At 39.4% G+C, this 71644-nt stretch overlaps 4 protein-coding genes across 7 annotated transcripts in view; 3 read left to right on the plus strand and 1 right to left on the minus strand.

The window, feature by feature from the left end:
- The first annotated feature begins 4888 nt into the window (after positions 1-4888).
- LOC137835230 (protein TIC 20-IV, chloroplastic-like) lies at positions 4889-7532 on the plus strand. 4 transcript variants are annotated; one of them, XM_068643631.1, is made up of 4 exons: positions 4889-4979; positions 5343-5437; positions 6343-6428; positions 6777-7532. In XM_068643631.1, the coding sequence occupies exons 2-4, from the start codon at positions 5361-5363 to the stop codon at positions 7403-7405; spliced, it is 792 nt and encodes a 263-aa protein (XP_068499732.1). In that variant the 5' UTR covers positions 4889-4979; positions 5343-5360; the 3' UTR covers positions 7406-7532. The 4 variants fall into 4 exon arrangements, with proteins under 4 accessions (XP_068499732.1, XP_068499734.1, XP_068499733.1 ...); XM_068643632.1 differs by lacking the exon at positions 4889-4979 and adding an exon at positions 5090-5260; XM_068643633.1 differs by lacking the exon at positions 6343-6428.
- An 18111-nt stretch (positions 7533-25643) lies between these two features.
- On the plus strand, positions 25644-34248 carry LOC137835233 (uncharacterized). The gene is made up of 7 exons (XM_068643637.1): positions 25644-26901; positions 27937-28176; positions 29419-29508; positions 31768-31917; positions 32032-32156; positions 33078-33207; positions 33954-34248. Exons 1-7 carry the CDS (start codon positions 26329-26331, stop codon positions 34077-34079), a joined length of 1434 nt encoding a protein of 477 aa, XP_068499738.1. The 5' UTR covers positions 25644-26328; the 3' UTR covers positions 34080-34248.
- Positions 34249-34981: 733 nt separating this feature from the next.
- LOC137835232 (probable LRR receptor-like serine/threonine-protein kinase At1g53430) lies at positions 34982-48303 on the minus strand. The gene is made up of 24 exons (XM_068643635.1): positions 47961-48303; positions 45209-45392; positions 44443-44514; positions 41469-41540; positions 40763-40834; positions 40611-40682; positions 40379-40450; positions 40218-40289; positions 40061-40132; positions 39862-39933; positions 39706-39777; positions 38747-38818; positions 38526-38591; positions 38317-38376; positions 38198-38236; positions 38073-38119; positions 37566-37936; positions 37142-37337; positions 36914-37051; positions 36538-36650; positions 36205-36415; positions 35888-36125; positions 35645-35795; positions 34982-35521 (listed from the first exon to the last, which is right to left on the minus strand). The coding sequence occupies exons 1-24, from the start codon at positions 48079-48081 to the stop codon at positions 35144-35146; spliced, it is 3033 nt and encodes a 1010-aa protein (XP_068499736.1). The 5' UTR covers positions 48082-48303; the 3' UTR covers positions 34982-35143.
- Positions 48304-70209: 21906 nt separating this feature from the next.
- The window catches only part of LOC137834057 (uncharacterized), a 1870-nt gene continuing 435 nt past the window's right edge, over positions 70210-71644 (plus strand). Inside the window, exon 1 of the mRNA XM_068642122.1 lies at positions 70210-71424. Within this exon, the coding sequence (XP_068498223.1) occupies positions 70210-71424 (1215 nt within the window). The remainder of the gene's footprint in view (positions 71425-71644) is intronic.

A 71644-nucleotide genomic window follows, 5' to 3' on the forward strand; every position in this document is an offset into this window, starting at 1 on the left:
GTTTTTACTTTTCAACCGATTGTTTGAAAGGGTTAATCAATGAGCTTTTTCATGAGTCTCTTTAAAAACCTAAAGAAGTTGATAATAACTATCACATTTGCTAGAAGAGGATGTACTTACATTGTTTAATGCAGAATCTTCTTTTGCCATCAGACATACGTTTATTTTGGAAGCTGTAGTGGATGATCCAGAAGAGAACTTGTCACTGTCCAGCCAAGCATTTCTTGAATCCTTATGAATTCTTTTAAGAGTGCCCCACATATCTTTAGCTGAAACACACTTTAAAACTCTAAGAAATTCATTAGAATCAATAGCAGAAACAATGATATTTTTAGAAACACAGTCAAGATGATCCTTTTCACTTTTAGAGAAAACATTATTAATTTCAAGCAAAGTAATTGGGATGACATCCCAGATTTTTCTATCTATAAAATCAACAAAAATTGTCATTCTTATACACCACAGTTGATAGCTCACACCACAGAATAAAGGTGGTCTATTGATAGAAGCTCCCTCCCCAAAAGGTAACTTGTTAGCCATTAAAACAGATTTGAAAAATAGAACTTGAGAAAATTTCAAGAACCTAGCTCTTTATGCCAATTGTAAGATTTAGTGACCTTAACAAGAGGGGGTGAATTGTTTAAGTAAAGTTTTCACAAATACTGGCTTGAATGAAGATTCATATTGATTTACAGATCAAAGAATCATATCAGCCAAGAAAACAAAATTGTTAAAATAGTTATCAGTAAAACAACCGGTTGAAAATATGATTTAACCGATTGTTTATGGCAGCAGAGATGAAATCACAAGTCAAACAAATTTTAAATGAGTGACAGAGAGAGAGAGAGAGAATCACACAAACAATTATACTGGTTCACTCCTTACCAGAGCTACATCCAGACCCCAGAAAAACCACTGGGTATTTACTAGGTAACCAACAACAGATTACACCTGTATACAGGAAATCACAGTTGCTCCTAATCCACTCTTTAACCAAAGCACAACTCAAGGCAATCTTGCTTTCTTGAATCCAAACTTTCACAAAAACTTTTCTGAATCACTTTTTTTTCTCTAAAATAGGAAGGGTAATCACAACTTTATAGCTCATAAAACTACCCGTTTTAATTAGTTAAACATGAGCCAAAACAGTTTATAAATAACTGAAAAAAGATTTAACAATTTTATGAAAAGCTGTTAAGAAATTCAAAAATCAACAGGTTGAAATTTCGATTTAACCGGTTGAATTGGTTTTGACAGTCAAGTCAACCAAAATCAAAACATTTCGAAAAGCACAGGCTAAGGAAAAACAACCGATTAAAATGAGAAATCAACCGGTTGAAAAACATTTTTCCTTTTTAAAAACCATATTGATTCAGTTGTGAATTGATTAGGAATGGATCTAGAAAATTATAAACTACCTAAAACAAGACCCTAAACACAGCAACAAGATGTTCAAGTTTTCTTTATGGATTTGGAGACATCAAAGCTTCATTTTCAACCGGAAACATCTTATTTAAAAGACGCGGTGGCCTTGGTGAGGTCTTCCCCTCTACGGGTTACCTCCTTTTCCAACTCCTCGATTGGGGATAAGAGTTTGTTCTTTTCTTCGTTTAAGCTCGTTGCCTCTTGAGCTTTCTCCTTCTAGAGTTGTTTAGCTTCTTCATATAGATCGGTCAGGCACTTGGCTTCAACTCGAGTATGGTCGTTGAGGCGGTTGATTTCAACCCGAAGACGTTCTAGTTCCTTCTGAAGCTCCACGTTCTCCTTGACCCGTTGGTCCTCAACAACCTTCCGATCTCAGGCCTTAGCAATAACCAGGAAACCCATGGCAAACGCCTGCCCAAATTGCTTCATGGTGTCATGAAGAAGATGATCTTCATCATGGACCATGAGCCTAGCTTTATCCTCGTTGGGCAGAAAGAAAGTCTTTCCATGGGTAGGGATGTCAAAATCGGGGTCCCACATTTCCCACTTGAGCTCTCGGCCTCGCATTCCTGAATGATGACGAGCACTTCGTGTGGAGCAGACACCTTCCTTTCCTCTTGAAGACGAGCCTATAGGTGGTCTCCTCTTTCAGATCAGAGGGGGGATGGGTAATCATAGATGGAGTCTTCCTCTTTTGTGTCAAAGATTCTTAGGGCATGCTAACACTCACCCTCATCTTTTTAGGTAGCTTTGCTTTGCTGATGTTGGACAACATTCTCTCTGCAAAGAAAACAAGTAAATGATTAATGACAATAATATAGTTGACTCTACCAAAGGTAGGAAACGAGGAGTACCAGTTTAGGCTTTCAGGCCAGGCAAAGTAAGCAAATCGAAATTAGATTTTAGTTCAGGCAATACAATTGGCAAGATGAATAACCAGTTGGAAATAAAGATTAGTGGAGAAAAAATACCTAGTGTGACGGTCGTGGGTGATAGCTCGACGGTGAGAAGAAGTGTAAAAAAGGCTTTTGGTGTAATAGAAGTTCTGAGAATAGAAGGGTTGCGAGTGAAGGAATAGGAAATGAGTTTTTAATTATTTGAAAGAGGGAGATGAAGTGGCAGTGCTCCCTCACCGTTGATGCACATGCTACGTGGGCGCTCTAGATTTAGTATGGTGAGATGTCTCATCAAGAAATGCTTCAGTAATCGCGCCTCACCTACTCTCTATGGAAGCATCACGTCAGTTTCCAACGCTGGAAAGACTCTTCGTCTAGCCAAGCTCAGCTCGAAACTGAGGGCTTGTGTATTGGCCAGGAGTTTTTAGGACCTCAGTCCAAGTGTTTAGGTATGGTCATCTCGGTTTTGGATGACTATAGGCCCAAAAGGCGGGTCATGAGCTCAACCTAGATGCCAGTAGTTAGCTCGAAAAAGATAATAAAAATAGGGATACTATGATTGGTATATTACATATGTTTATTAAAAACAAATAAAAGTTGTTGGGTTTAAAGTAGTTAGCACCCGAGAATAAAGGTTCATATAAGCAAAATGTTTTTCTGTTATGATTATATGCTTTATGTTGAGATTATGTTCTCATTAGTGAAAATTGTTGAAGGGATATCTATAAAAGGGGCTTGAGACCCCGAGTAAAGGTATGCTATTTTTGAATACTTAAGACTAAAACTGATTTGATATTTTGAATGCTCTCACTGAATTGATCGTTGGAGTGTGATCAACAGATAGAGCCCTCTTTATCCCACTGGAGCAGCATCTCAGAGCACCAATTGGAGACAAGTCAGAAGAGGAGCTCGCCCATTCAATCAGTCCAAGGTCAACCGACGAGAACATAAGACTAGGCCTTAAAAGTGATTGGGATGAAGTAACATGATGGTAAATTATTTTTATAATTCTTTAACATATGTGTATCTTAATACTAATTTATGTGAACATTATTTTGTAATGCAGTTTTTCACGGATGAGCGACTAATGTCTTCAGAAGCCATAACATATGTGAGACATTCTTGGTTCATATATTTTCTAAATTTTTATAACTCTAGGATAGCTGATGAATAGTGTAAGAATTATATAGATAGATACATTATTAGTGTTTGTAATACATTTTTATCAATATATATAATTTGATTCTCTGAATTTATGTACTTGTCTGGTTGGGTTATAATTGAACATATCAATTTAGATGGCAATTAGCATTAAACAGAATGTACTAAAAAAATAACCATATACAATGACGGATAATTACCATTGTCGCGTTCTTATATGCAGCACAAAGATTTATAAGGGCGATTATGGTAAATAGTCGCATTCTTAGAGACAAATTGATAAGGGCGACGATGGTAAATAGTCACATTCTTAAAAGCATCACAAACTCCCTTTTTGAAATCATTCTAAAGCATATAAAAATGTGACTATTTACCAAAGTCACCCTTATAAATCTGCATTTAAGAATGTGGCTAAATAACTGTCTTCTTCTCTGTTTGACATAAGACTACGTGTATATCAAAGGCAGCTAGAAAGCCATCATTTTACAGTGAAAATAGTCGCCCTCTTTAAATCTTGTTGCCCCAGTGTTAGTGTAAACAACTTCCTTCCTAGTATCACTAGCATGCTCCTCCATCTCATTAAGATCCGCCCAAAAATTAGAGACGACTCGATTTTCAACAGTTATATGTTCATAATTAAATTCAACAATGGCAGTCGGAATAATTGGCGTACCAATATGAGGATCACCTCCCGCATTTGTAGTTTCCAAACCATCAAGAGAGGAAAAGTGATTTTGCAGGACCAATGTATCATTATCTCGGAGTAGTGCTTTAGCATCCCCAAGTGATTTAGCCTTCTAAGGAGAGGTATGACACGATGAAGATGGTACAACCACAGTAGTAGAGACCTCCACATGATGATCATTAATAGGAGTCTTAATTGGTGCTTTAGCATCCCCAATTGATTTAACCTTTCGTTGTTTCTAAGACTAAGACTGAATACTTATTTGATTTTAGTAAGCTCTCACTGACTTGATCGTCGGAGTGTGATCAACAAGTAGAGCCCCCTTTGTTTCAACGGAATCACGTTACAATGCAACAAAAAAACATAGAACAGTTTTCAAAGGGGACAAAGCGGAGGTGGAACTTTTCACCAGAGTCAACTGGTGAGAAAAAGATGTATACTAGTAAATATAGGTGTAGATTCAAAAGCTAAATCTCGAAAAATGTGATAAGTTTTTTGTATTCTTGATGGAGATATATAAATGAGGAGCTCTTTCTCATGTTTTCATTTTGCATATGGGAGAGGGAACAAATCTTCAGAAAATGTCATTAAATTAAAATTAATTAATAAAAAACATTAAATTTTTATTTATGAAAATAAAATGAAGTGATAGAAAATATGGACCAAACCTAACCTAACCGAAATAAGGCATGAGTGGGGCCGTTACACAGTAAGTCGGTGTAAAGAACTAATATATAAAGGCGTCCTCCATATTCAATGGAGACATATTCTTTACTTTCATTTCGCTCTTCCATTACATCGTGTGTGTGTTTGTAAGTTTTGTTTCTTTTTTTTTGCCTCAACAACCTCTCTTGCAATAATATTAATTAATTATTATTAGAAGTTAATTTCTAAAGATAGTGTTTATTTCTCCATTTTCTGTTTTTGTTTTCTCCAGAGAGTCACGGCGGTGTGTGACTCTGCCATCTTATTCTAACAACAACAAAACTCATAGTTTCCTATTGAAATGGATTAGTTTAGTTATTATCTTGAATTTCTAACGCATGCAAGGAGTTCGATGAAATGCTTGAGAAGGGCATTGAATGAAATTTAGGTGTTAAACTATTGTTTTCTTTTATCATAATGCAAACTTACATTAATTCATGTTTGTAATTTTGTTCACTTTCTTGTGATAGTGGCAAAGAAGAGAGAAGATGACAACTCAATTGGCAGCAACCCACCCTTCTCTTCTCCTCGTTCCCCCCTCTTATGTTTCTCCCTGTTTCACAAGGTATTCATGTATCCCACAACTTACAATTCACTAATTTTCTTTTTCCTCTCATCTGATACATTTGCCGTTGTTGTGTATTTGTTGTCGTTCAATATTTACTATCTCATGATAACGCCTTTGATTTATATTAATTTAAACCCACAATGAATTAAAAAACTGGAGCCTTTTCTTTTCTTGTTTTCAATATCTTATATAGCTTTTTTTGTGGGGGAACCCAAGTTTGTAAGTACGTGGTTTAAGATGACCTAAACGGGAAAAGTATGACGAATTATATATTATCTTTCATAAAAGAACGATGTGCCACTGGAGTTTTTCATGTCGTAGACACAATTTAAATTGATTTTGGCTATTGATCAATCCTCTTCTTTTTTATGATGTAGAATCTTGTTGTTGTCATAAATACTGAGGGTTGTGATTTCTAGCATTAAATTTTGAGATCATGGTTAATAGTCCTTGAGTTGTGGTGGTGGTTTTTCACCGTCCGTGATTTGGAGGTCCCCTTTGCCATTTGGGTAGAGCATAAGCCTTGAGGCGTTATGTAGGGTCATTGTTTGTATTTTTTTTAATTTTAAGAAAATGATGGTTCAAGTATCTGCCTGTTGGAACTTAAATGGAAGGGTATTTGATTTTGTAGGTGTTGTGCTAACTTGGAAATGCGCTCATTAGATTAATCCCAGTTAGCTTATACACGAAATGACCTTGTTACAATGAGAAATTTGAATATCGGGGCACATCTTTAAGCTTTATTGTAGTAATTGTTGCATGTTTTAGAGATTTCTTTCAATATAATACTTGTATATGTCGGGCATCAAAACTTATGAGTGTTGGTGTTGTTATATCATTGTCTCTCATGCTTCTCTATTTGCATTTGATACTCATTTTCTTTAAATTTGGTTTTAAACTAGGAATAAAGATTTGATTCCAAAAAGATGCTCTATAATCTACAAAAAAAAGAATTGTGCCATCACAGCTTTTGCAGGCAATTCTCTTGGTAAGTTAGCATCATGCTCCCCAGCATCTTTTAAGGATTTTCTATCTGATTTTAATATTTAAATTTTTCCATTAATTTGATTTTAATAAAACAAGATCTATATAAAAAATATTTGCTATTGGAATAATGAAATGAGAAGATATTTGAAACTTGTATGTTGATTTGATTAATCTCCTCGTTACATTTTGTTCGTTTCACTGTTAAGACATTTATTCACCATGGCATCTAACTGCTATCCCTTTTTGAAATTGCATGCATAGTTTAGTTTTAGTGCTTAAAAATTGTTTCTATTTTGTTTAATCCCCAAATTCTTTATATCACCAAAATCAACTGTCCAACTCACTGCAGTTTCATCGCCACTATTTGCTGCTAAAGAAGCTCGCCTCTCACTCAGACTTCCTGCGTCTCAAAGACGCAATTCTGATATCTGTGGACGAGCATTTATATATCATTCGTCTGGTTTCCGAATCCCAACAAATGCTGAGAAGCCAGAATGGTGGTGGAGGGCTTTATCATGTGTTCCCTATCTGATAGCATTGCAGACATCTGCAGCTGGGATTTATCTAGAACCTATCCTTGAAAAATTTCCATTGTTTCAGAGTTTGATTTTTTACATCCCAGGAGGTGTCAACCGATTACCAAACTGGTTCCCTATGTTATATTGCTATGTGGCTATTGTATGGGTGGTAAAAAACAAGGATTTTCCCCTTATCTTCAGATTCCATATAATGATGGGAATGTTGCTGGAACTTGCTCTGCAGATAGTGTGGATTTCAAGCAATTTCATGCCACTTATACACTTCAAGGGAACATTGGGAATGTATTACTGGGCTGGTGTGGCATTGGCATATATTTTTGTAATGATAAGGTGCATAAAGTGCGCGCTTCTGGGTACATTTGTGAGTTTTCCTGTACTTAGTGAATCGGCATTCCTTCATTCTTTATTCAGTTTAGGAGGATTTCAACGGCCTTTTTAGGATATGATCAAAGAGCATATGTACTTTACTAGCGGTTTTCCAGTTGAATGGAGGATTATCTCTATTGTTTGTGTTTGATAACCTTGTACAGAAAAAGATATCAAGATTATTTTTGAAGATTCCAGTAGCTCTTTTATTTTTGTTATCTTTATCTTATGTTTGGGGTTATTGATTGTTTCTAGGTTCTTCTAGTGTTCTAGGCCCCTTTCTTTCATTTTCTTATTCAAACAAACTAAGCATTCAAATTACAAAAAATGTTTTCTTATTCAATGTGTGGTATGTTTTCTTCTCGTAATATGAAGCTGTCAATATGCAAATTATATCAAATACCACTACAGGGATGAAATGCTTATCATTAGGACTGTGTGGTAGATTAATAGGGAAAAGTTGCATATAACAAATTCAAAACATAACTAAAATGAAAAAAATAAAAATTAAATGGCTTTTCAACTTCGTTGAAAATATCTCAGAAGTTTGGAAAATCCGTTTATAAGTCTTACACTGTTTGTCATATCTTCAATAGTTTTGTCTCACTTAAAAAGGTAATTTAAAAAATTTTAAGAATAAAATTATGATGAAATTTTTGTTTAAAGTGAATAATATTTTGAATAAAGTGATAATATTGATGCAATTTAAACAGATTTTGAAGTTAAAATATTAACATTATAGAAGAGTAACTCTAAAAGAAAATTTTCATTTTTCTTAAATTTAGATTTATTTTGATTTTTAAGAGTAGAAATCAAAGAAATTTACCTTCTAAAATGTCTTTAAAAAATAAAGCGAACGATCACAACTAATTTGAATCACGAGTACATCGTCAACATTTTTTTTCCTTTTCTTTAAATTTGTCAATCGATATTCTCTTATTACATTTCTTTTTTTCCCTCTCTTTCTTAAGGGTGTGTTTGTTTCCAATTATGAGGAGAAAGGAGGAAGAGGAAGTGAGCGTTTTTTTTTTTTTTTCAATAAATTTGAGAGTGGGAAAGTGAATGAAGGAGAGGGTAAAGGCCTTTTTTCTTTCTTCATACAAATGAAATACAAATGAAGAGAATTGTGATGATTTATATAGGATTATTGTATTTTACTCAAATACCCTTGTGCATGCATTTTATTACAATATACAAAATTAAATATTATATACATTTTGTACCGACCAGGTAGTCGGAAGTGATGACGTGGCAGTAAGCGATAACATAGGCGTGTTGAGCGGAACACCTGGCTGACAGAAGGGAAGTACATCGGGAAGTCTGTGTAGTCGCCATTTGTTAAGTTGGCGTGCTCCGATCTCTAGCATATTTAACCGGCGGTCACCATGCTTGTGTCATAGTCGCCGTATGTGGGTTTAGGCGACCAGGTGGTCAGAGACCGCCTAAAGGGGGACATTGCCGAAAGATCAGGAAGGCTTGCTTAGGGCCTTCAAGGGGTACAAGTACGAAGGACGAGGTTATCAGTTGATCATTCCCTAGCCAGAGGTTAAGGCAAGGGAACAGTTTTCCAGAACATGCATGATGTGCAAGTAATGCAGGTTGTGATAGCGGCAGGCGAGACCACAGAGAAGGTGTGCATGGTGACACCCCGTGCTCGCCACTAGAAGAGATCGCGCTCCAAGGCAGCTATGCACCGAGTTACTCCTTGCATGGGTAACTTAGTCGAACAGCCTGAAGAGTAGAAGTGACGCTCAAGTAGAGGACGCTCCAGATGGTGACACGTGTACAGCCGGATGCGAGCCACGTGTTCAGAGGTGTAACCGTCAGGAGAGAGAAAATGCACAGGTATATAAGGAATTCTAACGAACTTCTGAGGTACGCGCGTTTAGAAGACTTCTTTACGCTTTTGAGAACACTTCTTTACGCTTTTGGAGCGAGTGCAGGCGAGAAAGAGTAAAGGTCCTCCTCGCCTTTGAGCGAGTGCAGGCGAGAAAGAGAAAAAGTTCTCAGTGCATCCAGGGGGGAGGAGATGTACACCCTGGGCAAGTTGAAGCACCAGATAAAGTCCTTCTCGCCTTTGAGCGAGTTCAGGCAAGATAAAGTCCTTCTCACCTCAGAGTGAGTTCAGGCCAGATAAAGTCCTTCTCGCCTTTGAGCGAGTTCAGGCAAGATAAAGTCCTTCTCGCCTTTGAGCGAGTTCAGGCAAGATGAAGTCCTCCTTGCCTTCGAGTGAGCGCAAGCGAGAAAGAGAGAAGTCCTCCTTGCCTTTGAGCAAGTGCAGGCAAGAAGAAGTCCTCCTTGCCTTTGGGCAAGATGAGGCACCAGAAAAAGTCCTTCTCACCTCAGAGTGAGTTCAGGCAAGATGAACTAAAAAGTCAGGGGTGTTCGTGACCTTAAACGACGGGAAGGGAAGGAAAACGCCTTTTCCCCTTTAAGTGAAACATCAATATTGATTTAGTAAGACCAGAGAAAGCTTCCACGCTTGTAGGCGGTGTGAAGGCAGATAAAATCCTTCTCGTCCTGAACGAGTTCAGGTATGGCGTGAAGGGTGAAAGAAGTTTAAAAGATAACTAAGGTAGGTTCAAAGAGAACACCTCGCTATCCAGCTCATTGTTCTGAAACTCAGGGAGGTAGGGAAGGATCCAAAAGGCGCCTCTACCCCCCAGATGAGGGAACAATAGTCAAGTTATGAAGGCAAAGAAAGTTCACATCGCCAGAACCCTACGGCAATCAGAAGAGTTCCAGGCGATGACAGGGATAAGAGTCACTTTGTTGGGCAGATCAGGTAAACTGTATTGTGATACTAGTTTAAGTTAAAACCTGCTGCCTAGTAGGTAACTTATTGCCTTAAGTTTGCAAGCTGTATTAAATGTTATCGTTTGAGAGTTAATAGTTGCTCAAGTTTTACTTTGAGTTAACAGTTTGATAAATTGTTATAAGATTAACAGTTTGTTCAAGTTCAAAGCAGTGAGTAAACGGTTAAGCCCGAGGAATCGCTGAGTTAATTTGTTTAAGCAAGTTTCACCGGTTATATTGATTAACCACACAGCGAGTAAGAAGTATTCAAAGAGAAGTATTAGAAAACGGCTTTTCAGCGTTGAAAGTTATACAAAGTGGCTATTCAAGTACATAAGCAGAAGAATTACATATAAAGTTCTTACAAACAAAAATAAGCGCCAAGTTTCAAAAAACAAGATGATGGAGGGAGGCAGTTAGTCTTCAGAGGGCACGATCTTCCCATCCACCACCTCGTTGCAGATTGATACCATGGAGAGATCGAGCTCGGGATATTGGCACGAGACTTGCTCCAAAGCGGCGTCGAACCCGGCGGCAAGGACTTGGGCGGAGCTTTGCTCGAGCTCTTGAGCTTGTTTCTTCAGCTCGTCAGTTTGTTTCTTCAGCTCTTCGGTTTCTTCATGAGCCCGAGCAAGTTCTTCAGCAGCTTTTTTGTTTTCCTCCCGAGCCTGAGCCAGCTCTACAGCGATCTTCGTGGCCTCCTCTCGAGCTTTGGCGAGCTCAGCCACGGTGTCGTCCCTCTCCTTTTCAACCTTCCCAAGGAGCACCTCCCGTTCTGCTAACCTCTTTTCAAGGTTTTCCACCTTGGTCGCATCTGCTTTCATTGGAGCCTCCAAGTTGGCCACCTTGAGCCTGTAAGGTACAAGCTTGCTCTCCAGCTCGATTTTCTCTTGAGCTTGGAGGTGCAGTTTTTTGCGCAGATCGGAGGCCTCCTTACGCGCGCCCCTTAGTTCAGCGTCCATGGCGTCCTCCAGCCTTGAATGGTCGATCTCCGCCATCATCAGGTTGCAAGAAAGCTTTTCCGCCTCCATCCTTATCAGGCGGTTCGACTCCTTCAGCGCGGAATTCTCATCTTGGAGCTTCTTGTTGAACTCCTCCACAGCTTTTGATACAATTGAGGGGAGATCCTCTGCCATCATCTTCAGCTTGGCTGTGAAGGGCCCCAAGGTCTCTTCGATGGAGGGTGGGAGGCTTGAGTTTGTTGCTGGTGGAGGCGCTGGGGAGCTTGGTGCTGACTTTCACCACCACCCTCTTGAGTTTGAAGGGCAAGGGGAGCTTCGTGGCGTAGTGGTGAAGTCGGAGACTCTGTTATCAAAATTGGCGAGTTATGACCACCCTCATCTCCTCCTGGTGCGGTCCCAGCGATAGAGGTGGTTGAAGGAGGACCCTCTCCAGCAGATACGAACGGTGTGGAGGCGCTTGGAGGGTTCTCGATGAAGTTGGGGTCGTTGTTTTCAACCACCGGGGGTGCGACAGCCAAGGGTGTCGCTTGGACTGGTTGTGTTGGAGCTGGAGGTGAGGGCGGTGTTGGTGTTGGGAGTGCAGGAGGTGAAGAGGGAGCCACCCTTGTCCTCTTGGTGACGAGGCCATCCTCAATCGCCTCGTCATCTTCTTCTTCTTGTACCACTTGAGGAGTTTTCCTCTTTGGCTTCCTCAAGACAAGCTTTTTCCTTTGAGGGGTGGGTAGTACCCCGGAAGAGGTTGCACCTCGGGGCGGGGTTTTGTCTTGAGTAGCGGCGATCGCCACCACCGGGTTAGGCACGGTTTGGGAGCCCGCCGCTAGTTTATGGGATCGGGCGATCGCCTTCAATTCTGCTAATTTCCCTTTTTCCAACATATTATCTGCATGAGGTAAAGAACGGTTGAGCAATCAAAACAGAATCAGATAATACAAGCATATTTATGCAGAGACGACATAAGCAATACATAGATGGAAAGATTAGAGTCAACACAAAGTAATAGAATGCCAAAGTAGAGTGGGGAAGACGCTGAGTTAAGTATTAACTTGAAGTGAAGGATTTGGTGTGGAGGTAGGAGCTAACCTATGTGTATTTCGAGTTGGCTTTCGAAGAACTCGTAGGGAATGATTGAGGCAGTGGGGAAGGTAATATTGGCGGCAGCTACGCTATTCCAGAAGAGGCAAAGGTCCTTGTCCAATTCCCCCATGTTGTCAGGGCTCCTTGGTCTTCTGAAGCTGTCCTTAGCGTCCTTGTCCCCCTTTTGTACCCAATATAAGGGGAAGCCGTCGAGCAGTGAAGGATCTTGGTCGTTTTGGCACACCTTCACGAACTTCCCCTTCCAATCTTTGTAAGACTGCTGGAAGATTGAGAAGATGGATCTCCCAGCAATCCCGTTCAGACTGACCCAGAGGCGATCTCCAGGGTTTTTTGCCTCAAATAAAAAGAGAAAGACGTCGACTGAGGCCGGTAACAGCATGTGTGCACAAAGAATTTGGAATGCCCTTATAAACACCCAACTGTTGGGATGAAGCTGGGCGGGGGCGATATTGAGCTCGGTTAGCAGCTCTCTCTCGAAGCGGGTAAAAGGAAGCCTAAGCTTCACTTTCTTGAACACGGTGGTGTAAATGAAGCAGAACAAGTCGTCGTTGCTCCCCTTATCGTCCGCACAGATCGGTTCATCTGGGAAGCAGGGCAGCACGACCACTTTGCTATCATGCTCTTTATGGAAGGAAAGGTCGGGCTGGTCTCCTTTCCTTAGTCGGTGCACGCCCAACTCTGTGTTTATTGAAGAAGTCTCTTTTAACAAGGTTGGGGTGGCCCAAGGGTAGAGTTCCTTGTAGTCTTTTGGAGGTAGGGAGGCTCCTCCGGCGATCGGCGGAGTTGCCTGAGTGGGATTGGCGTGAGAAGAAGTAGGCCTCTCAACCTGGTTAGAAGGAGCACTAGAGGCTCGTTGTGGATTGCGCGCTGGTGGAGGATTTGCCCCAGGAGCAACCCTACGCACTTGGGGTGGAGGGTTTTGCGATGATGGAGGAGAGTTAGCGGTGGACTTCGTGTGAGCCATCGCAAGAACTGCAAGGGAAAAAGAAAAAGGATGAAACGAAGCTAACAGAGAACGACTTGATTGAGGACGAAGAAGACAGAGCGAACGAACAAGAGTTCGCTGGGATGAATGTGACGAAGAACGAAGCCCTAAGTTACGAGAGAAGGAGAAAAGGAAAAAACAGCCCACAACGTATGCTTCAGACAGATAATGGATGATGCGAATCGGTTAAAATGCAGCAAATATCAACAGAAGCGCAAGGGGTTTAAGGGTTTTTTCGAACGTTTTTAGAAGCGCAAACGACAGCTGAAGACGACCGTTGATGAAGCCACGTGTCGAGTGATGGAAAAAGAGGTTGGTGGAGCGTCAGAAAAGCAGAGGGTACGGACGTACGGAAATCCGTACCAGCGCCACGTAGATCGACGATGACGTGACCTTTTAGTCTTTTCGCTAGTCAAGTCTCAGCTTAAGACTGGGGGGCTTGTGTACCGACCAGGTAGTCGGAAGTGATGGCGTGGCAGTAAGCGATAACATAGGCGTGTTGAGCGGAACACCTGGCTGACAGAAGGGAAGTACATCGGGAAGTCTGTGTAGTCGCCAATTGTTAAGTTGGCGTGCTCCGATCTCTAGCATATCTAACCGGCGGTCACCATGCTTGTGTCATAGTCGCCGTATGTGGGTTTAGGCGACCAGGTGGTCAGAGACCGCCTAAAGGGGGACATCGCCGAAAGATCAGGAAGGCTTGCTTAGGGCCTTCAAGGGGTACAAGTACGAAGGACGAGGTTATCAGATGATCATTCCCTAGCCAGAGGTTAAGGCAAGGGAACAGTTTCCCAAAACATGCATGATGTGCAAGTAATGCAGATTGTGATAGCGGCAGGCGAGACCACAGAGAAGGTGTGCATGGTGACACCCCGTGCTCGCCACTAGAAGAGATCGCGCTCCAAGGCAGCTATGCACCGAGTTACTCCTTGCATGGGTAACTTAGTCGAACAGCCTGAAGAGTAGAAGTGACGCTCAAGTAGAGGACGCTCCAGATGGTGACACGTGTACAGCCGGATGCGAGCCACGTGTCCAGAGGTGTAACCGTCAGGAGAGAGAAAATGCACAGGTATATAAGGAATTCTAACGAACTTCTGAGGTACGCGCGTTTAGAACACTTCTTTACGCTTTTGAGAACACTGGAGTACGCTGAGAGAGATTTTGCACGGTTCCTTGAGTTTTAGCTTTTCTCTCTTAGATTTTTGGTGGTTCCGTCACTGACTTGAGCGTCGGAGCGCGATCAGCCGCAGTGGCACCACTCTGTCTTTTTCAGGTTCTTGAGGAGAATCGAGGTGTGAAGGACGGAAGCTAGCGTGGTGCAAAGCCAATCCAGAGGGAGATACCTTTGACGTGGCAAGACTCTTGCACTCGAGTCAACCGGCAGGATCACATTTATTTAATAATTTCAAAAAAAAATTAATTATACTATTAATAACCCAACATAGGTTTCTAGCCTAGTTAGAGGGTGCACCAAGCCACATTTCTCACATTAAGCACATGCTTAAATGTGTAAAATGTAACCCTTTCTAGATCCATGATTAGTAGTGCCTGTTTAGGGAGTTAATTAGGCTTAGTTTGAATTTCAAATTTCCTTCCCTCTGCTAATCACACAACACCTATCACTATAAATAGGTGGTCACCCCCTATTGTATTTCATCTTGAACTTTAGAAATGTTACTTTGCTTGAGTGAGAACCTGAGTGTTCAATTTTCTATGAGTCTTGTCTTGGAATGCTTTCAAGTGGTGATTTCTCCATTGCCTATCTTGGAATCCTCTCCTCCAAGTGGCGTGAAATCTTCCACTCTCATTTTCACCGAATCATCTTCATCCATCTAAGTCTTCTCTTCTCTTCTAATTGTAGTTTTTTTGTTAGTAATTGTTACTTGTCTTTACTAGTTTTCTTATTTTCAATTTTGTATCATGTCTTCTTCTAGTTGTGTGTGTGTTTTTTGAAGAGAACCTTCACACTTACTTAACCACTTGGTTAAGTTCATGTCTAATGACGATTCTCGCTGAGTTGTCACTATAATTGTAAATTCAATATCTAATCCAAGTGGAACTTATAAACAATGTGTGTAATTCTAAATTCAACTCATATCAAACAACATCGTCAGTCATGTAAATCGTGTTACTCTTTTAGAAATTGTCCAAATACATAGACCAATGATTATCGTTATCTCTTGTAGACAAATCCTTGCACATGGACAACCATATCAGTTCAATTACTACATAAAACAATCATGAGTCTAGGTTTACGGTTGAGGGTTAAGGTTACATGATAAGATCATGATTAGGGTTAGGTTTAGTTTTAAGATTTTAGTTTAGGGTTAGTGTTAGGGACTTGGGTTAGGATTAGGGGTAAGGTTATGATTAGGTGAATATTTAAGGTTAGAGTTAGAATTAGGGATTTAGGTTAGTGTTAAGGGTTAAAGTTAGGCTTAAGGTTATGGTTATGGTTAAAATTAAGGTTATGAAGTTAGGTTAAGGGTTAAGACTATGGATAGGATTAGGTGAAGGCTTAAAATTGGAGTTATGATTAGGGTTATGGTTAAGGTTAAGGATTTGGGTTAAAATTAGGTGAAAGGTAGGGTTATTGTTAGGTGAATATTTATGGTTAGGTTTAAGGTTTAATTAGAGTCTACGTTAGGATTAGGGTTAGAGCTGCGCTTAGTATTAAGGATAGAGTAAAAAATTTGGGTTAAGCTTAAGGGTTAAAGCTAGGGCTAGGGTTAGGTGAAATATTTGGGATATGGTTAAGGTTGTTGACCAAGAAGCTTTGATGAATCTAATTTGTCTTGAAAACTTGAAGTTGTGTGTGTGTTTGGTTAGGTAGATTTTGATGTATCACTTTGTATTACATTATGATCCAAGTTCTTGAAAATAAATCTTTTTAAAAAGTTGTTTTCTAAATTTGTGTATTTTTTAATCAATTGATTCATATATTAGTTGAAATTACTTATATTCAATTTTGTTGATTATAGTAAGTATTTTTAACAGTGATTTATTGTATCAATCGATTGAAAACACTTTTTAAGAACTTAAAATGATTTGTTTTCTATTTTGTATTTTTTGTTAAGTGAAATCAATTAGTTATTCCGATAAAAGAACTGATTTAAAATTTGTTGATTTCATCTGTTAAAAGAAAACAGTTAGTTATTTCAAAAATCAATTAAATGTTTTTAACAAAATTTTGTTATATTAATCAATATGTTTTTAATTGATACAACTATTTTCATTAAATAATACTTTTACAAACTTGAAATTAACCTTGATGGAGAACTGTCTGATGTGGTAAAACCATCTCATGAGATCAATAATGGTTCTTTGATCAAAATGGGCTTTGCAAAAGGCAAATGATTCATGGGAAAAGTAAAGGTGTTGATGATGATTACAACATGAAAGCCTTACTTGCTTATGAACTTCCTGTTGACCGTGACATACCTATGTCACAGTTTGAAAAGTTGATGATCAATCACATGGATACCATGCAAATGACCAGAAGGAGCATTATGATTTTTTTGTTGCAAGATTGAAGCATATTTTTTTTTATCAACATATGGGTGATCAAATTAAGGATGTTCAGACTCAATTTGTTGAATTCCACTATGGCATAGAGCTTTAAAGGATATTGCTTATGTTGTTTAATTCTCTAGACATTTTACATTGTTTATGTCTTCATTTGTCTATTTGTTGAAGACAAAAAGGGGAGAATATTTGGATGTTTGTTGTAATATTTTACTGTTATTATTTTTGCATAATTTTTCTATTTTATGATTTATTATTTGTAGAAATTGTGTTTCTGTATAGTTGGGTTGGTTATCCTACTATTCTTGTATATTTTTTATTGTTTTGGTCTTTCCTTTATGTTTTTGCAGGATCTCCTTGTCAAAATCTACAACACAACACTAGGGAATTTTCTTCATCAACTAGGGGGAGATTGTTGACCAAGAAGCTTTGATGAATCCAATCTGTCTTGAAGACTTGAAGTTGAGTGTGTGTTTGGTTAGGTAGATTTTGATGTATGACTTTGCATTACATTATGATCCAAATTACTTGAAAAGAAATCTACTTGAAAAGTTTTGTTTTCTAAATCTATATATTTTTTTAATAAATTGATTCATGTATTAATCAATTGAAATTACTTCTATTCAAGTATCTTGATTATAATAAGTATTTTTAACAAATTGATTCATCGTATCAATCGATTGAAAACACTTAAGGTTTTTAAGGATTTAAAAATGATTTGTTTTCTATTTTGTCTTTTTTGTTAAGTGAAATCAATAGCTTATTTCGTAAAAGAACCGGTTTAAAAAATATTGATTTCATATGTTAAAAGAAAACAATCAGTTATTTCAAAAATCAATTAAATGTTTTTAACATAATTATTTTATATTAACCAATCTATTTTATATTGATACAACTATTTTCATTAAATGATCAAATTCTTTTTACAAACTATATTAACTTATATAAAGATGTAATATGATCATTTAAAACAACGAATTTCATAAGAGAGAAAAACAAAAAAGTTTTAAAATCATTCTTGGAGGTTGAGTTTGCTTCTTAGATCATTCTTGTTCTGTAAAGAAGGTTTTTGGGTTTGATTTCTATTGTGCTTCATTTGTAATAATCACGATGTATTCAAACCTTATTCTTCTCATTATATTTTGGTGTAAGCAGATTCATATAGGGTTTTTGAATTTTGTTGTGGTTAAGAGTCTTGTGTGTTTTTGTAGGGTTCAAGATCAACACTCTTGATTGTTTTTGTAAACCTTGTGTGTTTGCTTAAGTGAATTCTCAGTGGTTTGTTGAGTATTGAATGTAGCTCTTGGTGTAAGAGTGAACCAATATAAATCTTTTGTGCAATCTTTCTCTCACTCTGATATATGTTTTATCACTAGCTTTACAATGTTGTGCATTTAAATCAGTTGATTGAATTCTCGTAATAACTAGTTTATATTTTGAATATATGCTTGATGTGCTTTTTATAATAAGTTGAACAGATAAATCAATTAGTTGATTTTATTAAGATTTCAATCTAACTCTAGTTTTTGCGAAAATCTTGTGAGAACAATTTACCCCCCCCTATTGTTTTAGGTTGCCTATTCTAAAAAGCGTTAGGGGTAGTTAGGGTAGGGTTATGGTTTTAGCTAAGTTAAGGTTATGTTAAGGTTTAATGTTAGAGTTAAGGTTAGGTAAAGGTTTAATGTTAGAGTTAAGGTTATGGTGAGGGTTAGGTCACTATTCATCTGCATGCATGGTCAACAACTTTTGCTCAGGAATCTACACTGTGTGCATAGGTCACACGACTTAGTTCAAAAAATAAAGTTTAACAACGTTAATTACTTGAGGTCCATGTGGCTTTCTTCTCATTTCTCCAACCATATGCGCATATGTTGTTTTCCACTTTTCCCGCCTTTCCACGCTCTCAAATCAGCACAAATTAGTGGATAAAAAAGACGTAAATCATCGCAAATCCATTCGAGTAAACAATACTCCCTCAGACGCAAACACAACATCAAGGAGAGAAACAATGAAAGGAACAATCTTCATAAACTATTTTTTAAATGTTTAATATTTAAATTATTTTTATGAAGAAATGTAAACTATATTAAGACAAATAATATAATTGTTCTCGCCGGTTGTCCATAGATGGATTGAATGAGCGAGATCCTCTTTTGATTTGTCTCCAATTGGTGCTCCGAGATGCTGCTCCACTAGGACAAATGAGGCTCTACCTGTTGATCACACTCCGACAATCAAGTCAGTGAGAGCATTCAAAATATCAAATTAGTTTTAGTCTCAAGTATTTAGAAAAAGCGAACCTTTACTCGGGGTCTAAAGTCCCTTTTTGTAGATATCCCTTCAACAATTTTCACTAATGAGAACATAATCTCAACAAAAAGCATATAATCATAACACTAAAACATTATGTTTACCTGCACCTTTATTCTCAGGTGCTAACTACTTTATACCCAACAACTTTATTTGTTTTTAATAAACATATATATTATAACCAATCATAGTATCTCTATTTTAATTATCTTTTTCGAGATGACTACCAACATCTGGATCGAACTCATGACTCGCCTTTTGGGCCCATACTCACCCAAAATCGAGTTGACTATACCTAAACACTTGGACCGAGGTCCTGAGCACTTCTGGCCAATACACAAGCCCCTAGGCTCGAGCCGAGCTTGGTTAGGCGAAAAGTCTTTCTAGCGTTGGCAAATGACGTGATGCTTCCACAAAGAGTAGGTGAGGCGCGATTACCGAAGTGTTTCCTGATGAGACATCTCAACACACTAAATCTGGAGCGTCCACGTGGCATGTGCATCAACGGCGAGGGAGCACTGCCGCTTCATCTCTCTCTTTCAAATAAATAAAAACCCATTTCCTCTTCCTTCACTTGTAACCCTTTTATTCTCATAACTTCTATTACACTAAAAGCCTTTTTTGCACTTCTTCTCACTGTCGAGCTATCACCCGCCATCGTTGCTCCATAAATTTTTTTCTCCACTAATCTCTATTGCCAATTGCTTATTCATCTTGTCGATTATATTGCCTGAACTGAAATCTCGTTTCAATTCGCTTACTCTGCCTGGCTTAAACTGTGCTTGTGTTTTGTTTGTGTTTATGCTTGTGTTCTAACTATATCTGCAATGGACCATAGGGTTAGAATTAATGGCTTAAACAAGAAGGGGGTGAATTTTTTATCAAAAGATTTTCGCAAAGATTGAATAAGAATGAAGCTTGATCACAATTAATAGATTAAGCAATCAAGGAAAGCAATTAAACAATGATTAAGAAACTATTTGCAGAATTTCAATCGATTGAAACTTCATTTTAACCAGTTGTTTATGGCAACAACAAAAGCAGAATTAAAACAAACAATTTATAAGAAGTGAGAGAGAGAGAGAGAGAAATTTACTCAACCAATTTTATACTGGTTCACTCAACCTTGAGCTACATCCAGTTCCTAGAACAACCACCGGGTTCCACTAGTAACCAATAACAGATTACAATTCACACAACTACAAAGAGGTGATCTTGAAATCACAAGAACCACTCACCCTCTTTGCTACACACACCTTTAGTCAGAACAACCTCAGACTTTACAGGATTTCCACACACTTTACATGTTTATAAAAGAAAAAATACAAGAATCATGAAAGGAACAAATTACACCTAAGTTTACAGGAATCAGAAAGCTCCTATAATCAGACCTTGAACCAGTGCACAACTATTCAGAAATCTTGCAAACTTTTGAAAAACTTTTTTCAAAAGCAATCTCAATCTCATTGTATTTGATATCTAACTTATGTTTTTTGTTTTAATAGAAAGCCATATTTACAGCTCTATAAACTAGCCGTTCTAGGCAACATTTATGAGCCAAAACAGTTTTGATTCACTTCCAAAATAGATTAACAGGTTTTCAAAAGGCTGTTATGAAATGTCACAATCAACCGGTTGAAAATTTGTTTTAACCGGTTGAATTGGTTAGGCAGTTATTTAACCAAGTCAAAAACAATTTTAAAACGTTTAAACAAGCTAAGTGACAAACAACCGATTATTTCGAGGTTTCAACTGGTTGTTTTTCTCTTTGCTTAGAAAAAAACTTTTCTCTTTTAAAATAGATTGAGCAAGCTTGTGCAAGGGACTAGGAATGATCTTTACAAGGATTATAAACACCCTAGACTAAGCCCAAACCAAAAGCAACACAACTTCAACCTTCACCATAGATTTGAAACATCAAATCTCCCATGTTCCACAAATAGTTCTTCCAGGTCGACAATATGCCGATCTTTCCTTTCCAACGTGACGACCATGTTGTCTACATATGCTTGAACGTTTCGCCCAAGCATTGGGGAAAGTATCCGATCCATCAACCTTTCATAAATTGCGCCAGCATTTTTCAGGCCAAAACGCATGACTTTGTAGCAGTAACTAGCGACCTCGACCATAAAGGTTGTCTTACTCTCGTCCTTCGAGTTCATATGAATCTAATTATACCCTGTGAACGCGTCAATGAAACTTAATAACCGACAACTTGAGGCGTTGTCAACCAGAGAGTCTATGCTCGGAAGTGGGTAAGAATCCTTGGGACAAGCCTTGCTCAAATCAGTGAAGTTGACACACATCCTCCACATCCCGTTGGCCTTCTTTACCAACACAACATTCGTCGACCACTCAAGGTATTGGATCTCCCTTATGTGGCCAACATCCAAGAACTTTTGAGTCTCTTCTCGGATGATGATTCGCTAATCTTCATTTAATTTTCTTCGCCTTTGAACCACGGGTTTGATCTTTCATCCATGGTAAGCCGATGACATGGAAAATCTGGTTCTATCCCGAGCATGTCTGCGGATGACCATGCGAAAGCATTCATGTTCTCTGATATCACATCGACTATCTTATCTTCTAACTCCTTGCACAGTGAGGTGCCGAGCTTGAACTTCTTCCCTTTTATCTCTCTCTCCTGAACTTCTCCAGCAGGTTCATGTCGTCTCTCATTGATGACATTTGCCTCTGCAATCCATCCTAACACTCTTGCCTGGATGGTGATTGCGTAAGTTCCCCTTCGATTCTTCAAACTACTCTCACAACATTTTTGTGTTGTCTTTTGATCGACCTTTATGGTGATCACCCCTCCTTCAGGAGAAGGCAACTTCATCTTCATATGGGCAGTTGAGGCTACCGTGTTGAACAAGATGCTTTGATATCTCCAAATCCAAGTGGAAAGCTTGAAGACCTTGTTTTTGTTGTGTGTGTGTGTGTCTAGTTGTTTGAAACTTGTTAATTCACTCCTTAAGATGATCCAAGTTCAATTGAATATTTAACATTTTGAAAAGATGAGTTTTCTAAAGGGAAGTGAAATTTCAACAAGTTGAAATTTCGAAACAACAAGTTGTTTGACACTTAGTAGATTTTAAAATGATTTGGAAAAGCTTTGTCTTTGCCTTTGCTGTCAAACAAATTTCAACAGGTTAAAATTTCAAAACAACGGGTTGTTTGACACCTAGTGGATTTTAATATTGTCAAACAAAAATCAATCGGTTATTTTGAAAAATCAACCAATTGTTTTTCTGAAAACCTTAACAGAATTTTGTTAAGTGGTTTTTTTGTTTTAAATGATTTCAACAACTTTTGGGCTTTTGTTGTAATTGTTTTAACCATTTGATTGAAAGATAAAAAGGTGGTTTTACGCTCCTATGCATTAACTAAGTGAGAGAGATCAATCAAAAACAGTTTTCAAGTTTTCAAAGAGCTTTTGGATCATCTCAACTGTGGAATAGGATTGGATCTTGTATTCTGATCTTTGATCTTGTGATTTACCAGGTGTATTCTATTCTCTTCTTTCTTGATAATTATATTTTTGTACTAGTGTTGCCAAGAAGTGTTGTGTGTTCTTGAGGGGATCAAGATTAACATTCTTGGTGTGATTTTTGCCACGGAGTGGTGTGTGTTCTTGAGGGGTTCAAGATCATCACTCTTGGTGTGTGTAGCTTGTAATTTAGGGTTGATTACATAGTGTATTCTCAGTGGTTTCTGAGGACTGGATGTAGCTCAGGTGTTGAGTGAACTAGTATAAACATTCTGTGTGAATCTCTCTATCCTTACACTTTTTAAAATGCTATAACTTTGTTTTTATAAAGTGCTGATAAAAACAACTGACTGTTTCGTAAAAACAACCGGTTGATTTTATGCATCAAGCTTAAAAATAGTTTTATATTTGGTTGGACAAATTTTCCATTGATTAATTTTTCATAGCTTTTCACTCTACCTTCAATACTTGCGAAAATCTTTCAAAAACAATTCACCCCCTCTTGTTTTAGCTCTATAATTCTAACATACCGCACCCAACCTATTCAGGGAAGGTCACCCCAAAAGTAAGTTATAGGAAAAGACATGTTAACAACGATGTACCTAATGGTAATCGTTTTAGCCGCGTTTTCATTAGAGAAGGTCGTCCTTAGTTTAATGTACCCTCATACTTCTACTCGATCTTCTGCGAAACCGACCAAACAACTGTCGTATGGCTTCAATTGATCAGGGGATAACTGCAAGTTGGTGAAAGTCCCCAGAACATCACATCAATCGAGCTCCACTAGTCGACCAAAACTTTGTGCACCTTTCACCCTGTAGTGACAACGAATATCACCATCGGATCATCCTCGTGAGGAAACACGTCTTCCAAGTCGGAACTCGTGAAGCAGAGAGTGAGCTCTGGAGGATGATCAGGTCTCCTTGTATCTAGGGACATCACTACTCGCGCGTATCGTTTACGTTTGGAGGCTGAGCTTCCTCCTTTGGAAAATCCTCCCACAATGGTCTTCAACTCCCCGTGGACCGGTGTCTCATGTGTTTGGTCCTTGATAACAACCTCTCCCTTTGGTTCTTCCTAGTTAGCTTTGAGATACTCCTTCAAGAATCCCTCTTTGACCAGGCTTGCCAGCTGGAAACCTAAGGCTATGCATCGTTCGATGTTGTGCCCAAATGCTCAGTGGAATTCGCACCAAGCATCTCTTCGCGATCCCATGAACTGATCTGTCTTTTGGGGAAACTTTAGCTTGTCCGCTACCCCTGCCATGCTCAAGAGCTCTTTATAGGATACTCAGAATTTGGGCCTGGTTGTTGACCCTTCCCTGGCCTTCGTCTTGGGCTCATCTCTCTTGGCTATATATAGGACGTACCTCTAGTCAGTTCTCTTCTCGGCGGAGGTTTCATTAACCCTCAGGGGATCGATCTCGGTTGCTCTCCTTGGGCTTAGGTTGCGTTGAGTGCGAGCTTCTATTCTTCTTGAGTACAACCTCTTCCGCCTCGATGTGAATGACAGCTCGTTCACGTACCTCAGAGAATGTCTCCGTTGGATTATTGATTAACGAATCGCTGAACGGTCCTGCTGTCATCCCTTGTATGAAGGCGAAGACCATAATCTCTTCATCGTGTGTTTGAAGCCTTACCGTGACCTCACAAAACCTATTCAGATAATCTTTCAGTGCCTCTCCCTCCTTTTCCTGACGTAGAAAAGGTCGTACAACCTCGGGGGTTTGACCTTGTTGGTCGGGAATAAACATCCTAGAGAACTAAGGAATAAAGGTGATGTGACCATATGGAATTCCACTAAACCATTGTAGGGTTGTACCTGTAAAAGTACCCATGAGCATCTTACATCAGATGGCATTCAATCCTTCAGAGATGATCATTTGAGCCTTGAATGCTGCGAGATGATTCTCAGGGTCTTCTACTCCTGAGAAAAAGACGGTTTTAGGTGTGATATAATAAGGTGGCACAGGCTCATCCATGATTTCCTGTGAGAATGGCTTGGGGTCATCTCTCGATGACAAATTCAGAGATCCTTCCCTGATGGAACGTCGACCATGTTAGTGCAGACTCTTCTACAATTCCTCATTGGTTTTGCACAACTCCTCATTGGTTTGCACGTGTTCCTCATAGCTATCTGGGAGGCTTCGATTTCTGCTATCAGACGATCTTGCAGGAGCTCTTGCTCAGCTCGGACTTCTGCTCGGCCTTGGCCTTTTACTCGGGATCTTAAGCCCCTTTTATAGATATCCCTTTAACAATTTTCACTAATGAGAACATAATCTCAACATAAAGCATATAGTCAGAACATAAAAACATTATGCTTGCATGCACCTTTATTTTGGGTGCTAACTACTTTATACCTAACAACTTTTATTTGTTTTTAAAAAACATATGTATTATAACCAATCATAGTATCTCTATTTTAATTATCTTTTTTTCAAGCTGACTACTAGCATCTAGATCGAGCTCATGATCCGTCTTTTGGATCCATACTCGCCCAAAACCGAGCTGACCGTACCTAAATGCTTGGACCAAGGTCCCGAGTACTCCTGGTCAATACAATAATAAAAAATTTACAATTTAAAGTTAATTCACTTTTAGTTCTTAATTTGTATATGATTTTCTTTTGATTTATCTGTTTTTCAAAATTTAAAATTAGCTATTCACTTGGACTTTCTGTGGTGGCGGAGAGATAATAATAAAATCGGTTAAGAGATATGTTACAGTAAAAACAAAAAAGCAAACTTAAACTGGCTTGTTATTTTAATTTTAAAGACTGTGTTAAGAGTCTTTTAAAACAAAATGGAATTCAACTTTATTCTAGCTCATCAACTTTTGTTTTAAAGTTTATATTTGGAAACTAAAACTGAAAATTACGTCAACCTTAAAAAACTTCCAAGGTTCAACGTCTTTTCTCGTATTCTATATCGATACCGTAAATTCAACTCAACACAAATAACTAAGAAAAACCGAAAATATAATCGACAAGAACGAATTGCAAATTACGACAATAAATATTTAATTATTAAATGAAAAAAAATAAAAAAATAGAATTACTCTTTAGAGTGAATTGACATTTTCTATACACAAAGAAGAAAAAATCCCATGCTATAATAAAAAAATCTTTGAAATTGGAGATTCAATTTGCTTGTGTGGTGTGGGCACGCGTAATGTGTCGAGCATTCACGCATTCTCATTGGCTGTGCTATTTGTTTGTATTTTTCTGGAGACCAGTTCCGTTCTCCATTATTATCACTTTTTTTTATCACTGTCACTTCCTTCAGCTAAAAAAAATCTTGGTCCTCCTCATCCATTACACTACACTAATCGTACGCAACGTGTCGCTAAACCAAACCCCGTGCGCATCGCGCATCCCCTCCCATTTCCATTTATCATTCTCACCGTTTCCTTCAACTACTTCACTTCGCAACCGCCACCACGACCTTCTCATTCACCATCCCTTCCAAATTCACTGTTCATCGCTTTGATTCGTTAATTTTTGAATTCTTAAGAACAATCATTTCTTGTGTATTTTATTTCTGTTATTTTAGGTTAGTTGTTGAGGTTTAGTCTTTTCGCTCGTTGATTCGTTTTCTCTCGATTGCATTTGCGAGCTTAAGTGAAACCAAAATCCTACACCGTTTGAAAAGTTTGTGAGATTTGTTGAAGAATCTGTCCTTTATCTTGTATTCTTTTTGTTTTGAAATAAAATAGTTAGATTCAGATTCAGTCATCGATGCTTTGATTTGATTGAGTCGTGTTATATAAATTAGAGTAGGGATTGTAAGTGAAACCCTAATGGAAAGTTAGAGAGTTTTGTTGAGAAAGAAGATGTCTGTGGAAAGGTCGTTTGAGGCATGGGAAGAGGTGCAGCGTCACGGGCAGGACCTGGCTGACCGCCTTGCCCAGGGTTTCAGCGGATTGATTCATACGCATATGAATCCTCCGCAATTCGTGTGGCCGCACCCTTCGCAATCCAAGCTCTTCGATTTGGAGTTTCCATCGCAGAGCTTCGGGAAGAGGGATTTCGCTTTGGCGACTCAGGAATACGGGATCAATGGCGTGTCGGCGATTTTCGACATCGGGAACAGGATTGGGCAGGCTGGGGCGGACTTTGGGGCCAGCTTGAATGGCTTGGTTCAGCAGTTTTTCCGGTCGTTGCCGGTGCCAGTGCCGTTCAAGCACGAGGAGAGTTCGGTGAGAGTGGAGGGTGGGGATAAGGGATGGCAGAGAGGAGGAGTTGGGGTTGCTGTGCCGGAGGATTTGGGGTTGGGGTCGCTTAGTGAGAGGTTGAAGAATCATGGGTTTGCTGAGAGTGTTAGTGGCGCTGGCGGTGGAAGCGCTGAGGAAGAGGGTGGTGGTGGGTTTAACATTGGCTCTATTGGTCTTCTGGGCCGGCGTCAGGTAAACCCTTGGTTTTGGATTAAATGTTTGTTTATTTGCAGATTGATTTTTGGATGTGGAAGTGATCAACTGTTGCTGTTTAATTGCTTGTTTGTTGATGGAGTGATAAATAGTTGTTAGTGTAATGGGAGGGGAGCATTTATGATTGTAGAAGAGCTATTAAAGTAGTTTCTTGCTATGGTTTACTGTGCAATTTTGGTGTTCATGCGCAAAAGAAACAGTTTTTATTACTAAAATCTTATTCTGTTTTAGATCAAGTGGTTATTCTGATTAGATTGTGCTTTTGATGGTGAGATTTTGGTGTTAAATGTCATTGTGAGGAGGGTCTGTCCTTGGTCTTTGTTGTGTTTTTGTTTATGTTGATGCAAGACGTGACCTGATAAACACCCAAGCTCTTGGGGAACCTCCTGAGCCCCTACAGTCGCAGAGAATTGTTAACCTTTATGAATTTGCATTGGAGTCATTTTCTGTTCATTGCTTGCTTCTACAGTTTTCTTTTTGGGATTCATGATCGAGTTGTGCAGTGGCATCTCGGGTTTTAATATAGTTGCACAAGTCATGTTTTTCATAACGGGAAAACTTAGTTGAGCAAATGGTTTCTTTATCATCTGTACTTAGAATTTTATTTTCTCTTCAATGCCCTCAACTTTTCCTATGATACATGCAGCAAAGAACTTGTAATTTTAATAATGATACTTGCACTTACTAGGTCAGAGTAAATTATTTGTTTATGACATTGACCGCATTAGCAATTGAGTATAGCGATTGTATTATTGATCTTGTTGTTAAGTTATAATCTCTGGGGCAGAGACTTATATTGAGTTCCTTCATGGTACAATTTAATATATTGCCAACTAGTTTTCAAATTTTGCTTGATAGTTTGGAAACATTTCTTATTTTTAACGTTTATTTTGAAATTTATGTGGAAAATGTGCAAGCTCTGGAATCTTTATTTTATGCGGCTAAATTCTCTTTTTCATTGTTGTATTCTTACGCTATCTATTTCATTTACTGGTTATATTTTGTCTTGTATAGGGAATCATAAATTTTACATCAACTTATGATAGTAGAACTCATGAAGTGGAGGGTTCTTTAGTTGCAAGGGGAGATTTATGGAGATTAGAGGCATCACATGGTGGTTCTACTTCTGGAAATGAAAATTCATCTCTTTTCTTGGTTCAGCTTGGACCGCTCCTCTTTATCCGAGATTCAACTCTTCTCTTGCCTGTTCATTTGTCAAAGCAGCACTTGCTGTGGTATGGCTATGATAGAAAGGTAAAGATAACATTCTTCTGGCTAATTGGACTTTGCTACAAAATTGGTAATATATAGGGAAGGGGGTATAAAAGCATGTTCATAGCCATTGTGTTTTATTTTTTATCATTGAAAGCAACTGTGTGGCCATTGTCTTGGAGTCTAGTTAGAAAAAAAGTCTTTCATATGTCCTGATAAAAAGTCTTCTTACTAAATCTGTTGTCCTAATAAGCCAGATGCGTAATACGATATGGGTATGATGGATACATACAAATCCTTTTTCGAGAATCAAGATATAGCAAAGTCAAGATAATGGGCAACAGGCATTTATATAAATGCATGATATTTGTAAAGAGATTAGATATTGACATTAATATATAAACATATCAATAGTTATTAGATGACGATCATAATTTATAATAAACATATATGTGACCGTAACACGTAAGCCCAGTACATACGTCTCCTCCACCCATATTATTACATATAATCTTCTAAGATGAAAATGTCACAAAAACATCAATAGCCGTGTCCAAAAGAAGTTTTGGCCCTATAGAATTGTCTACTGTTCACTACCTTAGATGCATTTGATATTGGGTGTGTTGTTTTCATGCCCTACTAGTCACGGTTCGGGGGCTTGTTGAATTGCATGATTTGGAGCAACTTACACGGTAGAAGATATAAAGGTCAAGGCAGACAAAATTTAACAATTTAACAATAAAAATTGTAGTAAGTGTCTATTGGCTATGAAGTTGTACCTTGAATTGCACGGCCATATCAAGTAATTTTTTTTAAAAATAATCAATATTTTTTGGATGCATGTTGGGAAGGATTGAATGTGTTATTGGTATCAGATGTGTTGGACAGTGATACTTTTTAACTTTTCTGAGTATGTGGGCTTCATTGGACCATATGCATTTGAGCATTGAGCACTATTCTCATTGAGTTGTTAACGAGATTTCCTGTCCAAGCTATTATAAAATAGGCTGAAATGATGCCCATGTTACTATGGTTATTCATCTTGAACATTATAATGATTCATGTACTCTTTTATGACAATAGCAATTGATAATATAGTTTGTATGCCTAGTTTTTCTTGTTGAAATTACTCTCTCGTACTTGGTATAATTATTTAGTTATTTTTTAGAGCTTCTTATTTAGTCTACATCATCTCTGTTATATTGCTTGTAGATGTTCCACGTAGTGCTTATCGCCCAAATTTAGCTTCTTCTTAGCTTACATGGTCATTATTTTTGTGGTCAGAATGGAATGCATTCTTTGTGTCCAGCAGTGTGGTCAAAGCACAGAAGGTGGCTGTTAATGTCCATGCTTTGCCTGAATCCTGTAGCTTGTGTAAGTTGATTGATTATGCTGTTGTGATGCCTTTAAAATTGTTTGTTCTATTTTTTATTTATTTACACAGTGCCATGATGATGAATTTGATGATATTAGTCTACCACCAATTAAGTGCTTACTTTTCTTTAGAACTCAATTTGCTTTTCTTACCTGATTATTCAAATATAGACCTATAATAATCTTACCCTAAGATGTAATTCTTCACCCATCATACTCTTGTTTCGTTGTTATTTAAGTTCATTACTGAACATTTGACTTGGTAGAATTTTCTTGGTTGGTCGATCTTTAATGTTTTTAAAATATGGTGTTCGGGTTAAAAACTGCTTATGCTGGATCATTTTTCTAAAGTCAAAACTAGTTTAATGGGTATACTATTCAAAGGTTACAAACTAATTGATTCCGATTGGATTTAAAACCTTAGTTATAAGTGGCCGTAGTGATCATATTTGAAAACTCCATAGTAGAAAGTGGGATGACTGCCATTTTAAGTATTATAATACAAAATAAGTAAGTTATATTGTACACGTAAATACAAAAAAAAGAAATTAAAAAATGTTAAAGAAACTAATGATAAATAATATGTCACTGTTTACATACCCAATCGCCATCATTCTTCTAAGTTCAACAAGATCACAATAATGAGGTCAAAAAATGAAAGATTGTGAAATTAGCTGGAAAAGAACAGAAAAGTAATGAAAGATGGTGACTGCTATTTGAAATACTATAATACAAAATAAACAAGTTATATTATACATGTAAATACTCAAAAAGAAAAAAAAATGTTGAAGAAACCATTGATATATGATGTCACTCTTTACATACTAATTCACCATCATTCTTCCAGGTTGAACAAGATCACAGTAATGAGGTCAAAAAATCAAAGATGTTGAAATTAGTTGGGAAAGGTAAAACTTAGGGGAATATGAACTAGAAAGTCTAAAAGGAAAAAGAGATATCAGGATGTGAAGGATGAATGGTCAAAAGACTAAAAAAGAAGGTAATATGATATTGTTGCAAAGAAGGCACTAGAAAATGGTGAGAGAAATCACAATTTTACCCAAAGTAACTCAACTACGTTTTAGGGGGTAAAAATTGGTGTTTAAAGCTTATTTCATTGTAATGCCACTAGAGCAAGGACAGCAGCTATTTGTCCGCTTTATTTACAATCTTTCTACTATAGTGCCACTAAAACTTGTTATTGATTATTAAAACTTGAAAAAAAGTATCAGTATTTCTTATCCAACCACCATTTCCTCTCTTTATTTGAAATTTCTTAAAATGGTTTCCCAATTTTTATCGAACAATATTTTATTACACTTGTTCTCTAACATTGAACAAACTGCAAAATGTCATCGAAATGCATTGAAGATTCATAGTGAAATAGTACTCAACAATTCTGAATCTAATTTTCAGTTTGCTAAACTTCCAATTGAACTTAGTCTGGAGCTTGTTGGACTAAAATGTATAGAAAATGTCTCATAATCTCATTATTGTAGATGATCTCAAAATCTGTTTTTCATGTTAGAAAGTATTTGGAGTGTTTTAGATTATCTTAGGAGTGTTTTCCTATCCATATATTTCATTATACTGAATGATTTGTTTCCATATCTATTGGAATTAGGGTCTAATAATATTTGTTTGAATTGGAGTTTGTGTTCTGTATTTTGGAATTCATTATTCCAAACCACATATCAGTATTATATTCTACTATTTTTTTATTTGTTGTTTAATATTCCTTAATGTATTGTATTAAAAATAAAAAATGATATTATTTAAATATTACCAGTTTAACTATGGTTAAACCACTAAACCTTACCCATTTGCTTTCACACCAATTGAATTTGGTCTGGCGTTAACAAATCTTTTTTCCATGTCTGTTGTCTTTTTGCCTCACCACACCATCTGCTAATCTCATTCCTTATTGCTTATTTTCACCACTACACCGTTGCAATTGGGTTCATTAGGCTGTTTTATTTGTGTTTCCTCTGTTTTGGTTTGACATGCTTGTACTGTTTCTTGGCATTCTGTCTGATGATTATGACTGAGCTGTCATTGTTTCAGTTGTTACTTGGTTCTTTTTAATGCTATGTGCCATAAAATACTGAATTTGACATTTAGGTAAATATAACTTACTTTACATGGGCAAATCTCTTGGCATAAGTCAGTAAGAAACTAAGATTAATGTTTGTCTACTCTTTAATCACCCTGAAATAACTTTCCTGTCTTAATTATTTTTCTCCCTCTTTCTGCACCCAGTCATTCGTGGATCTTCAATTTCCTAACGGGCAACTAACCTACGTATCTGGTGAGGGTCTAAGTACCAGTGCTTTCCTTCCTGTTTGCGGAGGTCTTCTTCAAGCTCAGGGTCAATATCCTGGTGAAATGAGATTCAGCTTTTCATGCAAGGTTAGAATTCAAGGTTATTGAAGGCTCTGATTAAATGGTGTTTGGATTTCACAATGTTAGCCTGATTTCCTTCTGCACTGGATTTAATATTGGCTACTCTTCAATTTTTTTTAGAACAAGTGGGGAACAAGAATCACACCAATGGTACAATGGCCTGACAAATCATTTTCTTTGGGTCTTGCTCAAGCCTTGGCTTGGAAGAGATCTGGTCTTATGGTGAGACCATCCATTCAATTCAGGTAAGATGTTACATTTGGGGCAAGGTGAAAGGAGCATGGTACACTGTGGTTATCATAGGTGTTGTTAAGGCATTTTCTTAACGTTACACAGTGGAGAAAATATTTGGGCTGTTTCACTTAGTTGAAATTAATTTCTCCAATTTAGATAAAATTGTCTCCTCCAAGTGTGGATGAAGTTCTTTGCTACAAAATTCAAACTTTGTATTCAGATAGTATGCCACAGTTTTGAAAGTATAGTTCTTTATCTAAAAAAATAAAATGTAGTGTAGTTTGATGGTTGCATTCATGTGAGGAAAAAAAGGATTTTGAAGTTGTCTTTCTTTATTTTAAGCCTGTTTGATGAAGCAATGGACTGTGTAATCTGCCATGCTCGATTCCATAATAAGATTTTTTTTATAATAGAGCAATTTGGATACGTAATGTAACTTGTAGTGTCCTGAATACCAATGTGTTTTTGTTGTATCCACTTTTCCTCTGTACCCAAAACCATTTGTTTCAAATATTCTGAGGACACATGGGCAGAAATTTTTACAAAAGGGATCTTATGGTAAGTGATATCTTTATTCCTTGAAAATTTGGTTTTTGATCAAGGGCAATAGGGTCATGCAATCCATCTAGCTGATTTACTTGGTGGGCTTAGCCCATTTTGTTACATTTGTTTTTCTTATAAATAATCACTAAGTGTGTTTTGGATTAGTTTGTATTTTATTTCAAAATTATTTTTTATCAAAATCTCGCCGAGAGAGCTTAAGCTTTTAAGAAAAAGCTGTTGGCAAAATACAAATTCTGGAAAATAAAGCATGCATTAAATGTCTCCAATGCATCTAATCTTTTGGTGCATTTCATTATTGTCTCCGAAACTTGTATTTGCAATTTCTTTTATACCCCCTGATATTTCTTTTATAATTGCTGTTTGGTCAGTTTGTGTCCTACTCTTGGTGGAAGCAATCCAGGGTTGCGGGCGGAGCTCATTCATTCAGTTAAAGAGAAACTTAATCTAATTTGTGGATGTGCTTTCATGACTTATCCTTCTGCATTTGCTTCAGTATCTGTAAGTTGTTTCTGAATGAGCATCACTTCCTGAATTATGTAGGACTCATTTTCGATGTTTCCTAATGCTGTAAAAACATGTGTTATGATAGAATAAGGAGCTTCTGAATTGTAAGCTACTAGTGTGTAGACTGAATAAGTGTTGCGTTGTACCTTAAGGTTTAGGATTTGGAGTTTATGATAAAAACTATCCTTAATTGCTTTTATTGATTATGATAAAACTATGTTCATTTGTTATGATCACAAATGTCTTTTTTGTAAATTGTGATCATCATAGTTATGAATTAATAAGAAAGTATCAATGTCTATTTGATTCTATATCTGTATTAAATATTTTATAATTTTTTAATATATCCTTGACTCCTAAATTTGAATAAATTGTTGTATCTGAGCTTCATAGGTATATGTGCGTGAGTAAGAAGAAAGTAGGAAGTAAATTCTGTAGTGTTTAGCATAGTAGTCGCTTGATAACAAAATAAAGGAAGTAATAAGGCATCTAATGTGAATCTAAATGTTTAATGTGTGGTATATTGGATTACCATATTTGGACCTTTTTCAGTTTCTATTACTACACCAGTTCACGAATATTTATCAACGTTGATATTGATTATTTGATGCTTTATTACAATTGTATATTTTTATTGGCACTAATTCTTGACTATTATTTCCAAAGTTCACTGTGAAAGGATCTTGCTTATGTATCGTAATCTAAATGGTTCGTCTCTCTTGTTATATTGTATTATTCAGATTGGCAGATCAAAGTGGAATGGAAATGTGGGGAACTCGGGTCTTGTTCTAAGAGTTGATGCGCCTCTCTCTACCGTTGGGCGCCCTTCCTTCTCCATTCAAATAAATAGTGGCATTGAGTTTTGATAGCCTTCTAGTGTTTGGTACGATCTGTTTTATATTTGCATGAAGTGTACATAGGTTTGATTCCTGGACAGTACTTGCAGGAAATCCAAAAGAACAATCCTAACAACAAAGCTTACAGTCTTATGTGAATAGAAAATCCTGCCTTGGTTGGTAGTGTATTAGTTTGTCATTTTGGAGCCTGGTGTACTTAATTGAGTTTCTAATTATTTTGCAGGCTTTAACTTCTAAAAGTTAGATTCCAATATTGTAGTATTCCTCATTGTTAATTTTTTTAGATTAGCATTAACATTCACATCCTAATGGTAGTTGATATATTATTTACTAGGGAAGGATTTTCCCTTTTGTAAAATGAACTTAAACTTCTCCGAAAGGATCGATTAGATTTGTTCTAAGTTAAAATTAGAATCCAAATCAATCTTTTTCTTTCTTTCTTAGGTTTGATTTATATTTCTTCAAAATTGGACTCAAGCTGAATTAAATAATCTTGATGAAGAACAAAGCTGTTTTGTTTCAATCAGGTCGCTGGCAAAAATGTTCTTAATTCATCTTTCATTGGAAGTGGAGAATGTAAAAATCCTGGAAGAGCTTCTGTCCTAGGAACCAAGAAGGCACCATCCGTAATATAAACAAGAAAAACAATTCAATCAAACTTTGATTTCTTTCTTCATGATGAGAATACTTAGTATTACGCTGTTGCAATTGTCAATTTGGTGTTAAGAGATGTCGTTCTGACAAGCTGGGTTTCTTCCATGCAGCTTAAGATGTTTAACTTTAAATACACAAATTACGACTTCGTGGTTTTCTACCATTAGTTTTCGTTTTGAATGAATTTCAACGAGTATCATTAGAATTGTTTTAAAATTACATTTTTTAAGTCAGTTCTGCTATTTAAATTTAAGACATTTTAAAAAAATAATTACAAATTTTATAATTCCAATATTTAACATATTAATAATTAAATCGGTGACAAACTATAAGGCTGTGATCATATCTCTAAGCCTTCTAATTCATCCGTGTGTACTCAACAGTAATATCCATCTAAAACTACATTTGATTGTTTTATATCATATTCGACCTTTCTTGCTATCAAATGGAGGCATTTCAGCCCATGGTCCCCCCATTGACTTGCTTCTTTGCTCCATGCTATCTTGTGAGAAAGCAGAAGAGACATGAGTTTGGCTGTCTTGTGATAGCAACTCAAAAGATTTAAATCTCGCATCTTGTGCATAGTCACTGCCTTTGATTATTGGTGGTGGTTGAATTGGACTTTTTCCCTCAAGCATGCTCACTACCGATGACATAGGCGGTCTAAGAGTGGGAGAAGGATTGGTGCACAAGAGTGCTAACTGCAGCATTCTCATGGCCTCTTCTGAGGAGTACTTTGAACCAAGACTTGGATCCACCAAATCCAGAAGGTTTCCTTGCTCTTGGAGAACATAGGCCTTGAATGACATGCAACGAATAGTATTAGAAATTTCAAACTAATCATAAACTATGAAACAAAGAAACCACAACATAAGAAAAGAGAAACATAAAATAATGTCTACATTTAAAGTGTAACTTACCCAATCCAAAAGATACACAAACTCCTCCTTTGGCCTGTAATTTGTGTTGCTCTTTCCACTAACAATCTCTAAAGCTACAACACCAAAGCTATAGACATCTGCTTTGTCAGTCAAGTAACCCCGCATAGCATACTCAGGAGCCATGTAACCACTGGTAAGAAACATTTAGCACCCTTGTGTCAGTGATTTCAAAAAACAATGAAATGACGAACAAAGTCTAGAATCCTTTGGCATAGTACTAACATTGTCCCAGCTATTCTTGTACTAATATGGGTATTCTCTTCTTCATCAAGTTTGGCTAAACCAAAGTCAGAGATCTTGGCTTTCATATGCTTATCAAGCAAGACATTGGTTGCTTTAATATCTCTGTGTACTATTTTCAACCTTGACTCCTCATGGAGATAGGCTAATCCCTTTGCAATCCCCACACAAATCTTCATTCTTCTGGGCCAGTCCAATTGCATTCTCTCGTGTTCTTTACCTAGAAGAGAAAAGCTTTTTCAGTTGGATTTTAACTTGGTAGCGGCATACACAACCAAAGATGTTCATGATGCATTTACCAAAAAGTGCACGAGCAAGACTATTGTTCTCCATATATTCATATACTAGAAGCAACTGGTTCCCTTCAATGCAACAGCCATAAAGTTTCACAAGATTTGGATGCTGCAAAGCAGATATCATGCCTATTTCATTGATGAATTCGCGATTCCCTTGCTTTGATTTGGAGGAAAGCTGCTTAACAGCAATCACAGCACCGTCTGACAGTACACCCTGTGAATAAACAATGTCTTGAGTACATGTTTTTATTTGTGACATATTGGGGATAAAAGATTCAACCCTAGTGTTTCAAAATTTGATACAGCTTGAGATGATTGTAATCTATCCAAAGTTACCTTGTATACTGGTCCAAAGCCTCCTTCACCTATCTTATTTGCTGGATCGAAGTTCTTAGTAGCAGCTTTAATCTGTCTTAAACTGAAATAACCTGTCTTCAAACCTATAAGTTCTGCAACAAGGTAGATGTAGCTAATCAATGAAAAGTATCAAGTTAAAATAGAGAAATTGGAGAATTGTTTTTATGATAACCCAAGACTGTTTTTCTTCTGAACTTCAAATCACCATAATTTAGATCTCTACAGTGAATTTTTTGTTGTAATATAATCTGATATTAATATCTACAAAAGTATGCCTATTACAATATTATAAGATTATAAAAAATGCATATTCGTCAAGATTGACTTTAAAACTTCCTTTGGACTTTAATCTTACCTTGGTCGGTTTCATCTTTCCCACATAGGAAACCCATCTTCCAAAGTGCAAGGAGTATCAATATGATGAACACACATATCCCAACCACAATTCCAGCAATTGCTCCAGTAGACAGCCCATATGAAGGAACTTTAAAGTCTACATCAAAGTGGAAATGTTTACTTGACATGAAAAGACAAGGTATTTATTGATTTCAAAGAGTAAATCATTGTTATCAAAGCTACTTACTTGGGGTCACAGTGATCGCGGATATAAGAGGTCCATATATACCTCTTACTGGAATAGCATTAGTTCCTTTACCTGCCCAGGAGAAGTGGATTTCCAAGGTGTTGTGGGTAACATTCACATTAAACTCCCTGGTGATTCCCTTACCAACTCCACCAGCTTCTTTCACAATGTTAAAATCTTTCAAATATTTAAAACCCTGTCAAGGTACAGTAATGAAAATATCTACCTTCAGAACTCTAGCTTAATTGGAAAACCAGATAGAAAACGAGTATAATATGTTAAGAGTCACTTGGATGAGCTACTTGATGTGGTACTTAAGTCTTGAGACTCTCCCACCTAGTGGACTAGTCTTTTTGGGTTAGACTCCTCTTGTACTTAAGTCCTAACATAATATATGTAACAAACTGTTTGCTTCATTACTCACTTGGATTGAAACATCAAAGACACGCTTTCCAAGGCTGGTAAATGCATTGTCATCAGAGAATGTTATCTCAGCAAAATGAAGTTTCACTTTATAATTGCCATTCAGCATACAAAGACCATAATAATTAAGATATAGTGGGGCCATGCGGGCTGTTTGGTAGTATTCAGAGCCATTAATAATCAGATTAAACTGATTTTTTGCTACATAATCAGCCTTATCCCTTCCTAGATATACTCCAGTGCTGCTATATGCCCATTTGCCATCATCACTAAGAACATAGTTTGATATGCCTCGTAGACTGAGGTCGGCTTTATATTCATTGCCCTCAAACTCTATTTCAGGTCCTCCACAGTTTATGAACAGTGAATGAGCTGCAGAGACACAGTGAAAGTGAATAGTTTATGAAGAAAAATGCCTAAGCTTAATGAAAAAGCAACTATAATAATTTCATCGACAAAACCATTGTAGTTTATGAAACATGATTACTTTCCAAGTCTAGACACTTACACCGGGGTTTTCCAGAACAAGGTTGGCCCATCTTCAAACAAGACGATCTGCAAGATATATAGTTAGTTCAACAGATGATTTAAAGTTGATATTGAATTAAAACTAGATCACAAGAAAGAACATACGAAGTGTTTGCTGAGGGCGTGAGGCTTGAAGCTAAGTTCCTGCTCAATAATAATAATACCATGCTTAGCATTGACATAGGTGAAATGCTTAAATAATTTCTAGACAAGAAGAAGCTTACACATCCAAGATCTGGCAACCATTTGAAAAACTCTCACTAAAATTGTTCAAAGATAAATCACTGAAAGAGAAGATAAAGTGAGATTAAATTTCATGATTCAAAGAATTCTAATTCTAAAGACTAAGCATAAGATGAATGTCAACAAGTGAGTCTGGAGTAGCAAAGTATGAAATTAAGAGGGTGGTAAAAATTCAAGGAAATATGCTTACATGTTCTGTTTGAAGTCTTGTATCCAATCAGGAATTCGTCCACTTAGAGAATTGTTAGTTAGAAACCTATATCCATCATGAACACATGTCTCATTACATCAGAGAGAGAAAATTCAATCGAGAAAAAGCAACAAACATTCTTGAGATCAAATTATTTTTAGGAACATCCACAACATCCTTTCAGTTAATCTTCTAGCCGGAAAATGAAAATATGCACTTACAAGTAATTTATTTTTTCCATGTCCTGTAACGAATCTGGGATTGGACCAGTCAGCATGTTGGAGCTCAGATCTCTGAACCAAAAAAAGAATAATTACTACGATGAAGTAATGGCACATGCCACAGTCAAATTGTAGCAGCAGAGAATGTGATGAGAGGTAATTTCAAGGTTCCAATAACTTCTAAATTTTTTCTCTTTTTGCTCGCCTTTTGAAATTGGAACACAATACTACAGATAATTTGCACAGATGATGTATGATAAAATTTATATCACATCCTTGTTTTATATGCTATCATTATAATGATATAACTAATTAAAAAATCAGTCACCTTATAGGACATGTTCCCATTTGTAATGATTTTGGTTCAATAGTTTAAAAAAATAGCTTTTCAAACTACTACACAAACAGCTGAAGAGTGTCGAAAAATAAGTCTTTGAAAAATATTTAGCAATGATTACCAAAGAAGCAAAGAAGTGCTAATCACAAAATTAATTGGATTCAAATTATTTACTGGTCTTTATAATGAAGTAATTCAGTGGTCATAAGCTTAATCAAACAAGAATTGACCCTTTAAAGCAATTAGGGATAGAAAAGAAAAGGGGGGGAGAAAAGGTGCTACCTACAAATGTGTGTATTTGTCAAAAAACTCAGACAGTAGAATTGAAGATAATAAAAGGATCACAGTATCACAGAGTTACTTCTAGATCCTTAATTGTGTATGATGGTTTCAACTTCTCTCATTATTCATTATGATTGCAACCTGAATTTTCTTCTTACATTACCATCTCACTGAGGGCCAGGCAAAAAAAGTATCAAGCAGACTCGTCTCTTTATACACACACATAGGTACTTGTGTTTTTGTAAACTAAAATTTAATTGATAATAATGAGATTGGTAAACGGGTCTATAAAAAAAGCTTAAAGCATATATAGCCAGTAAATACTCCAGATGCAACTTACAGAGTTTTTAAACTTTGCATTTCTCCAATGTAACTAGGAATTTGACCAGTAATTAAGCAATTTCTCAATTCTCTGAGTAAGAACAAAAACCAAACATTAAAAGCCTGAATGAATTATACAGTTCTTCACGTAAGAGCGATGATGTTTTCAACTCACAGTCTTTGCAAGAGTTTCATATTCGTCAGATTAGGAAATGTCATGGTTGGTCCCTTCAAATCAGATATTCTCCTGATATATAAATGTTTCATCAATGAAAAGAAAATGTTTCTCTATTGGAGATTGCATTCCCTAGCCATTTTAAAATGCAGACAAAATGTAATAATTTGGAATATTTTAAAAAGGGGAAAGTACTAACAGTTCTGTCAAATAGATCAATTCAGATATGACAGAAGGAATTGGACCTTCCAAGGATGTGCCCTGCAAATCCCTTCAAAAACAAAGTTTTCTCAGTAATACAATGCAAATATAGCATTATTTGATTCTTCAAGGGAGAAAAGGTCATTTAGACTCACAGTCTATCAAGTTTGGTCCAGTTCCCAATAAAACTGGGTATCTTCCCAGACAAAGTGCTCCCATCTATCCTACTGCACAAAATGTGGAGTGGTTTCACAATTTAACAAGACAAAATAAAAACTTAGGAAGAAATTTTATTGCATCATATCCTATCACTCACAACTGAGTGAGATTCTTTAGTTTTCCATATGCTTCTGGTATCGTCCCTGTGAAATTATTTGCGGAGAGAAGTCTGCATGTTCATATAGTTGAAATGAAAAAAAAGGAGTTAAGCATGTGTGGGCAAAACAGTAGAAATTGTAGATATTTATTCATCAATGAAGACATACTAATGATTGAATTTGATTATGTACATCAAATGAAAATTACTGAAATAAAACAAATAATCTCACAATCTCAGCAAATTGCTCATTTTTCCAAGGCTTGGGGGAAGATGTCCTTCAAGTTGATTATCTTCCAAGTTCCTGTAAATATGCATTACAAATATATTTATTCCGCTTCCAATGTTAATCAATATGACATCATATTTTTCTCAAACGCTTACAGTTCTTGCAGACTAGTCATATCACTAATTTCTGAAGGAATTGAACCAGTAAGTCGGTTTCCGAGAAGTGACCTGAAGCATGGTAACTGTTAGAATGTAATTATTCATTTGCTGTTACTGGTTTGTTAATCATTAGCTGCTATAGATTCTTGGAAATTAGGATCATTGATTATTAGGTAAGCATATACTGTGTGGTCTACATTAGACACATAACATTCAGATAACTCTTCCTTATAGTAACAGTTGTACATTAAGGATTTGGATTAATGTGAATATGGCAAATCATACAAACCCCATTTCCAAGGAAAAATAATTTAATTAGAATATAGTATAAAAGTTTTGTACCCTATTATCCATATGCATGTTGCTATGTGTAGGAACATTGTTGACATTTGTTTTGTTTTTTTTCGAAGTCATATTCAGAATGATTTATAACTGATTGACAGTGTAAAATTACAATGTATGAAACAAAAATTCAATAACAAAAGGAGTTTATTTTTATGTATGGCTAGTATAACTTTTTTTACTATCATCAACCAAACAGAAATCAATGCAAGATGACTGTTAAAAACAATTATTGTAAAGGTCAATGAACATAACAATAGACTGAATCACAGAGCAAAAAGTAAAAACCATTTACTTTTACAGTTCATACATATACTACCTACTAAAAAAGAAAACCACTCTAAAGGTAATGATGACTTACAGAACTACAACTGATGAGAGGCGTCCAAGGGCTTTTGGAATTGAGCCATTAAAATAATTCCGAGTGAGATCACTGTAAAAGTTTCAGTTAGTTTTTTCTATGTAGATTTATTTGCATTTGTTGAAGTTAACAATGCTTCATTTTCACATGAAAGAACTAGAATGCATGCTACTAATGTTAAAATAAATAACACTATTGCAATTCACCATTCATATTTGTTTTGTACCATATTTTTCTGATTTGGTTGAATTTTTCAGTACTTCATAAATTGTTGGAGGTATTTAACTTCAAATTTTATTGCAGTTCTTATGCATTTGGCTATCAACAAATGCTTAACTTAACATCCCACATGATTAGGATACCCAAAACTATAGCATAGTAACTACCTCATTTTTTACTACAACAACTATGTACTTAGTTAATTCATATTCAATATTTTCTAACATAGAGACAACATTTGTGAACATACTGTTAGCATTAAACTCAAAGCCTTCAGCCGTCATCAGTTTTATTTTAGCATCTGAATAGACAATAATTATTATCTTTAATTCTAGTTTTGAAAGTCATTTATACTATGATTTAAATGTAAATTATAGTATAGGTTTTATGAGAGAGAAGGTAGAATTTGAGAAGTCTATTGTAAGACTATTTAGAGGGATTGTATTCTTATTTGAAAAACAACAGTGAAATAAAATATATATTTTCTGTTCACAAATATCTTGCTCTGTTTTATTCCCTCAACACCAACAATTGGTATCGGAGCTATTTTCTTGAGGGATCTGTGAGGTTAGTAGAGTGCACCAATGGAAGGAGGATCAAATTTTTTAGCAATGGCACCACCTGCCTTTGATGGAGACAGTTATCAAATGTGGGCTGTTCGTATGGAGACCTATCTAGAAGCATTGGATTTATGGGAAGCTGTAGAAGAGGACTATGAAATTCAGTCCCTTCCAGAAAACCCTACGGTGGCACAAATAAAATCACAGAAAGATAAAAAGATGAAGAGATCAAAGGCAAAAGCATGCCTATTTGCAGCTGTATCTCCTATGGTATTCACAAGGATAATGTCCTTGAAGTCAGCAAAAGAAATATGGGATTACCTCAAGGCAGAATATGAAGGTGATGAGAGGATTCGGGGAATGCAAGCCCTGAATCTAATCAGAGAGTTTGAATTGCAGAAAATGAAGGAGTCGGAATCCATAAAAGAGTACTCAGACAGACTTCTAACCATTGCCAACAAAGTGAGGTTACTTGGATCTGTGTTTAAAGATTCAAGAATTGTGGAAAAACTGTTTGTAACAGTTCCAGAGAGGTTTGAAGCCACCATAACAACCCTGGAAAACACAAAGGACCTATCAAAGATTTCTCTTGCAGAGCTCTTAAATGCTTTACAAGCACAAGAACAAAGGAGAGCCATGAGACAAGATGGAGCAATAGAAGGAGCCTTACTAGTCAAACATGAAGATGGCTGGAGAAACAAAGGTAGAAATTATCCTCCTTGTAAGCATTGCAACAAGTTAGGTCATCCACCGTTTAAGTGTTGGAGAAGACCTGATGCTAAGTGCAACAAGTGCAATCAACTTGGGCATGAAACAATTATTTGTAGAAATCAAAGTGAGCAACAAGATGTAGAGGCTCAAATTGCAAATGAGGAGGAGGATGTGCTTTTCGTTGCAACTGGTTTTTGCAGCAATATTTCAAGTGCATCTTGGTTAATTGACAGTGGCTGCACCAACCACATGACACATGACAAGGAACTCTTCAAGGAATTGAGAACTACTGATGTTAAAAGGGTGAGGATTGGAAATGGTGAACACCTGGCAGTAAAAGGAAAAGGCACAATAGCTATCACAAGCTATAAAGGTATAAAAATCATTACAGATGTTCTTTTTGTGCCAGAGATTGATCAAAACCTTTTGAGTGTTGGTCAATTGTTGGAAAAAGGCTATAAGGTGATGTTTGAAAATAAACATTGTTTAATCAAAGATGTTGATGGCAGAGATTTGTTTAAAGCTGAAATGAAGGGAAAAAGTTTTGCTCTCAATCCAATGGAGGAGGAGCACATTGCCTTTAAATCCAAAGAAAATGTCACAGAAATTTATGTACCTGACTTGAAGAATAATATTCTCAGTATGGGAAAATTATTGGAGAGTGTTGAAGCAAAATTTGATAACTTGGAAAAAAGGTTTACAAAATTGGAAGAAAAATATGTTGATATGGAGAAAGACAAGGAAAGCAGAGTCAATCAAGTTGAAGAACTCCATTTGTTGCTTTTGGCACAAAAAGAAAAGGTGAATGAATTACAATTCAAATTAAAAGCCCCTTTTGGTTCATGTGTTTTACTTGAAAATAATGGTTTTGACTTAGGAGAAGACCATAAATGGAATGGTGTTGAGACATCATCTGAAAGAGAAATATGGTATAATCATTATCTTCGAAGCTCATTGAAGTCAAAGTCTTTCTTAAATCCTTTTAATTCAAAGGGTGAAAGTGGAGAAGATTTTGTTTGGAAAATTAAAAGTAATTCAATTCAAAATTCTGCACGGATTGATGCAGTGAAGGAAAATATTGGAGGCAATGTGAGCGATGACAATCAGAAAAGCAACAATCTGAATGAATAATATGAAAGGTTTGAGTTTAAGGGGGAATTTGTTAGCATTAAACTCAAAACCTTCAGCCGTCATCAGTTTTATTTTAGCATCTGAATAGACAATAATTATTATCTTTAATTCTAGTTTTGAAAGTCATTTATACTATGATTTAAATGTAAATTATAGTATAGGTTTTATGAGAGAGAAGGTAGAATTTGAGAAGTCTATTGTAAGACTATTTAGAGGGATTGTATTCTTATTTGAAAAACAACAGTGAAATAAAATATATATTTTCTGTTCACAAATATCTTGCTCTGTTTTATTCCCTCAACACCAACACATACAACTAGAAAAAGTGGAATAAAGAATATATAACCACTTACAGTATTTGCAGTCGAGTTAGATTTCCAAATTCATCGGGCAAAGGTCCAGATATATTGATACCCTTCAGTGCACTGTCATAGCCAATGTGTTCTATTAGAATTCTCAAATGAATATTCTATGTACTTTTATAAACACTAATGAAGTTAAAGTAAATAAAGGTGTTTAAATAACACAGTAAATTAGTCTCTAAACTTCTGATTACTTATCTATTTAGTTCTCGAGATTAGAATAAAAAAGAAGAAGTAAAATAAGCAGTGAGATTTGAACTTAAAACCAGAAAACAAATTACCTAAAACCCTCCACCACTAGGTCAACATTAATAGATTCTCTGAAATTGGGAATGAGAAATTATATTTCTAGAAATTGATTAGGTCGTTGAAATTGCATCACCAGTCAAGTTGGTTTCTAAGATTTCAGTGTCAGTCAATCTGGTATTAGTATCAGGAACCATGTTGACTCTTCAAAACTAAATTCAGAAATAGTTGATCAAAATATCAAACGCTAATGGTAGGACTGAAATGATCTAATTCTACCATTTCAAATTATCAATATTTGTAATTCCGAGAACTAATTTAGTGCATTACTTTTTAAAATACAGCATAATTATTTTTATGTATCCAAAAAACTCAAATCCTTTATTTAATAGAGGTTATGAATAACTTTTCTTTAGTTTTCTCAAACTCATAACCAATTGTCTAAAGTTGCACAAAGTTAAACTGTATAATAAAATAGTAATAGGAGGGTATCTGAGAAAAAAAGCCTCACATGGATGTTACATGGCAAACAGTGCCATCGTTGAAAGAACAATCACAAGTGACATTCCTTATGATTTGTTCCTCATTCCTTGAAATCTTCCTGTTATCAAACCCTCTATCCCCTTTGCAGGAACGTTGTGTAACTTTCCAATTCAAGTTCTCCACCTTGTCTGATATTGTTTGGAGTATTTTAACTGCAAATATACAAGGAAAAAAAAATCATTTTAGGTTAGTAAAATTCTAAAATACAATGTGAAAATACAATCATTTTAGGTTGCTAATTAATTTAATCAATCTCTTTGAAATACCAAAACAATGTGAAAGTGCTTCAAAACAATGTGAAAGTATTTCACATTTGTCAGAAAGATTTAGCAACACTCACGTAGTAAAAAAAGCAAAAAATTTAATTAGCAAACAAGTAATTGGTCATGCTATAATAAAATTACTAATTTTAAAAATAAAAAATAATTATAAAAAATAATTAATCGTTATATACTAAAACAGACACTATTTTAGATACTAAAAAATTTATTGATATTTAAAATAGTTTTTATTATTAATAGAATTTATAAATTAATTTTAAATTGATATCTAATTAATTATAAAAAATTTAACTATTAATTAATTTAAATTCTAAATTTAGTGATTAAAGTCATGACAGTTAATTAAATATTAATAATTTAGAAATTTTATTAATAATAAAAATTATTTTAAATATTAATAATTTTTTTATATACTAATAATTTTTTTAATTTTTAGAATAATATCTACTTTAATTAATATAAAAATTAATTATATTTTATTTTTAAAATTGATTTTTATTTAATAATTCTTTTCAACTCTCATGATCAATTGCCTCATCAATTTGAATACGATGCTATCTTTTCATGCATAATTTGACTGAGTCAAATAAGATGGCCAATAAATATAAGATGTTGAACTTTGCATGCATGCAAAGATAATCTGTTTCCGGATTTCATATTGTCAACCCTTCTCATATAAGTATTATTATACTAAAACCAGTCAATAAAACAAGAAACATGATTACTGAATAAAGATAACTAAACCTTAAGTTGATGAAATCGTATAGTTTAAGGGACACAAAACATGACACGTCATTATTTTATACATGCATACATGTCATGTTTATTCTATGGAATAAAACACTGTTAGAGCATGTTGACAGGTAATTTGACTCACATATCTATCAGAATACTTTCATCACAATTTATTTTAACTTTCTCTTTGTGGCTGGACTTTTATGACCAAAATAGTAGTGTTTTTTTTTTCTCTTTTTGCATGCCAAATATCAACAGAATTGCAAAGAAAGGTGGCTACTAAATGCAGCTGGGTAGAAGAATTGACATTTCTCTATTAACTATTTTTAAAAGAAAAAAAAGAAATTTTGTGAGAATAATGTTCATGACAGTATGAAATGCTTTAAACGGTAATTGATATGACCTTTTTCATCATATAACAGTTTATGATTGGATTATTTATAGTATAAGAATATAACTTTTCTTCATATTTTATTGGTTTTACTCAACTAATGATGCATGTGCACAGGTTCACCCAGTGAAAACTCTCTCACTACTGAAAAGGTGCTAAAAAAAAGTTAAAACTATGTTTCAGAAAAACTACTGCTTACACCAAAAGGGCAAACATCTAAGAAAGGATGAACACAATCTGACACATTGTCTCTCACTTCCACACGTTTAGACACAATCACGTGCCCTCTACCCTCACTTATTTAACAATTTTCAACCTTATAACAGCTGTCTCAACTTCATTCATGGCTTCAGATAGCTACAATTACAGATATTATAATACTAATCAATGTTGTGAAAGTCATTAAAGAAATAAAGATAAAATACACGTGGTAAAAAAATATTTATTCAGAATTCTTATGAGCCCAGTTAAATAAAATTGCAATTTCAAAAGGGGGTCCCAATAATAGACTAAAATGCTTTGATTATAGAAAATTATGGCCCCTTTGTCCTTTAGAGAGGATGCTACCTCACATCACATGAAACAGTGCAGAGCAATTGTCGTGATTTCGTTGGATCTTCAGAACACTCCAACACTTGATAATGTCAAAAACAACAAATAAAATAAAGAAACAAATTCCGTGTTTCGTTTATGATAGAAGATACAAGCTCTTTGCTTCAATGATAGAAATAACATAAATAGAAGAGAAAGCACCGAGTAAAGGATATATATCTTTTATTTAGTTGAATAAATAAATTAAAACTTATGTACGGACAAAAAAAAAACAAAATCTTATTTTCTTTTGATTTCTCCTCTTCCAATTTAAATTTCTATAATTTCTACCTCTTCTAATTTTCTTTCCTTCCTTGCAGTCCATCGGAACCAAACAATCCCAGAAAACTAAAAGGCCAAGACAGTTACTATTCAATGACTTCAGAGATCACAGAAACCAAACATATCTTTTAATTTATTTTACTTTCAAGAAAGTTAGATGTTAACTTTCTTACAGAAACTACTCTCGAATGTTAATGAAAGAGAAAGATAACAGAAAAAAAGATGGCGATTTCCCAATGGATCTGGTGACAGAAGCAGCAATGTAAGTTGATGAACTGAATTCTGAAAGTTGAGTTTGCACTAGATGTGATAAAGATTGAAACTTTGTGAAGATGGTGTTCAAGTGAAAAACAGTTTCTCTTTATTAGTTTTGGAAGTTACAATTTCTAACACAGACGAACACAAAAAAAAGCATAGCAACATGGAAATTAAGTAAGCACCTTCATCTTGTGGTATAAGTTGAGCATTAGATCCAAAGTGTTGAAAGTGATTCAAAGCCAGAAAGCAAAAAGTGAAGATCAGGGAGACATGTTTGGAGCTTGAAGACATCACAAACCGCATCTTGATCAGGTCTTATTTCAGGATCAGGACCACTTCCTTAATCTGTTGTCTTCAAAGAGAGTTTCAGAGAATAACAGAAAAGAAGACAAGAAGAAAAAGAGAGAGAAAAAGAAGAAGTGGTATGATTATTTTGTTCCAGGGAAAGGGTGTCTGACGTATGAGAAACTTTCGAAGGGATGATTTTTTTCCTTTAGCATTAACAGTACAGTCAGAAAGGTATGTGAAGAGAAATAAAAGTATCGCATATTAAAAAGAAAGAAAGAAAATACATTTTTTTTCTAAAATTAATGGACATTTTTGCGCTCACAATTTTGACATTTTTTTAACATTTTTTTGAATTTATTCACCATGAATTTCTTTGAATTCATACTAGACAGCTGTGTATAATAAATTGTTGACTTTTAATAGAATTATTTTCCAATCATTTTAAGAATTTATGTTAGAATTGGTTGATGTAATTTTTTACATAATGAGTGGATAATCAATTATTTTAATAATTTATTTATCAATTATTAACTAATGAAAATACATGCCTTTCGCACACGTATTTATATTTTTACTATATTAAAATATATGTAATTTTCTAATTTTATTATTTTTACTAGCATAAACAGGTGCTATATTTTTTAATTATTTTTGTTATAAATATTATATTATAAATTTTGTAAAATTATAATTTTATTAAATTACTATATGACGTAAATTTATAAATATTATTATAAATTTTATTATTATTATTATTATTATTATTATTATTATTATTATTATTATATATAAACGATAACACTTTAGAGTCTATAATATTATGATCTCATAGTAATAATTTTAAAAAATAAATAAAAGATCAAACAAAAATGAGTGCTCATGACTAATTTATTTCTTAAATTATAACAAAAAATTTATATTTTTTTAAAAAGATAAGTTGTAACATCACAGAAAATAACATCTAACTATTACAATACAAGTTCTAATGGTTTATATACAAACTTGGAGTATTTCAAAATATTCATATTACAAGATTATGACTTCTAGAAATACAAACATCTACAATATAAAATTTAAAATATCCTAAAGCCATCCAAGACCTCTTACAGCTATATGATCATCTACTCGTGTACATAATACAATCATCGTAGTTCACAACACAACAAGAAGAGCAAGGGTAAGCTAGTGAAAATAAAATTTTATAATATGCGCAATTAAATCAAAAGAGAAAACAAAATTATATGAATCAATTTTAGAATTATCCAATCTTCTTCAAATCCCAACATAAAATAATCACATAGATCGCACATGGATCTACATATCCAGGATATTCAACAAACATAATAACATCTGACGCCTTCTGGAAGACCTGTATTAAGTAAGTCCTACCAGAGACTAACACCCAATCCAAAGATTACTAGTGAATCTAATAGAAAGGACTAGGGTAAGTTCAATACAACCCAAGCCATGCATCTCATATGTCACATTGTGCATGAACTCCCCCATCAGCTTCTCACCACCTGATATCTTAGTCTATGTGACTTAGATCATCAGTGAAGCTCGGAGATCTCTGTTACCACATAGGCATCAATACTTAATACACATACAAACATCAGTCCATACTATCCCAAATGTATGAATTCAATTCCATTTTCATCTCACAGTATCATTCAAAACACGATCCACAACATTCAAAAGTCTATTTAACACAAAAAACAACACTTAAATACTAAACCATTAAAATCTAATATTTTTACAATAAATAATATATAAACAAAACAACACAATATATAAATAAACAACACTATATAAACACACAACATCCCTACAAGAGAAATTGAATATTGGGACCACGTCCCTTCCACATTCAGATATTCTAGCTTAGGGTGCTATTAAAAATTAAATGAAGCTTCACTTACCTTAATTGTTTGCTTCCCAAGCAACCTCTAGAATTTTATCCTCATAATTTGGATAAGCTTAAAGATTTAAGGGCCTAATGAGAGTTATCCAAATATAATAGAAATTCAGTATGTAGTTGTACCGACTAGTCCTCGGGCTTCGTTTGACCGCTAGTAATGATGGGGCCACATAAGCTGGATCCCACGAGCGGCGTGGGCCAATGTCCTGCGAGGCACATGGGCCAGGGTGCCGAAGAGCGGTCGGGTGCCAATTACCAAGATATACTGACGTGTCCTCAGCAATATAGTGATGGCGATGTGAGATCGGACATCGGTGACAGACTACACACCAGTTATCAGTGAGGGAGAAGCCTAGATCACGAGGCGCCTATGCGTGTGGTGTGGATGACGCATTCAGGCGTGACACAAGTAAAGAGCCACTGGGAAAGATACGACCTGAGAAGGTCACGTTCCAGGGGCGAGCTGCACACATGGCACGTGAGCAGCTAGGGTACTCCCAGGATGGGTGACCCTAGAGATCAGGTGCACGAGGTGGCATCCAGGTGGTCATCCCGTCAAAGGTTGCACTCTAGTAAGGGAGCCTCACGCGCTAGATTACCCCCAAGAGTGGGCCATAACGACGCTAAGGCACACCCTCAGTAAACCTAATTATGGTTAGCGGAAACAGTGGAAACCCTAGAGTATATAAAGGGAAGTTGTACCGACCAAGTCATCGGGTGTGATGACGTGTCTAGCATGTGACTGTGTGGGGCGTGCTCAGCACAATACGTGGACAAGAGAAAGATGAATAGTTCAGAAGTGAGCATAGTCGCTGATTCGTGGAACTGGCGTTCTATAGTGTACATAGTCGGTTGTCGCCGGGGTTGTGTGTCATCGACATAGTAGATAATGGAAGATCAGGTGGTCTGACATCGCCACAAGGAGCACATCGTCGGATCTCCCAATAAACTTAGTTAAAGCTGCTGGAGGCTCAGAAGAGTAAGTTCAAGCGTGTAAGTTCAGTAAGATGATTGTTGCGCCAGCATGGGGCGTGAAGGTCGAGTGGGTTGAAGGAAACAACTTGCCCATCAGCGACAGGATTCCCAGAGTGGACATTCATTGGTGGCAAGGTTTCCTCAGCTAGAGCATGCATGGTGATGTGATTCCACTAGCACAATTAGAATGATTCTTGACATTCTTAGGAATCATCTTGAGTTGGTTAAGAGCTAGGCACTTTATCATAGAAATGGATCAAGGTTCTATGAACAAGAACTCACCAAAACTAGTGCCAAAACACAAACTCATATAGAAGATCCAATTATTGTCAAATTGAACCAACAAAAGGAGGTAAAACTTAAATCCACCGAATAGAATTGGAAGGAAAGCAAACTGAACCGAACAAAATGTAAAAGAAAGGCATAGAACTGAAAATACTTGCTGGAAAAAGAAAAGTACCGAACCAAACACAAAGAGAAATAAGAACAGCTGCTGGAAAACTTAAAAACCGAACCAAAAACAACAAAGAAACAAGCTAAGACAAGGAATTAACAAAGAAGAAAGGAAGGAGAAGAGAATTGCTCATGAAGATGGATGAATGACGAATGATCACGCCACTAGAAGTGTGGTTGCTCCTAGATGAGTGTGCTGCCGCCACTTGAGGACACCATGGATCCTTCAAGATAAGACTAGAGAAGAAGGCTCAAAAGCTCTCCAATGCTCACTCCAATTTTGAGTATAGTTTCTTTAGATAAATTCCAATCTGAATTTTACAAAGGGAGCACCTCTATTTATAGCCTAAGGTGCTAAAATGCAAGCTACACAAATTCAAAAACTCCCTCCTAAAAAGCTTCTAGAATTGGCGCCTAAAACAATGCATGAGGAAGGTGTGACCTCTTCCTTCACTTTGGCACCTCCTTTTCTACTCCTACACCTATCTACTAACACCCCCCCCCCTAAGACTCCTAACTAAAGACTAAAAGATGCTTTAACAATAGAGGTTTCTAATGTTTCCCTCTAAGCACCTTCAACAATATTCTTTATTATTTAATACTTGGCCTTGCCCTTCATAGGATGAACTTGGATTTGGGCTTGGGCTTTGGGCTTGAGCCTCTCTTTATTTTATGTCTTCTTTTAATTTTGAGAAGACTAGAAGGAAGAACTTCAAGTGTGATGGTGAATTGCCTCTTCCTTCATTAATGAAAACCTCCTTTACTTGACTCTCATCATACTCCCCGAGTTGGAGAGAATTCGTCCACGAATTCTGAATCCCTGCATATAACAAAGTCAGTTTACTTTTACAATCAAAAGTGTAAGAAAAAGGAAGACATGACTTAGCAGATGGAACCAAAGGGATTGCAGAAAATGATGTCCTATAAATTGACCAAGTTGGAAAAATTTGTTTGGGAATGATGATGTTTTTTGGAAAAAGACCTCTTAAATGGTGAAACCCATTAGGAGGTATGAAAAAATAATCCCTAACATATTTTAACCAAGGTGGTGTTGAAATAGGAACCTTGGGTAATGAAAAAGATAAAGAAGAAGAAGACCTTGGAGGGTCCATTGGAGGTATAGCACGAGTCAACATGATGGATTTAGAGGAGAAAATGGTCTGACTTTGTGTAGTACTTACTTCTTTTTCTTTCTCATTTTCTCTTTTAGTTTTCATTTTTATTTGGTCCTCATGAACCTCTTTGGGAGAGAGGGGTTTTAATATAACCTTGCGCCCTAGGAAGGAAAAAGACATTGTATTGGATAGGCCATCATGTAAAACATGTCTATCATATTGCCAAGGCCTTCCTAAAAGAAGATGAGATGCTTCCATGGGCACAACATCACATAAAACCTCATCTTTATACTTTCCTATTGCAAAGTTAATGAGGACTTGTTTATTCACTATGATTTCACCTACTTCACTAAGCCATTGTAATTTGTAGGGCTTGGTATGAGAGATAGTGGGTAAGGCTAACTTCTCCACAACTCTTGTACTAGCCACATTAGTGCAACTTCCCCCATCAATAATCAAGGAACATAACTTGTTGTTGATAAGACATCGGGTGTGAAAAATATTTTCTCTTTGAGTATCATTCAAAGATTTTGGAATTGTGCCCAACATACGTCTTACCATCAATAAGTCACCTTCACAAGGACTTTCACTCTCATTTTTACTTGATGGTCTAGAAGGTGAAGAATGCCTAGGTGAATTGGAATCATGCTCACTAACTACAATGCCTTCATGCATGTACATACTTCGTTTAGAAGGGCAATTAGCAGCAATGTGACCATATCCCAAACATTTAAAACACTTTTGACTAGACGATTTAATTGGGGATTTAAGCCTAGAAGTAGATGGCGTAGGATCCTTGGGTTTGAAAGAAGAATCTTTGGAAGGATGTTTAGAAAAAGAATTTTTGTTTCTCCAAGACTTGGAGTAGTATCCATCATTGGAAGCATTTTTGAAAGAGTTTTTCTTAGCAAGTTGGGCTTCCACCTTCATTGCAAGATGAACTAAAGAGCCCAATGATGAATACTCTTGTAACTCAACAATGTCTTGAATATCCTTCCTAAGACCACTCACAAACCTAGCAATCATAGCCTCCTCACTTTCTTCTAATTCAATTTTAAGCACAAGCGTCTCTAGCTCCTTGTAATATTCATCCACATTTAGCGTGCCTTGTTGAAACCGTTGGAGTCTGAACATGAGGTCTTTCCTAAAATGTGGGGGCACAAACCTAGCGCGCATATGATCCTTTAAAGATTTCCAAGAGTCCACGGGAGGACCCTTGTGATAGATAATGTCCTTTACAATTCCATGCCACCATTTCATGGCATAATCACTAAACTCTAGGGTGGCTAGCTTAAGCTTATGCTCATCTTGGATCTCATGGATCTCAAATATTTGTTCACACTTAGCCTCCCAATCTAAATATACATTAGGATCACTAGAGCCATTAAAACAAGGAAGCTTGACCGAAGGAAGCCTAGACTTTGCATCTTGATAGAAGCCATTGCCGTAGTGATGTCTTTCTCCTTGATGATGAGGTCTTTGTCCATGAAATTGTGGTGGATTCCTCCTTCTCCTATGCTCTTATTCACGGCCAAAATCATTTGAAGAGGCTTTTGAAGATGGTCTATGAGAATGATGCCCATCAAGGATAGAAGGAGATGGTCTAGCTTGTTGGACCTCCATCTTTTGCATTTTCTCTTCCAAGCGTCTAATAGTTCTTTGTGCTTCATGTAATTCACCAAGGATTGAAGCTTTGGAAGGAGAATTCTGCTTGTAGAATGCATCACTTGAAAATCCAGCCATTTGAAATTAAAAACAGCAAACACACAAAACAACAAACAAGTTAAGAAACAAAAATTAGCAAAAACAGTGAGTGTTTTAAGCAAAAATGCCGAAGTGAATTGAGGCAGAAAAATAGGTCACTCTCAAAGAAATAATGTCCTTGCACCAATCTGATCTTGAGGCCTTGGAATCCTCAAATGAAAGATGTCAAAGCAAGCACACCAATCTCAAAGGCAACCACCACAAAACCAATGAAACAATAAAGACAAACAAGAAAAGGTATAAGCAAAGAAAGGTAATTGCAAAAGGAAAACTATATGTAAGACAAACTCAAAGAGTAAGGAATGAAAGACAATCAAAAAAATAAAGAACTCAATGAGAAAGTAGGCACACAAAAGAATACTTAAGGAAAAGCACTAGAGTAGATGAAGAAAACAAAAATTTAGCTATTGGAATTTTTTTTTTAATGCAAACTGTGCTTGATATTCACTGATTTAACTGGAATGATGTAGAGCGAACTGGATTATGAAATTTAAACCATAGAAACTTCAAGATGTTAAATCAATAATGGCACTGGAATCAATTAAAAACAGTAAGCCAATTAATTGAGATAAATTTTTTAAAATCGCTGCCAGATTACCGTATTCTTTTCGGCAGAATTGTACACTTTTTTTATTTTATTTATCATTTTTTGTGTACTTTGAATTTTTGAATGATTCTTTTTTCTACTCTTTTCTAACACTTTGAATATCACAAATCCAGAATTTCAGAATTTTCCAGTCAGTAAATCAATTGCAATAAGGAAAAAACAGTAAGCACTTTTTTTCACAAACAGAAAAATCCTAATAGGAATAAAAAACAGAATTATGAACTAGCAAAGACATAATGGAAATTGATGTATTGGAACTTGTATAGGTCTAGAATACAAGTATGAACTCAATTCTAAAAAGAAAATGCACAAAGGATCAATATCAATTCAGAAAATTATATGACACTAAAGCAAGAAACAATAAAAAACAATAAAAGTACTACTAGAAGTAATGACAATTATGGAATAACATGACTAAGACAAAACTTGACATGATTCAAAAAGGAAAATACTCAAACATATGATTAGGCAAAAGAATTAAAAACAGCAAGCAAACTCAAATAAGCCTAAAAACAGAACTGAAAATTGCAAGAAAATAAAAGAGCTCTTGAAATAAAGTGCTACACAACTCAACAATTAAACAAGAACACACCTAAACTCATGATACCACATGATGTGATTCCACTAGCACAATTAGAATGATTCTTGACATTCTTAGTGATCCTGCCTGTTGACCAGAACGCTGGAAACTGCCTCGTCAAAGGATCGACGTGTGCACCGCTTCGAACCTCCGTTCCTCTTCGAGATCTACCTCAAGAACCTGCAAAGAAACAGAGCGGCGCCGCTGCGGCCGATCGCACTCCAACGCCCAAGTCAGTGACGGTATCACCAAATACTAAGAGAACAAGAACCGTGCAAATCCTCTCTCACAGTAAGCTCTATAACTCGCAAGCGTAAAGAGTATAATCTGAACGTGCGTACCTCAGAAAGTTTGTTGAGAACTCTTATATACCTGGTTGTTTTCTCTCTCCTGGCAGTTACAGACCTGGACACGTGGCTCGCATCCAGTCGTACACGTGCCATCCTCTGGAGCCTCCTTGACTTGGCGCTGCTTCTACTCTCATTTTGGCTAAGTTACTTATGCATGGTACTGCCCAGTGCATAGCTAACTTGGGAGTGCGATCCCTACTGGAACTGGCGAGTTAGGGGCCTTCATACACCTTCCCTGTGGTCTCGCCGGCCGCCTTCATAATCTGCTTCTCCTTCATCTTTGGCGATGTGCTTGCTCTGGCGATCTCCGATGACTAGGTCGCCTGAATCTACATCTGGCGACTTCATCTTTAACCTGGTGATCGCCGATTCTGGTAAGCTGGAAATCGGAACACGCCAATAAGACAACTGGCGACTACACGAGCCCCCCCGACTTCCTTCCCTTTGCCAACCTGGCGCCTTGCCAACACGCCTATACTGTAGCAGGATGCCACGTCATCACTCCCGACCACCAGGGCGGTACACAAGCCCCCCAGTCTTAAGCGAAGACTTGTCTAGCGAAAAGACTGAAAGAGCCACGTCAACACTGATATACGTGGCACTGACGCGGAATTCCAAGCGGTTGTACCTTCTGCTGCTCTGACGCTCCACCAAACCCCTCACTCATCGCTCGACACGTGGCTTCATCAACGGCTCTCTTCAGTTGCCGTTTGCGCTTCCTAAACCCATTTCGAAAAAAACCTTTAAACCCATTTTCACCCAACACTGTTCCATCACTTTCCCTCGCATTCACGAACGCTCCAAATTTCTTCTGCGAAAAACTCTCAGCGCTCTCCAGCATCCTGCATCACCATCAACCTTCACCGTCTTCCTGATCATCAAAAGGTACCCACTTTCCTTCTTCTACTGGTTTTCCTTGCATTTTAACCGATTCGCATCATCCTGTAACTGCCTGGTGCATACGCTGTGGGTTGTTTTTCCATTTCTCCTTCTGCGTAACTTAGGGCTTCGTCAATCGTCGCAACGAACCTACATTCGTTCGTTTTTCACCTTCCTTCTATGATCGAGTCAGCCTCCGTAACCCCTGATCATTTTTCCTTTCTTCTTCCTTTGCAGCTGCTACCATGACTCGCACAAAGATCACCCCGAATCCTCCTCCTTCATCACGAAACCTTCCTTCACAAGCACACGACCCAACACAAGTTCGTGGCGCTTCATCTTCGCAGGCTGAGAGGCCTGCGTCTTCCCGTCCTGTCCTGGCCCAGGCGACTCCACCTATCGTCGGAGGAGCCCCTGTTCCCCTGCCAGACTTCAAAACCTTGTATCCCTGGGCCAACTCGACCCTTTTGAGGGAGACATCCTCTGTGAACACTGCGGGAGCAGTTTTGCGGCTAACCAAGGGGGATGAGCTTCATCAATCTTTTCACAAGGAGCACGACGAGAAGATGATGGTGCTGCCTTGCCCCCCCGATCTGCCTGTGTGTGCCGATGACAAAGTGAGCGCCGACGGGCCCTTCTGCTTCGTCTACACGACTTTATTCAAGAAGGTGAAGCTTAGGTTCCCTTTCACCCGATTCGAGAGGGAACTCCTAACCGAGCTCAACATTGCCGCCGCCCAGCTTCACCCCAACAGCTGGGCGTTTGTTCGAGCTTTTCAAGTGATGTGCAACCACCTGGGGTTGCCCGCATCGGTGGACGTGTTCTTATTCCTCTTCGAAGCCAAGCACCCAAGAGACCGCCTGTGGGTCAGCTTGAACGCGATTGCTGGGAGGTCCATCTTTGCTATCTTCCAGCAATCCTACAAGGACTGGAAGGGGAAGTTCGTCCAAGTGCGTGCGAACGACAAGGACGCCTCCCTTCTTGATGGCTTCCCCTTGTACTGGGTGGACAAGGGGAAGAAAGAGTCCAAGAGCTGCTTCAGGAGGCCCAGAAGTCCTGACAGTATGGGAGCATTGGACAGAGACCTCTGTCTCTTCTGGAAAAAGGTGGCGGACGCCAACATTACTTTCCTCACCACCACCCTGATATGCTTCGAATTCTATGAAGACTAGCTAGAAATTCGAATAGGTTAGGACATTAAACTATTGTTTTGATACTGCTTCTGTTTAGCTGTTTCGGGGCGTCTTGTGCGTTACGCGCAAGACTTTGGTTTTACCTTTCCTGCACATATCATCTGCTTTGCTGTTTATCACCTTATGCACTTATTTTTTTCTTTGAGTTAACCCATGCATTTTCGTTCCATGCAGACAACATGTTGGGCAAAAGCATGCTCGCTGAACTGAAGGCGCTCGCCCGAAACCACGGGTTGGCGACAGGTTCTCAAACGGTGCCCAACTCGGTGGTGGAGACAGCCATCGTCCAAGGGCGATCACCACCCAAAGAACCTGCCCAACGCAAGAAAATGGTCCTCAAGAGACCTAAAAGGAAAGCTCCTCAGGTGATCCATGAGGAAGAGGAAGAAGATGACGAGGCCACCGAGGACGGTTTGGTCTCAAAGAGGAAGAGGGTGGCACCTTCCTCACCGCCTGCTCCACCCCCTCTTCCAACCTCAACACCTCCATCGACGCCTGCTCCTCCTCCATCATCGCCACCCCCACAGGCTCCTGCCTCCCCAGTCCAAGCGGTCCCACTGGCCACTGCGCCACCTGCAGTTGAGGCCCAAGAGCCAAACTTCCTGGAGGACCCCCCAAGCGCCTCTACACCATATGTGTCAGCTGGAGGGGGTCCCCCTTCAAACGCCTCAGCTGCAGAAGATGCTCCAATCGGGGATGAGGTTGCTCATACCTCTCCGATTCTGATCACCGAATCCCCGATTCCGTCGCCACGCCAAGAAGCAACTACTGAAGAACCTGCTAAGGAAGGTGGCGACGAGAACCCACAACAGGCCCACCTGGTTCCTCTCCAAGCAGCAAACCTCCCCCTTGAGGTCACAAGGACGTGGGAGCCTCTAACTGCCAAGCTGAAAACCATAGCAGAGGATATCCCGACGATCATAACCAGGGCTGTGGAGGGCTCAACCAGGAGGCTCCAAGACGACCTCTTCAACCTCAAAACCGAAAACAGCACCATGAGGGTCGAGGTGGAGAAGTTGTCTTTCAGCCTGACGCTCGCAGAAATCGAACACTCCCGAGTGGAGGATGCAATGAACACCGAGCTCAGGCTGGCGCGCAAGGAGGCCACTGACCTTCGCCACAAAGTGCATCAACTTGCCCAAGAGAAGGTCGAGTTGGAGAGCAAGATCGTGCCTCTTCGCGTCAGGGTGGTCGACCTGGAGGCTCTCATGAAAGCTGACGCCGCTAAGGTGCAAAAATTGGAGCAGAGGTCGATCGACCGAGAGAAATTCCTTGGGCAAGTGGAAAAGGCGAGGGACGACGCCATGGCTGATCTCGTCGAGGCCAACAAAGAGAAGGGAAAGGTGGCTGCTGAGTTGGCCCAAGCACAAACAGAATCCAAGAAGGTTACTGAAGACCTTCTCCAGGCTCAAGAGACCAACGAACAACTCAAAAAACAGGTTGAAGAGCTGGAGCAACAGAATAAAGAGCTGAAAGAGCAAACTGAAGACCTCAAGAAGCGGATTGAGGAACTTCAGGGGCAAATTGAAGAACTCAAGCTAAACTCTGCTCAGATTCTGGCTGCTGGATTCGAAGCTGCGCGGGAACAATTTGCTTGCCTATTCCCCGACCTGGATCTCAGCATGGTGTCGCTGAACAATGAGGTGGTGGATGGAAAAGTCGTTCCTGCTGAAGATTAATCAACTCTTCTTCATCTGCTACTTTTGTGATTTCCCTTGTATATAACTTGTAATAAACTTTTATGTCCCCTCGCATATATGTTCCGAACTGTTATTCACTGCTATCTGTTAATGAAAAATGTTTACGTTTTTCCCTTTTATAACTTCTTCACTCGCTTCAACTTGCCTTGCTTGTTTAATTTCAAAGAAATGACTTAGGAAAACTGTAGGTACAACCTTTGACTTAACCGCTTCGGATCACTTCAGCCCTAAGCAACAAACACTTAATCAATTCGTAACTTTAAGGCAATTAACCTTATCGTAAAAATATCCTTCAAGCAATGAACTGTAACTCAGTTGCTGGCTTAAACACCGCTCCACTCGACCTGCTTCATCAAACAGGTCTTTTAACCTTCCCGCCGCTGTTCGAGTTCTTCCTGGTCGCCAAATACTGTTGGTGATATCAGCTTCTTTCTAGCCTCATGCTTTGGCCATTGTTTCTTTATCTGGGGTAGAAACGCCTTTTGGGATCCTTCTTTGCCTCCCTGAACTTCAGAACAAAAGACCGGTTAACTAGGCGTTCTCTTCGAACCTACCTTAGCCACCTTCCAAACTTCTTCCACCCTCTGCACCATACCTGAACTCATTCGAGACGAGAAGGATTTTATCTTGCCTAAGCTCGCATGTAAGCGAGAAGGTCTTTAACTCGCCTGAACTCGCTCATCGGCGAGAAGGTCTTTAACTCGCCTGAACTCGCTCATCGGCGAGAAGGTCTTTAACTTGCCTGAACTCGCTCATCGGCGAGAAGGTCTTTAACTCGCCTGAACTCGCTCATCGGCGAGAAGGTCTTTAACTTGCCTGAACTCGCTCATCAGCGAGAAGGTCTTTAACTCGCCTCTACATTGCCCTAGGGGTTACATCTTCTCGCCCCCAGAAACACGGAGGACTTTTTACTGGTGCCTCTACATTGCCCCAGGGGTTACATCTTCTCGCCCCCAGAAACACGGAGGACTTTTTTCTCTTCCTCGCCTGCACTCGCTCGACGGCGAGGAGGTCTTTTTCTTGCCTCAGAACGCGCGAGGGCGTTGAGGTCTTTCATCTGGTGCCTCCGATCGCCGAAAGACGATGAGGACTTTAAAACTTTAACTGGTGCCTCCAATCGCCGAAAAACGATGAGGACTTAAAAACTTTAACTGGTGCCTCCAATCGCCGAAAAACGATGAGGACTTAAAAACTTTAACTGATGCCTCCAATCGCCGAAAAACGATGAGGACTTAAAAACTTTAACTGATGCCTCCAATCGCCGAAAAACGATGAAGACTTAAAAACCTTTTAGAAAGCACGCGATATATCTTTACTTGCCTTAAATCACGTATAAGTGACAAGGTCTTTCTTCAAAACTTTTGGAAAATAGCACACATGCAATCTGAAAACGCCTTATACTTCGAAAACTCTTCTTTTATTGGGTGGCCTCGTTAAAAACCCTCCTTAGGGAAAAAAGAGTGCCCCCTTCAAACTGTTTCATCAGAGACATTGTAATATGACTTTGTGTTTGTCTTTACTTACAAAGCTCTTAACTATAGTACAACTTCAGGTGTGTGGCGTTCCAGGTGCGAGGAATCGCCCCTCCTTCCAGCGTCTCTAAGCGGTAGGCGCCGTTCCCGAGCGCCTCGGTTATTCTGAACGGTCCAGTCCACTTGGGTGACAGTTTATTCTCCATCTCGTACTGGTGGGCCTTCCTCATCACCAAGTCGCCTTCTCTAAACTGCCTTGGCATCACCTTCGAGTTGTATCTTCGTTTAATCCTTCTCTTCACGGCTTCAGCCTTCAACCTCGCCTCTTCTCTGACCTCATCCAGTAGATCCAGGTTCAGCCTTCTCTCTTCATTCGAATCTTCCTCTACGAAGTTCTGGAATCTCGGCGAGCTCTCCTGGATCTCCACTGGAATCATGGCATCACACCCATAGACCAAGCTGAACGGGGTCTCATGGGTTCCTGACTGCTCGGTGGTGTGGTACGCCCAGACTATACGGGGCACCTCCTCAGCCCAACTTCCCTTGGCTTTCTCAAGCCGTCTCTTCAAACCTCTCAACAACACCCGATTAGCTGACTCCACCTGGCCATTTGTCTGAGGGTGCTCGACGGATGCAAACACTTGTTGAATTCCCACCCCTTCGCAAAGCTTCTTCAACAGGTGGCTTGCAAACTGCGTCCCATTATCCGACACTAGGCGTTTAGGCACTCCAAACCGGCACACGATGTTCTTCCACACGAAACCTTCGATCTTGTGTGCGGTGATCTGGGCCACTGGTTCTGCTTCAATCCACTTGGTGAAATACTCAATCGCCACCACCAAGTACTTCATCTGCCTGATCGCCAGCGGGAAAGGTCCCAGGATGTCGATTCCCCAAGTATGAAACGGCCAAGGGCTATAGATCGACTTCAACTCCTCGGGAGGTGCCTTGTGCCAATCGGCGTGCTGTTGGCATTGTTTGCAACACTGGGCATACTTCTTGCAATCTTCTCTCATTGATGGCCAGTAGTAGCCTGCACGGAGAGTCCTCGCGGCCAGAGCTCGACCCCCAACGTGGCTTCCGCATATACCCTCGTGGAGCTCTGCCATGATTCTCGTGCACTTCTCGCCGTGTACGCATTCCAGGAGTGGGTGAGTGAACCCAAACCTGTACAGATCGCCATAAATCAATGTGTACTTGCTGGAATTTTTCTTTACCTTCCTAGCTTCTGTCGGATCCAGTGGGAGGAGGCCATCTGCCAGGCACCGCTTGTACTGTGTTATCCAAGTGTCTGGCTCATGGGTGGCGCAGACCTGTATCACATTCACCTTCTCTCCTCGACATGCTCTAATTCTCGGCGATCTCAGAGTTTCTTGCGTCAAGGACTTATGGCTTCTCGCTGCTTTCTTCGTCGACTTGCTTATCTGAAGGACCAGGTCATCTGCTACAAATGCCCTTGGCATCTTCAGAGTTTCTTGAATCACCGTCCTCTGCCTACCCCCCTTGCCTGAGCTGGCGAGCTTAGCAAGCAAGTCAGCTCGGGCATTCTGCTCTCTGGGCACATGTACTACTTCAAAGGAGGCAAAGGAACTCTTCAATTCCTGCACATATGCCAAGTAAGCCGCCATTTGTGGATCTTTAGCCTGGAACTCGCCTGTTACTTGCCCCGTGACCAGCAGCGAGTCACTCTTAGCCATCAGCACCCTAGCTCCCATCTCTTTGGCCAGCAAAATTCCGGCGATCAGCGCCTCATACTCTGCTTGATTGTTACTGGCTTTGAAGGCAAATCTCAACGATTGTTCGATCAGCACGCCGTTGGGTCCCTCCAATATGACTCCAGCACCGCTGCCCTGCTGGTTCGACGATCCATCCACTAAAGTACCCAACGGAAATCGTCTCCTTCAACCCGCGTCGCCTCTGATGAGAGCTCAACCACGAAATCTGCAAAGATTTGCCCCTTGATCGGGCCTCGGGGCTCATATTTAATATCAAACTCTGACAACTCTACTGCCCACTTCACCATTCTTCCCGCAACGTCGGGTTTCTTCAAGACCTTCTGGATGGGCAGGTCGGTCATCACCAGTATTGTGAAACTATGGAAGTAGTGGCGCAACCTCCTCGCCGAAAATACCACGGCCAGTGCAGCCTTCTCCAGGGCCTGATATCTCGTTTCTGGGCCCTGCAACACCTTGCTCACAAAATAAATAGGCTTCTGAGCCTGATCCTGATCCTGGGCGAGCACCGCGCTCACCGCCCTCTCAGTTACAGCAAATACAACCTGAGAGGGATTCCCACCAGCGGTTTGCACAGAACCGGCGGGCTCGCCAGATACTCCTTTAGTTTGACGAAAGCTTCCTCGCACTCTTTCGTCCAAACGAACTTATTATTGCGCCGCAGACACTGAAAATAGGGATGCCCCTTTTCTCCGCTAGCTGATACGAAGCGAGATAGGGCTGCCATCCGACCTGTTAGCTGCTGGACTTCTTTCACCGTAGCTGGGCTCCTCATCGCCAAGATGGCGGCACACTTGTCTGGATTGGCTTCTATTCCCCTTTCAGTCAAGAGGAAACCCAAAAACTTTCCAGCCTCCACGCCGAAAATGCATTTCTCCGGATTGAGCTTTAACTTGAACTTGGCGATCGTCGTGAACAACTCTTCCAAGTCTGCAACGTGCTTGCTTTTTTCCGGCGAGGTCACGACCATGTCATCGACGTAAGCTTGCACGTTCCTTCCCAGCATTGGTGCAAGTACTCGATCCATCAGCCTCTGGTACGTGGCCCCCGCGTTCTTCAGCCCAAACGGCATCACCTTATAGCAGTAGCACGATCTCTCCGTCATGAAGGCTGTCTTCTCTTCATCCATGGGATGCATCTTGATCTGATTGTATCCCGAGAAGGCATCCAGGAAACTCAGCAACTTGCACCCTGCAGCACTATCGACCAGGGCATCAATGCTTGGTAAAGGATACGAATCCTTTGGGCAAGCTTTGTTTAGGTCGGTGAAATCGACGCACATGCGCCATTTCCCGTTACTCTTCTTTACCAGCACGACATTTGCCAGCCATTCAGGGTACTGGACTTCCCTGATGTGGCCTGCAGCGAGGAGTTTCTGTGTTTCGTCCCTGATCGCCTGCCTCCTCTCCTCGTTGAACTTTCTTCTCCTTTGTCGCACCGGTTTCACCAAGTTGTCCATCGCCAGATGATGGCACAAGAAGTCGGGATCAATCCCGGGCATGTCCGAAGCGGACCATGCAAACGCGTCCAGATGCCGCTCAATCACCTTGGCGATCTGGTCCTGGAGCTCGACCTCCAGAGATCTTCCCAGCTTGAAGATCTTTCCTCCGATCTCCTTTTCGAGCCACTGCTCGACAGGTTTTGGCCTGGATTCTCTGGCGATCACCGCCCTGGCGATTCCCTGCTCCCTCGCTTCCTCAGGGCGATTCCGCTCCTCTTCCTCCTCCAGACCAGCATTCTTCTCCCCCAGCTCAGCGTCCACCATCTCCACATCTCTTCCGGCGGCCTCCTCTATTACCGTCGATCTGGGCTTCACACCGGGAGGTGGGGTGGTTGTTACGTAACTCACCGATCTCTTGTTTTTCAGGCTATTCTCATAGCACTTTTTCGCTTCTTTCTGATCAGACTTGATCGTGATCACCACCCCTCCATCGACGGCAACTTTACCTTCATGTGCCGGGTCGACGGGATTGCGCCTATCCTGTTAAGCGTGGGCCTTCCCAACAAGATGTTGTATGCTGAAGGAGCGTTCACAATGAGGTACTTGATTTTCTCCGTCCTCGACCCAGCCTCATCTGTAAACGTGGTTCTCAGCTCAATGTACCCCCTGACCTCCACCTGGTCACCAGCGAACCCATACAGGCACCCTCCATAGGGCCTTAGCTGGTCAAGGGGCAACTCCAGCTGCGTGAAAGTCGGCCAGAACATCACGTCTGCCGAGCTCCCTTGGTCCACCAGAACTCTGTGGACCTTCCTTCCCGCCGTAACCAACGAAATGACTATGGGATCGTTGTCATGAGGCACAACGTCCCGAAGATCCTGCTTGGTGAACGTAATGTCCACTTCCGGCGAGTGATCTTCAAACATATCCACTGTCATCATCAATCGCGCGTACTTCTTCCTCTGCGATGCGGTGCATCCACCACCTGAGAAACCCCCTGCAATGGTGTGGATCTCCCCGTGGATAGGCATCTCATGTTGCTGGGCTTCTCCACCTGCTGGCTGGGAACTCGACGCTCCCCCGTCCTCCTGTCCAGCAGATAGTCATTTAGGAACCCGCTCTTAACCAGATCGTCGAGCTGATATCCCAAAGACAAACACGAGTCCAAAGTGTGGCCAAAGCCTTGGTGAAACTCGCACCAGGCATCTGGCTTTGACCCCAGCACCTTGTCGCCCACCTTCTCAGGCGCTTTCAACCTAGCAGATATGTTAGGAATGGCGATTAGATCCGCTAGTCCCATGACAAACTTGTGCTTAGGCGGGCGATTGTATTCCCGGCGTGCTGGTTGCTGGCGTGCTTGGCTCCTTCCCTTGTTTCTCCTATCGTAAGGATGGCGAGTCCTCTGGTCCTTCCTGGCCGCCGCCGCTGTTTCCAGCACCCTCTGCGGCTGGATCCTGGTCTGGGCGCGTGGCCTAGCGGGAGCCACACTGCCTCTCTTCTCGGCGACTTCACTCTCGTCGGCGATGTGAGCCACCGCAAGTCGCCTAACTTCAGCAAACGTCGCGGGGTGAGCCCTGATCAAGGCCTCGCAGAATGGTCCTGGCTGCACGCCCTTCTTGAAGGCATAGACCAGCATTTCTTCATCCTTGGCCGGCGATCTGACCATCTGCGCCCCAAAGCGATTCAGGTAGTCTCTGAGGGACTCTCCCTGGTACTGCCTTATATCAAACAGATCATAAGACACCCTGGGCGGTGCCTTATTCACGATGTACTGCTCAACAAAGATCTTCGAGAACTGTTGAAAATTGGTTATGTGGCCGTTAGGCAGGCTCACAAACCACTCCATCGCCGTTCCCTGGAGCGTACTCACGAACATCTTGCAGTAGACGGCGTCCGACCCTCCCGACAGCATCATCTGCGTATGGAACGTGGTTAGATGAGCCTCTGGATCCTCCACGCCGGTAAAGACAGCCTTAACCGGGACCACGCTCGTGGGAATAGGCGTGTCAGTAATCGCCTGAACAAAAGGCATTGGGAAAACACGAGGTGGCGTCGACGGCGCCACCTCTTCAGCAGAAGAACGCCCTTGCTCCTGAAGAGCTTGACGCAGCTCCTCAGTCACCTTGCTGAGCTCCTCGTTCCTGGCGCGAGAGGCGACCAGGTCCTCATGCATTCTCGCCTGCTCTACGCGTGAGGCTTCCACAGTTGCCTGCAACGAACGCATCATCTCTGCCATCTGCGCCATGGTCATGGCGGCGGCGCCTTCGTCAGCAACGGGCGCAACTGGACTTGAACGATTGCTTCTCATGAACTCAGCGAATCTCAGAAAGCAGCGAACGACACTTTAACCACGATCGAATCAGCGATCAATCGGAGAAAACAGTGCGAAACTGCGCAAGAAAACTCAAGAACACCGTAAGCCTTCAAAGAAAACCACAACTTCACCAGAAACCGCCGCTTCCCTGCGGACAACCAAACGAGCGAAAGAACTCGAACTTCCACCAAACAGATTACGTGTAAACAGCAGGAAACCTCATTCCACCGATCGAAAAGCCAAACGAACGGTATAAAACGCGAATTCACCGAACGAAACTCAAGCAAACAGCGAACGATGGTTGCACCAGCACATAACCACGCAGAAAACTTCGAAAACTTCTAAGAACTCACGCTGTGGATGGGAGCAAGTTTTACACGGCCCCACGGTGGGCGCCTGATGATCCTGCCTGTTGACAAGAACGTTGGAAACTGCCTCGTCAAAGGATCGACGTGTGCACCGCTTCGAACCTCCGTTCCTCTTCAAGATCTACCTCAAGAACCTGCAAAGAAACAGAGCGGCGCCGCTGCGGCCGATCGCACTCCAACGCCCAAGTCAGTGACGGTATCACCAAATACTAAGAGAACAAGAACCGTGCAAATCCTCTCTCACAGTAAGCTCTATAACTCGCAAGCGTAAAGAGTATAATCTGAACGTGCGTACCTCAGAAAGTTTGTTGAGAACTCTTATATACCTGGTTGTTTTCTCTCTCCTGGCAGTTACAGACCTGGACACGTGGCTCGCATCCAGTCGTACACGTGCCATCCTCTGGAGCCTCCTTGACTTGGCGCTGCTTCTACTCTCATTTTGGCTAAGTTACTTATGCATGGTACTGCCGAGTGCATAGCTAACTTGGGAGTGCGATCCCAACTGGAACTGGCGAGTTAGGGGCCTTCATACACCTTCCCTGTGGTCTCGCCGGCCGCCTTCATAATCTGCTTCTCCTTCATCTTTGGCGATGTGCTTGCTCTGGCGATCTCCGATGACTAGGTCGCCTGAATCTACATCTGGCGACTTCATCTTTAACCTGGTGATCGCCGATTCTGGTAAGCTGGAAATCGGAACACGCCAATATGACAACTGGCGACTACACGAGCCCCCCGACTTTCTTCCCTTTGCCAACCTGGCGCCTTGCCAACGCGCCTATACTGTAACAGGATGCCACGTCATCACTCCCGACCACCAGGGCGGTACACTTAGGAATCATCTTGAGTTGGTTAAGAGCTAGGCACTTTATCATAGAAATGGATCAAGGTTCTATGAACAAGAACTCACCAAAACTAGTGCCAAAACACAAACTCATATAGAAGATCCAATTATTGTCAAATTGAACCAACAAAAGGAGGTAAAACTTAAATCCACCGAATAGAATTGGAAGGAAAGCAAACTGAACCGAACAAAATGTAAAAGAAAGGCATAGAACTGAAAATACTTGCTGGAAAAAGAAAAGTACCGAACCAAACACAAAGAGAAATAAGAACAGCTTCTGGAAAACTTAAAAACCGAACCAAAAACAACAAGGAAAAAAGCTAAGACAAGGAATTAACAAAGAAGAAAGGAAGGAGAAGAGAATTGCTCATGAAGATGGATGAATGACGAATGATCACGCCACTAGAAGTGTGGTTGCTCCTAGATGAGTGTGCTGCCGCCACTTGAGGACACCATGGATCGTTCAAGATAAGACTAGAGAAGAAGGCTCAAAAGCTCTCCAATGCTCACTCCAATTTTGAGTATAGTTTCTTTAGATAAATTCCAATCTGAAGTTTACAAAGGGAGCACCTCTATTTATAGCCTAAGGTGCTGAAATGCAAGCTACACAAATTCAAAAACTCCCTCCTAAAAAGCTTCTAGAATTGGCGCCTAAAACAATGCATGAGGAAGGTGTGACCTCTTCCTTCACTTTGGCACCTCCTTTTCTACTCCTACACCTATCTACTAACACACCCCCCCTAAGACTCCTAACTAAAGACTAAAAGATGCTTTAACAATAGAGGTTTCTAATGTTTCCCTCTAAGCACCTTCAACAATATTCTTTATTATTTAATACTTGGTCTTGCCCTTCATAGGATGAACTTGGGTTTGGGCTTGGGCTTTGGGCTTGGGCCTCTCTTTATTTTATGTCTTCTTTTAATTTTGAGAAGACTAGAAGGAAGAACTTCAAGTGTGATGGTGAATTGCCTCTTCCTTCATTAATGAAAACCTCCTTTACTTGACTCTCATCACATGGCGTAGCAATAAGGAAGGTGCCACTTGCGACAAGTGATATCACAGAGATGGTGCACTTTGTTGCATCCGATACTCGCCTTGTCAGGTGGTGTTCCAGAGCGTATTACGTGCTAGATTATTCCTTAAATAGGAGACTTAGCCGCCGACTGGTTACTACACAGAAATAACGCTCAAGTTACCCCAACCCAGATGACGACACGTGTAGGGTTGGATGCTACCTGTTACCCCAACCCAGATGATGACACGTGTAGGGTTGGATGCAATATAGAAATGGCGCTCGAGTTATCCTAGCTCAGATGATGACACGTGTAGGGCTGGGTACTACCTGCTACCCTAGCCCAGATGGTGACACGTGCAGGGTTGGGTGCGAGCCACGCGTCCAAAGCGTAACTGCCTGGAGAGAGAAAAAACCTAGCTATAAAGGTAAACTTAACAGAATTTGCAGAGGTACGTTTTCATTACGGCTCATTGTTTTGGGTTGAGTGCACTTTAGTACGATTCTACAGAGTATAGTTTTCTCTCAGTTTTTGGGTGTTCTTGTTACTGACTTGAGCGTCGGAGCGCCACCGGCCGCAAAGGCGCCACCTTATGTTTTCAGGTTCTCAGATAGGCTATCTGTGGTGTGGACTTGAAGGGCACGTGGTGTCAAGCTGGTGAGGAAGATCGTGACAAGGCAACGCTCTTGCGCTAGGTCAACCGGCAGGATCATAAGTAATAGACATAACAAGGTACGCTATTCATTTGCGCCGCTAAACACACAGTTACATAGAGCTTTACAGTTATCAGTTTTGGTGTTTCCTAGCCCTAAGATTGACTTGAGCGTCGAAGTGCAAACGACCTCTAGGGCGCCCTTGGTCTTTGTGTTTTCAGGTGTTCAATCAGAAGGAAAGCATGAGTGAACGCAGGGATTCTGGGGCGTGAGATTGTCGTAGGCGCACGAAGACGTTTTCGGTCAACCGGCAGGAACATTTGGTGCCCACCGTGAGACACGATCTAAAACATTGTCGCACCAGCAAGAACCAGAAAGATTGAGAAGATGAGAAATACTAGACAAAGATCTGTTGCACCGAACGGGGGCAAAACCCTCACCTTGCAACAGATTATGGATACGATGCAGACCCTCCAAGAACTGGTGGTTGTGTCGAGAGCGGATCAAGAGCGCATTCAGGCTGATTTGGAGGCGTCGCGGGCAACAAATGAAGAACTGCGCCGATCTAATGAGGAGTTGCACAGGGATCTGTAGAACCAGACAGGGGAACATGAGGTGGAAGAACAAGAAGCCACGACGCCACCCAGGGAGTTCCCAATGCCGTTTTCGTAGGCGATAATGGACGTTGTGATACCAACTACGTTCGTGGGCCCTAAAGCCACCTTCACGGGTGCAGAGGACCCATAGGCTCACCTCACGACCTTCCATACCCAAATGATGTTGATTGGGGGCTCTGACGCGGTGCGATGCAAGTTGTTCATGAGCACCCTGGTAGGAACGGTGATGGATTGGTTCATCAGCCTCCCAGATGGCCACAAAACATCGTTCGCGCAACTAACCAAGCTGTTCAGGGAACAATACATCGCGAATCACGCTCCACCACCGGTCTCTTACGATCTTTTTGACGTAAGACAATATCAGGGAGAGTCCTTAAAAGAATTCCTCAACCGCTTTGGAGACCAGGTGGTGAGGTTGAACATCAAGGACGAAACAATGATGGTGCACACGTTCAGAAAGGGCATAGTACCAGGGCCTTTCAGCGAATCGCTCATTAGAAACCGCCCTAAAACGTTTGGAGAAATAAGGCGATGGGCGGTGGCTCACATCGCTGCAAAGGGTGAAGTTAGTGAGAAGCGCACGTGCATGGTTCCCACACGCCCACGTGCACCAGGTCTACCTCAACCCCTAAGGGTACATGAGGCAACGATAGAGAAGAAGACCCTCGCGAAGCAGCAGCCCTACCAACCAAGGAAGCTCCAAACCAGGGGTCGTGCAAGGGAGAGCGTGCCACCAAGGCACAACTTCGTGGTAGAGTTAAAGGACCTCATCGTTATCCCCAACATAGCGGAGAGGTTGAAGATACCTCCCAAGACCGACAAGAAGCTCGGGCTCAACAAAAACGCCTGGTGTGAGTTCCACCAAGCGTTCGGCCACCCCATACGCAATTGTTTGGCATTGGGACACCAGCTAGACGAGTTGGTGAAAAACGACTTCCTGAGAGATTACTTGCAGGAAACTCAGGGTGCCGAGGATGTAGCAGTAACAAGGGGTGACAAGGGGCATGAAATTCCTGTGCATGGTGAAATCCACACCATTGCGGGAGGTTTTTCAGGAGAAGGTTGCACTGCTTCTCAGCGGAAGAAGTACGCACAGGCGGTGATGTCGGTGGAAGCACCAAGGGCAGACGACGCCTTTGACGTCGACCTCACCTTCACCAAGGCCGACCTCCAAGATGTCGTTCCCCATGATAACGATTCGGTGGTGATTTCAGTAGTGACTACTAGTAGGAAGGTGCACCGTGTATTGGTGGATCAGGGGAGTTCGACAGACGTAATGTTTTGGACGACTTTCAACAAGCTGCAATTGTACCCTGATACATTAAGGACATACATGGGTTGCCTGTACGATTTCGCAGGAGACCAGGTAGAGGTGCGTGAATACTTAGAGTTGAGGACCACCTTCACGGATGGTACGGCGTCCCGCACGGAGAACATTAGATACCTTGTCGTCAATGCCCCCTCCGCGTATAATGTGCTGCTAGGTAGACCTATGCTGAACAGGTTGGGGGTAGTACCGTCGACAAGGCACATGAAGATGAAGCTACCTGACTTGGCGGGAAAGGTGATCACCATCAAGTCATATCAGAAGG

Source organism: Phaseolus vulgaris, chromosome 5, assembly GCF_000499845.2.
Source record: "Phaseolus vulgaris cultivar G19833 chromosome 5, P. vulgaris v2.0, whole genome shotgun sequence".
NCBI classification, from domain to species: Eukaryota; Viridiplantae; Streptophyta; class Magnoliopsida; order Fabales; family Fabaceae; genus Phaseolus; species Phaseolus vulgaris.

Coding starts and splice junctions, on each gene's coding strand:
- LOC137835230 (XM_068643631.1), top strand. CDS start 5,361: ATGACAACTCAATTGGCAGCAACCCACCCTTCTCTTCTCCTCGTTCCC. Junction 5,438..6,342: donor GTTTCTCCCTGTTTCACAAG/GTATTCATGTAT, acceptor GTTTTAAACTAG/GAATAAAGATTTGATTCCAA. Junction 6,429..6,776: donor TTTTGCAGGCAATTCTCTTG/GTAAGTTAGCAT, acceptor AACTCACTGCAG/TTTCATCGCCACTATTTGCT.
- LOC137835233 (XM_068643637.1), top strand. CDS start 26,329: ATGTCTGTGGAAAGGTCGTTTGAGGCATGGGAAGAGGTGCAGCGTCAC. Junction 26,902..27,936: donor GTCTTCTGGGCCGGCGTCAG/GTAAACCCTTGG, acceptor TGTCTTGTATAG/GGAATCATAAATTTTACATC. Junction 31,918..32,031: donor GATTCAGCTTTTCATGCAAG/GTTAGAATTCAA, acceptor AATTTTTTTTAG/AACAAGTGGGGAACAAGAAT.
- LOC137835232 (XM_068643635.1), bottom strand. CDS start 48,081: ATGCGGTTTGTGATGTCTTCAAGCTCCAAACATGTCTCCCTGATCTTC. Junction 38,592..38,746: donor ATGGAAAAAATAAATTACTT/GTAAGTGCATAT, acceptor TGATGGATATAG/GTTTCTAACTAACAATTCTC. Junction 37,052..37,141: donor CGCGATCACTGTGACCCCAA/GTAAGTAGCTTT, acceptor ACTTTGATGTAG/ACTTTAAAGTTCCTTCATAT.